The sequence below is a fragment of the Gigantopelta aegis genome, chromosome 11 (genome assembly GCF_016097555.1).
Source record: "Gigantopelta aegis isolate Gae_Host chromosome 11, Gae_host_genome, whole genome shotgun sequence".
Lineage (NCBI taxonomy): Eukaryota > Metazoa > Mollusca > Gastropoda > Neomphalida > Peltospiridae > Gigantopelta > Gigantopelta aegis.
The window spans coordinates 5,983,351-6,055,439 of NC_054709.1; the positions used below are offsets into that span (position 1 = coordinate 5,983,351).

A 72,089-nucleotide genomic window follows, 5' to 3' on the forward strand; every position below is an offset into this window, starting at 1 on the left:
GGAATGTCTTGGGTGGGCGTGTGATCAGGATGCCGCTTTAAATGCCGTTTCAAATGTGATTTTGATGTATAAGCTGAGACACAGTCTCGATGACAAAAAACTGTGGCATTTTCATCCTTTGCTAGTAACTGCTCAAGGGATTCATGGCGACCATCCTTGTATACTTTACTGGCTTCAATTATTGAACGCATTCGTTGTTGTCCTGATCTAATCAGTGGCTTGTCGGATTTGCTGTCTTTACACGGCTCAAAGATGCATCGCTCCATCATTATTATTATTGTGACTATTTGTAGTGGTTCTTTCTTGTATTTTGATCAAGACAGACCAAATCTTTGTAGTAAAAACACTGTCCATGTTTTGGTAAGACAATTAGAAAGACTTGTATTTACCTTGGGGTTGGATGTGGAACTTCATAGCCTGGTTTGGTCTGTTCTTTGGGGTTTTCTAAACAGAGTTGACTAAGTGAATTCAAAGGTAATGTGACTTGTGTTACATGTTGGTGCTTGACAGAATAGTTAACATTATACAGTATTAATTCTGTATGTGTAACAGTGTTACTGTATGCCAGTGTTTGCTAAGATGTATTACATTGTTATGTATTAAAGTATTCAGGCAGGCAGGATAGCACAGACCATGGCCTTTGTTGAACCAGTTATGGATCACTGGTCGGTGCAAGTGGTTTACACCTACCCATCGAGCCTTACGGAGCACTCACTCAGGGTTTGGAGTCTGTATCTGGATTAAAAATCCCATGCCTCGACTGGGATCCGAATCCAGTACCTACCAGCCTGTAGACCGATGGCCTAACCACGACACCACCGAGGCCGGTAACCAGTGCACCACGACTGGTACATCAATGGCCGTGGTATGTGCTATCCTGTCTATGGGGTGGTGCATATAACAGATCCCTTGCTGCTCAACCGTAAATAAATTGTTGAGTGTGTTGTTAAATAATTTCCTTCCTTCCTAATTGCTAATAACAATAGGTTAGGCACTCGTACTAAATCGGGGCGGGACGTAGCCCAGTAGCAAAGGCCGTGGTATGTGCTATCCTGTCTGTGGGATGGCGCATATAAAACATCCCTTGCTGCTAATCAGAAAGAGTAGCCCATGAAGTGGCGACAGCGGGTTTCCTCTCTCAATATGTGTGTAGTCCGACGCCATATATAACCGTAATTAAATGTGTTGAGTTCGTCGATAAATATATCCTTTCCTTTCCTTCCCTTTCGTACTAAACCCGTGACCGGTGCGGCGCCGAATAGCAAATGTTGGCTAATTGCGGTTTATACAAAATATATAAAATTTATTATTTCAAACATTGTAGCATAATCAACATAGTCAGTGATGGACTATCATCATCATTGTCGTCTTATTCCGATTCCAATATCATGATTGCTGCAGCAGCCGCTTCCTCAACAGAAGCAGCCATGTTGGTGAAGTAACTTCCTGTTCCAAACTCATTCCTTTCGCTGTCCAGGACAGAACAGTTGGAACATGTCCAGGAGAGGTGAAAGGAGTGCACCCATTGTGTCAAAACCAATTTTGATGTATAACACATTGTCTAGCAAAATCTATTTCACATAAGTTATTCATTTTATAACTTCATTATTTGAAGTCGGCAAAAGAATGCTGCTTTGTGAAGGTTTTAGTTTTCTTGTCAAACCTGATTACTAAAATATGGGAATAATCAATTTGAGGCTTAAAAATATGTAAAACCTTTTTTTTTTATATACATTGTAGGACAAGTTCCCACCCCACTCCACCCAAAAAATATATCACCATCACCACTCCCCCCCCCCCCCCACCCCCCCCCACCCACCCCGACAAAAACACACACACACACACACACACACACACACACACACACACAAAAAACCCAGGTAAAAAAAATAAAAAAAAGAATTAAACAACAACAACAACAAAACAACAAAAAACAACAAAGAGGAACCAAGAAACAAAGAAAGGGGTGGGGTGGAGGGTGAAAAAACGACAAGAAAACGTTCACGATAGCCTTTTTATTTTTACATGTATTCGTAGTACTAAAAAAAAAAAATAAAAAAATAAAAAATAAAAAAATAAAAAAATCAACACCTGATCCCTGACCTATATACTTGAGCATGATTATTTATCTTTGACACTGAACCCAAATACAGTTTCAACAGTATGCGTTCTTTGTGGATTGTGTTGGCTTTTGTCACTGAATATCTCGTTACGTTTTCAGGTAAAAGTTATTGTTTTACCTTAGAGAATAATTGTAACATTAATATAAATTATCTAACAATATGGTGCACGCATAATACTGACTGGTTTCGTGTTCACTCATAAATATTGGTATTTCATGTATTATTGTCATATGTTTCGAGTATTGCGCAGGTATACAAAAGATATCGATTGTGCGTGTCCGTGGGTGTGTTATGAATGTTACCCCCCCCCCCCCCCCCACCCCCTCTCCCTCTCTCTGTCTCTCTGTCTCTCTCTCTCTCTCTCTCTCTCTCTCTCTCTCTCGGTGGGCCCAATGGGCTATTTCTCGTTTCCGTCAGTGCACCACGACTGGTATATTAAGGGCCGTGGCATGTGCTATCCTGTCTGTGTTTGACATCCAAAAGGCGATGATTAATAATCAATGTGCCATGGATGGAGAAGAAGTGTCACGGTATATATACCCCCCCCCCCCCCCACTCACACACACACACTCGAATATATACATACACACGTGCATAAATGCATACATACATACATACACACATACACACATTATATGTGTGTGTATATGTATGTATGTATGTATGTATGCACGTATGCACGTATGTATGTATGTATGTATGTATGTATGTATGTATGTATGTATGCATGTATGTATGTATGTATTAGAGTTTTTTTTGTTGCTTGGTATATAACTGGAGGTTTTTTCAGTTGAAGCCTCGTGTCCGAATCTATTCGTGCATCACAATGCATCGTGTTACTTGTTTGTCAATAGAGGGATGTCATGGCAACGGGCTCAAGTATGTACTTTATTTAATTGTTACTCAATTATAAAAATATTATTGCAACTACTACTACTACTACCACTACCACTACTACCACTACCACCACCACCACCACTACGTCTACTACTACTCCTGCTACTGCTGCTAATACTAATTATTATTATTGTTATTATTATTATTATTATTATCATCATCATCATCATAATTATTGTTCTTATTATTGCTGTTAATATTATACTTACTATTATTGTTGTGAAAACAGTGTTTTGTATTTTCGTTGCCATAGCAACACTGTCATTCCTTAGGCGCTCACCTGGCGACTGTGACGACATACTAATTATTATTATTATCATCATCATCATCATCATCATCATCATCATTATTGTTCTTATTGTTGCTGTTAATATTATACTTATCAATTATTGACCGTCATTGAGGGTAATATCATGTTTTATGGACCGAAGAAATTCATATTGACCGAGGCCGAAATGCGGTCAATAATTGTTTTATTACATAATGTCATCCATAAGACTCGTATATTCCTGCTTTGTTTATCAGAATCAAAATACGCCAACACATAATTTCCCGCAATGCCTTAAAACGAAGGGATTTACTGACGTAACGTAATCCTATGACGTTGTATGACACGCAGTGGAATGCGGAAATAAACAGTTGAAACATTACTAAGACAAAAATCAAATTCGAGACATTATAACCAGCAAGAGTGTCAAAAATAATATTAAAAGCAAAATAAAACACAAAATGTGATAGCCTAAATCTTAACATACATTTATACTGAACAGTTACCGTTTACCTCCAAATGCATTTTTTTAATATAAGAATACAGATATATTCTCATTATGTAATAATAATTACTATTATTACATACCCATTAAATCTTACTATATAAATACAGCTCTGAATACAACTTTCCGTATTCAACTCAACTGCCGGAACTATACCGTATTCAACGATACTATTTTTAGCACATGGTTACCGGGAATGCCCTTCGCGATATCTAAACAAAGTTTGTGCTTGGTTTGTTTAAAATGTTATTTTGTACGACCTGTAAACAGCGTTGTTTGCTTGTTATAGGAATTTGACAGGCGGCAAGGTTAGTAGACTAGTTTTTATTTTAATGTGGCGCAGCATTGTAATAATATAGCTAATTTTGAATTTAAATGACGTCAGTATTCCATTGACGTCACTTTGCATCTCCTTAGGTCTCACTACACAGATGTCATCTGCCATTGAAACACATGTTAAACTGCCCAACTTCAAGCGAAGATTGCCCATAGAACTGGTTCTCGTTGGCACTAACAACATACACCATTGCGAACATAGGCCTACATTATATAAGTGTAGCAGTATCAGATTTTTTCACATTTCTCAAACACAGAAAGGAAAACAGCTACGGGTCGGTCCAGACAATTTATTCGATGTCACACAAAATGAAGACAAGGAAAAACACCCTACAAGAACAATAAAACAACAATAAATATCACATCATAGAATACATATAGAATTCATGTATATGTCACCAAGTAAAATAATTTACGTATACATATAACATTTATATCACAATTTAAGCAAATGTATATCTTTTAATCATATTCATCTCATCATAAAAATAATGTAAATTGAATTATCCTGCTTTAAATCCTAAGTATTTAATGCCAAACTATAAAAACATTTGATAACATAAAACAAATACATATAATAAGTACACTTGATGAACATGACAAATACAACTGGTCATATACCACAATTATACATGAAAAACTGATATTTGATAAACATAATACATAAAAACTCATACCAGGTAGATGACACCTGGGTGTAAGATAAACTGGATTCTCCAGCACACAGAAAGAGAACAGGACAATCTACAATTCAAATACAAGACATATAAAAGAAACTATTAACAATCACATATCGTTAAACATGATGAACTAAAACACATACACATACAAATACACATACACAATTAACATGACATTCAGATTGTAGTTTTTCTTTAAGCCAGCTATCTTGAACAAATATTAATTCAATGTAATTTAATCTATATACCCAATATAAATACTCATTACTTTATACATTCATAAAGTAATTAAACAATAACTAGCCACAGTACTTTCTAAGGGTGTTAACTAACAATGCATGTATACAAAACATACATATATTAAATAAAGCAAAATACAGACTAACCTTTCAGATAATATCCACTTTTAAATAATACTTTCAGTTCCACCTTTAAAAATGAAATCTGGCCTGACAATATAATCTTAGCAGGAGAAATAAACCTGAACACTAGAGACAAGTTGTTTTATTCCCTGATGGGCTTGGGAGAGGAGTTTGAGAACAATAGTTAACATGCAAGGCAAGTAACGTGCGTTAGTACAGTGTAAGCAGAAAGAAACGATTACCACAATTACAAGTTACCAGCCTATCGTTTGACATAACCTGGCTAAGGATAAAATAAAACATTAGTTACACAATAAGCTGACAGCAGGCAAGCTGTAAATAAAAACATACATTAATTACAAAAGCTGATAGCAGGCAATATCTGCAAATAAAACATTAAATACAAATCCTAACTAAAACAAATACCACATACTTCCACATAAGCATTTATTTTCACTCCAAAATTGAGAACATTTCCGTCTCAATTTTTTGCTATATGACCGCATCTGGCTGTAGTACCGGTCCGAACAGGTGGTTCATTAACCGATTCATTTCGGCTGTCACTTGCACTATATACCCATGTCCCAAAAGGTTGATGCACAATATTACAAAATAACATGGGCAAAATACAGCCAGAAGACTTACCATTAAACATACATATTGTTTTAATTCTTCACCATTTCCTAGAAGTGAATATGTGAACCATAACATGTGTCACAATTAGGAACTATAGTGGACTTTCATCAATCAACTCTCACCCGGAAGTGATCTGTGTAGTGAGACCGTATAATAACCATAAACAGGGTACATGACGTTTCCTTCCTGTTTTTTTTTTAACATTACTAATACACCTGGATGTGTTTGAACAAAATCTTGTGATTAAAAAATTGCACCTTTTACGAAATATGGATTTCTACTGAAATTACGGTAAGATATGCTATATTTATTGTGTACGAAGCCAAAACAAGGGTGCGAAAAGTGACTGTCGTCGACTTTAGCAACAATGCCGTCACATGCACCGTCTCCTCACGTAGAAAACTTGAATGAACTGTGTGACGGAACATGCTCTTAATTTTGTTTTCGCCTGTGGCGATATTAATTGTGTTAGAGGGCCGTGTGCAGTTTCATTGCACTTAGCCCAGGTGGGCAACTTGTTACGTAATACTTCTGCGCGACGGTCCTCGAGCTGTACTTTCTAATACACACCCAGCCAGGTGCGGAGGCCATGTGGCGAGTAGATACGTAATACCTCCGCGAGTGCGGTTTTTACAACCGTGATTTGGCGACGATGGCGACAGACAGTCTGACGATCAGAGAAAAATATACCGACTCTGGGAGAGGTGGAATATCAGATGATAGGTGAGGTACCGCGTTGTACCCCCAGGCGATATTCGCTGTCTCTGAGAGTTTTGAATAAATAGCTAGGGTTTAAAGATACGAGGAGAACCAAAAAGAAAGGCTCCCCGGGAACGTTAGTCCGTTTGGACTTTGGTAAATATATTATTTCTGCTCTGTTGTATAACCTTGATGTGATTGATGTGACTTTAAATATTTTAATACTGTATTATACCAATATTCTTTAGACAGTGTCTTCGGTCATCTGACGAAGTAAATCGTAGACTTATTGTTCTACCATTATACGAGTATTTGGTAATGTAAAGCTTAGCCAGTCATCCTAGAGGACCTAGGTAAACTGTAGGTTATTTTCTTTATTGTGATAGGTACCAGTATTAATTCTGTGTTACAAGGTTACTGAATGAGTAGTTAGGGTTAATTAAAAATTAACCAGTTAGGAATAGTGTTGTAATTCCTTTATTAATTAAGTTCCCCTGGAAGCGTTTCTCCATTATCGCACGTGTATGTGTTAGCGTTTCTCAATGATCACACGTGTGGGTGTTGTGTCACGGTGAAGTGATTAGCATATTGTGTAAACTAGACACCTAGAGATTAACTAATCAAGTGATCAGTTCTGGGTTGTTATTATTATTGTTATTAATTAACTACTGCGGCAGTACATTTGTCAGCGTAGGTTAATACAGATTCCAAAGAGTATTGTGTTTTTGTTGTGTTTTCTAGTGAACTAAACGTGCTATATTACATATACTTTATATAAGATCGTATCTCTGATCATACCTAGACGAGCCACACTCGGGTAAATACTGCTCGATACAGAGAGATCTAATAGATATACAGTTAGGAGAGATATTTGGATAATCGTGTTTTATTCGGTTACGGGTATTATAGAATCCCCTTGACAGGAGTAGAAAATTGAGGCGCTCGTCCCGGATCTGAAACGGGACATGCACATTTAAAAAAGTATTGTTTGTAAATGGGGGCTTTATAAATTATTTTTTACAAATTACTAGAAGTAGCAACGTTGTTCACTAGAAAATTAATTAATATTAAGTGCGTCATATCTAAACATGGATAAGAATTTGCTAGATAGGCCTACGCTCAGTGTAGTGGAGATTAAGCGAGCACGTAAGGCCGAATTAGTTGAAATCGCGGGTGAGCGAGAAATTGATTTAACATCAGCTAAAACCTTAGGTGATATAAAGACAATTATTATCCAGGATGTTTTTGGTGATAGTCCTGTTATGGAAGACAGTGAGATTGTTCCAGAGATAGAGATAAATGAGTTAAGTGTGGAACAACAGTTAGCTTTTAAAAAACTTGAGTACGAAAGACAAGAACGTGCATTAGATAGAGAGAGAGAGATAGAGAAGATAGAGAGAGAGGGATAGAGAGAGAAAGAGAAGAGAGGGATAGAGAAGAGAGAGATAGAGATAGAGAAGATAGAGAGAGGGATAGAGAGAGAGATAGAGAAAGAGAAAGAGAAAATACAGATAGAGAGAGAGAGAGAGAGAGAGAGAGAGAAGAGAGAGATAGGGATAAAGAATTCCAGTTAGCAAAATTAAAAGTGGAACATGAGTTAAAGTTGAATACTGAAGAAGTTAGACGTGAGGCAGGAAATGGTTTTAACATGTCGGAGGCTTATAGATCAGTGCCTGTATTTGATGACCAGGAGGTAGATATGTTCTTCCAACTTTTTCAACGGGCCGCTAAGCAGCTAAATTGTGCCGCAGTCTAAGTGGACATTGTTAGCCGTGTCTAGGTTTAAGGGGAAGGCTAGTGTAGCTTATAATTCAATGAGTGATGAGCGAGCAAGTCAGTACGACCTAGTTAAGGCGGCAGTGTTGAGGGCGTATGAATTACGACCTGAGGATTATCGTTTACGGTATAGCGAGTTGAAAAAAACGCAGGGTCAGTGTTATAGTGAGTTTGTGGCTAAGAAGGCAGGGATGTTTGATAAATGGGTTGTTTCTCATCAGGTAGAGTCATATACCGAGGTACGAGAGTTGTTGATCTTACAGGACATTAAAAATGGGTTACCAGTTAGCTTACATATTCATTTAGAGGATCGTGATGTCAAAAAGATAGAGGAGGCAGGCATAGTGGCAGATGATTACGTGTTAATACACAAAGCTCAGGCAGTACAGGGTAGCTCTTTACAACAGGGAGATAAGAAGAAATTTCAGCCAGGTTTTCCCGGGAAAGTAACTATCGGGGAGAGTCATCTAGTTGGTCAGCTAGTCAGGCAAGGAATGCACCTGGTGGGCAAAGTAAGGATAAGCCTGCATTATCAGCCAATGCACGAACTTTTCGTCCACATTGCAGTTACTGTAAAAAGATTAACCTTCTTGTCGGAGGACTGTTTTAAAAGGAAACGCGATAATGCGCAAGTGGTCGGTTTAGTGAGGTCAGCTCCGTTAGCGAGAGAGTTAATGGTTAGTCCCATGGCAGAGAAAGTAAACCCGTATGTGTCCACTGATATGGTTTGTGATGTGAAACAAAAATTGAGTCCTAAGGCAATATCAATCTATCGAGACACCGGCTGTAGTCAGTCGCTGATCACGCAATAGTGTTTAGCTGGTATAGAAAATTCCGATACAGGACGTAGTTTGGCTTTAACCTCAGTTACTGGAGAAATTATGGTTGTCCGGCTACATAACGTTTTCTTGTGTTCGAAGTTTGTGACGGGACCAGTCATTATGGGTGTTGTGAAGGACTTGCCTGTTGAAAACATAGGAGTTTTGTTGGGAAATGATTTGACTAGTCAGTGTTGTCAGCCGAAATGTGACCAATTGTTAATTAAAGACAGCACTTTACCAATAGAAGAGTGTGAGGTTGATGAGATTAAATATCCTGCGTGTGTAAAGACTAGGGCTATGGCCAGTAGGTTAGCACGAGACCCAGAGGATATTTGTGATTTGTCTGATACGTGTGTGAGCCATGAAATTGGAGTGGATGAGGTTATCAGTTAAATGGTAGATAAGTCAACTGAGGAATTAAATGTGGTGGAACCTGTTGATCTCCCGCAGAGGGGAATTGAGCCAGTTGTGTTTGATAGAGGGGATTTACCTTGTAATAGACAAGAGTTAATTCTAGAGCAGGGGGCTGATCCAAAATTGTTGGCAGCTCGCACTGCCTTGTTAACTGTGGACAAGGGAGTATTAATGAATAAGAGAGTTAGAGATAGAAAGGATAGGAAGCAACTGAGCCATGCTCAGAGCAAAATAAAATCAGTGTTTGATAGGAAGGCTAGGAGTCGGGAATTTAAACCAGGGGATAAGGTGCTGCTGTACCTTCCCATTAAACGGGATTCTGTGCAGAACAGGTATTTCGGGCCCTATGTTGTGCGCAAACGGGTTAATGAGACAGGGTATGTGAGAAACACTCCTGATAGGGTTAGGAAAAGTAGGTATTGTCACATCAATTTGCTAAAAGGTTATTTTGACAGACTGCCGATAGTTCCAGTGATACCGGTCCAAATTGAGAGTCACTCAATTTCCTGTGATGACGTCAAGACAGCAGAGATCAAATTAACCAACAGCCAGATGCTAGCAGACTTGAACCCCCAGCGAGCAAAGTTGACTACGTTGAAACAAGACAATGTTTCCATTTGTCAGGACCTTCCAACGGTTACCAACACCTTAAGCCAAGATGTGCGCTTGGAACCGAACGCTACACCGATTCGACAGCATGCCTATCAGAGAAAACCTGGAAAACGTGCGACACTGAAAAAGAAAGAAACGAAGTTCCAGTGGTCAGGTGAAGGCGAGAAGTCATTCAACCAATTCAAGCAGATGCGCTACTCGTCTCCCGTGATGGCAGCACCAGACTACCGAATGCCGTTCAGGCTAGCTGTGGGTGCCAGTGACGTGGGTGCTGGAGCTGTGCTGTTCCAAGAAGACGAAGACGGACTGGACCATCCTAATGAAAGCCTCCAACCAGAGAGTTTTGAGATGGAGTCTTCTCCTGCAAGAATACCCAATTACCATTGAACATATCAAGGGCACATCCAATGTAATCGCTGATGCCCTGTCCCGAAGTTGAACGTTATGATAATGTGTTGACATTCTTGATTTCTGTTTTGTTTTTATATATTTTATTTGTATACCAGGGACTCAGAGACTCAGTGTGATTACTGGTAGTCACCTTATTATTACATGTGTTATAAATGCCCGTATGCGTCGGTTAACGCACCTTTTTGTTTTAATGTAGTATATTTCCCTATTAGGAATAGGGAAATCCTAGGAGTAGAGGAAATATCCTTTTTGAGGTGGGTGTGTGTGACGGAACATGCTCTTAATTTTGTTTTCGCCTGTGGCGATATTAATTGTGTTAGAGGGCCGTGTGCAGTTTCATTGCACTTAGCCCAGGTGGGCAACTTTCTAATACACACCCAGCCAGGTGCGGAGGCCATGTGGCGAGTAGTTACGTAATACCTCCGCGAGTGCGGTTTTTACAACCGTGATTTGGCGACGATGGCGACAGACAGTCTGACGATCAGAGAAAAATATACCGACTCTGGGAGAGGTGGAATGACAGATGATAGGTGAGGTACCGCGTTGTACCCCCAGGCGATATTCGCTGTCTCTGAGAGTTTTGAATAAATAGCTAGGGTTTAGAGAAATCGAGGAGAACCAAAAAGGAAGGCTTCCCGGGAACGTTAGTCCGTTTGGACTTTGGTAAATATATTATTTCTGCTCTGTTGTATAACTTTGATGTGATTGATGTGACTTTAAATATTTTAATACTGTATTATACCAATATTCTTTAGACAGTGTCTTCGGTCATCTGACGAAGTAAATCGTAGACTTATTGTTCTACCATTATACGAGTATTTGGTGATATAAAGCTTAGCCAGTCATCCTAGAGGACCTAGGTAAACTGTAGGTTATTGTCTTTATTGTGATAGGTACCAGTATTAATTCTGTGTTACAAGGTTACTGAATGAGTAGTTAGGGTTAATTAAAAATTAACCAGTTAGGAATAGTGTTGTAATTCCTTTATTAATTAACTTCCCCTGGAAGCGTTTCTCCATTATCCAACGTGTGTGTGTTAGCGTTTCTCAATTATCACACGTGTGGGTGTTGTTTCACGGTGAAGTGATTAGCATATTGTGTAAACTAGACACCTAGAGATTAACTAATTAAGTGATTAGTTCTGGGTTGTTATTATTATTGTTATTAATTAACTACTGCGGCAGTACATTTGTCAGCGTAGGTTAATACAGATTCCAAAGAGTATTGTGTTTTTGTTGTGTTTACTAGTGAACTAAACGTGCTATATTACATATACTTTATATAAGATCGTATCTCTGATCATACCTAGACGAGCCACACTCGGGTAAATACTGCTCGATACAGAGAGATCTAATAGATATACAGTTAGGAGAGATATTTGGATAATCGTTTTTTATTCGGTTACGGGTATTATAGAATCCCCGTGACAAACTGTCAACCGGATTATTCAGTGGAGCAATGATTTATGGAGGCAAATTTAATATAAAGTTAAACTTTTCAGCAACGAATAATTCCATGAACATCAATGAAAGAAAACACACCGTTGACGACTCAGACAATTCTTGACATTTCTCTTCGTTGATAAAACTGGCACGCTGAAGGTTTTCTGACGTATTACGAACAAATTAAATATTATATTGTTCGTGAATTTTAGCTATTATATTGTCTTTAAAAGGCATTTCAAACAATATCATTAAAATTATAGATAACTTTTGACTCGTTCTTTCTTATTTCTGTTTATTGTTTAAATAGAACTATATTCCTATGTGTAATAATTGGTGGTTCTTCGGGCCGCGTAGTAACACAGCTGACCTAGTTGTGTAAATTATTGTTTTGTATTTTTGTTGCCATAGCAACACTGTCATTCCTTAGGCGCTCACCTGGCGACTGTGACGACATCAGAAGAGAACGCGTTCCTGGTTGGCTACCTCAAACAACAGCAAGGTACACGTAGCAATAAACTTGTTAAAGATTTTTAAATATATAGCATGTTTCCTCTCCATAAGTAAAAAAGTAAAGTTTGTTTTATTTAACGACGCCACTAGAGCACATTGATTTTTTATCTTATCATCGGCTATTGGACGTCAAACATATGGTCATTCTGACACTGTTTTTCAGAGGAAACCCGCTGTCGCCACATAGGCTACTCTTTTACGACAGGCAGCAAGGGATCTTTTATTTGCGCTTCCGACAGGCAGGATAGCACAAACCATGGCCTTTGTTGAACCAGTTATGGATCACTGGGGGGGGGGGGGGGGGGGGGGGGAGCAGTCCTGGAGAAAATCCTCAAATTCGGGCAAAAACAATAGAGATATTCGGGAAAAATTAGCTGGCCTGAAAAGATTTTCAGCATGTATTTTCATTATTCTTCCCAAAATATTAGTTGTAATCCACGTAAACATGCCTGGCGATTCATTTGCAACCCCATATAGCTATTTGGCAGTAATGCTATTACGAATAAACGTTGTAATCCAGATTCGGGCACTTTCGTTTCATTCGAGCAAAAACCAGCCTGCGTCCCCCCCCCCCCCCCCCCCACCCCCCATCCCAACAAAAATGGGACCCCGCACGCCTATGTTCCTCTCTAACCTCTAAGGCTCAACATCAAAATAAACAAATGTTTGACATTCAGTTGCCGATGATTAATAAATTAAGCTGCTCTAGTAGTGTTGTTAAACAAAACAAACATTAACTATATGTTACAAGATCTCCTTTCGTTCGCTCAAGCCGAGTTGATTATTAAATAATTAAAATTTTCTTTATGAGAATACGAAAACTCGATCATCTAGACTGACTCTATAAGTTATAACTACTTTTATATATGTATAATAATATTAAAGACCAGTGGTGGATCTAGAAAATAATATGAGGGGGTGGCTGGATTGAGATGGAGTGAACCGGTGGCTGAGCCATGGTGAAGGTTCCTGGGGCAAAGCCCCCTGAAATTTCAGCATTCTGGACATTTTAGAGCGTTATTTCACTGATTTCCAAGGATCTAATTCTTAATTAATAATTCCATAAAGTTGATACAAATTTGTTTGCCGTTTTGCTGATTCATACCAAAATATATAGAAAACGATTTAATTTTGTCCTTACCGATGCCAGCCATATTCTGTTCAATTGTACACCTGATTGACAACAAGGCGGAATGAATGAATGTTTAACGACACCCCAGCACGAAAAATACATCGGCTATTGGGTGTCAAACTATGATAATGCAAACAAATAAAGTGATGACCAACATCAATATAAAAATTCAAGAGTTAAATAAAAACAGTGTAAAGAACGGTGCAAAAATACAAATATCACAGACAGATACTGACTTTTACTCAAAATTTCAATTTGTGCTGTATTGGCCATTCTCAAAGAGAATGTTACACCCCTGCACCACGATGAGGTTACAACATATTATGTTCGCTAACGGAATGGCTTTATATGCATCTTGCTGAACAAAACTTTAAAGTAAAGGTATATGTTTAGAATGAACAGAAAAAAAAATTGCCTAGGAAGGGAGGGGGTGGCTAGCCACCCTATTCACACCCCTGGATCCGCCACTGAAGACCTATTCGTTGATAACCATACATGGTTTACTTTGTATCTTACATATGTAATTGTATTGTACCTACACTTGTGAGACGTTTGTACAATCAACTGAATTAAAGTGTCTTCTTCTTTTTTTTAGAGTTTGTCTGTTTACTGTTTCAAAAATGTATTGAATCAAATAAGACTTTTAAAGTGTTGTTTTAACAAATAATATCAATATAATATCTGTTTTTCACTCAAACATTTATTGAAGCAAATCAATTTTTAAAGTGTTATTTTGGCAAATAATATCAATGTTGTGCGGGTATTATTCCAAAATTTATTGAAACAATTGAGATGTTTAAAATTTTGATTTGTCAGATAATATAAATGTCATACCTGCTTTTTTGAAAATGTAGTAAAGAAAATATAGATCGAAAAAATATCAAGGTCATATTTTTTTTCGAAAATAATCAATTGAAGCAAATGAGATATTTGCTTTTAAACTGTTGTTTTGTGAAATAATATAAATGTGCGTAATTAATTTTTTTTCTTTTGAAAATGTAATCGGAGCAAATGAGATTTTTAAAGTGTTCATTTGACAAATAATATCATTGTCGTACTTGTTTTGTTTTTATCAAAATATATTGAAGAAAATTAAATTTGTTAAAGTCATGTTTTGACAAATGATACCAATGTTGTACCTTGTTTTTTCTCTCAAAATTTTATTAAAGCAAATGAGATTTTTTAAGTGTTGTTTTGACAAATAATATCATTGTCATACATGTTTTTCTGAACGTTTCTTGAAGTAAATGATATTAACGTTGTAGGCCCACATGTTTTTGGGGGTTTTTTAATTTTAAATTTTTCTAAAAAATTTTTTTAATTTTATTTAATTTTATATTTTTTGTTGAAGCAAATTCATGATTTTTTGTTTGTTTTTGTTGTGACAGCTGAAATAAACGACCTAACAAAATATTTCCTGGGAATACATACGATGAAATATATGTGGATTTAACCAATCAGCTGTTTTGTATTAAAACTACTTAGGCGCAGAACACATTGAATCTGGATTTGGTGAGTCTGAGTCTGGCAAGTTTGGCGCTGTCAAAATATAGCGCATGTTCTATGTCGTCTGCTGCCAGACCTGTAGTTGGTCTCAGACCACAATTAATTACACTATGTTTTTTTCATGTAGCCCCAGTGGCTGTAGCACTTGTATTACTTTCACCAGGCCATTAACATTTCACAAGAAACGTTACCTGCATGGGGTCAGTGAGCACTCAAAAGGACGGCCCCTGTTGTCCAGCTCTTTTTAACGTTATAGCAATGTAAATAAACACACGTGAGCTAAAGGACCGAATCACACCCATTTCTGTGCATTTTAAATATGTTGCATGACTTCAAGGTGCTGTGGGGAACAGTATGTAGTATCCAGTGTAAACCAAGTGCACATATTCACTAACTGCATCCTCTTCCCTGTCAAACCCAGTGGAACAATCCAGCGTACAAGAAAACTATATTTTCTCGCATTCATTTCCGTATTTTGGCCAACGAAATGGGTGGACAACTCTAGTCTGAGGCCAGTTAGCGCCATCATAGACGCGGTATGTTTTGATTTCAATGTGTTTCTTTTTGGACCGCTGGGAGGAACGTAGCCCAGTGGTTAAGCACTCGCTTGATGCTCAGTCGGTTTTGGTCCGATCCCCGTCGGTGGCCCCATTGGGGTATTTCTCACTCCAGCCAGTGCACCACGACTGGTATATCAAACGCCGTCTATGGGATGGTGCATATAATTGATCCCTTGCTTCTAATGGAGAAGTGTAGCGGGTTTTCTTAGACTATATGTAAAAATTACCAGATGTTTGACATCCAATAGCCGACGATTAATAAATCAATGTGTTCTAGAGGTGTCGTTAAACAAAACAAACTTTTACTTTTTCTACCAGTACCGTAGTCACCAGACCCAGCCACAGTAGCAGTGTGTTTTAAGCCGTTTAAATTTGTTCTGTAAAACGTCTAGCAGTGAGCGTTACCAAAAGAGGAACGTGCATGATATATATACTCCAAGTCACACAACCCGTGCAACTATGCCCTTATGAGGTCAACAACCTTACAGTTACATGTACATAATTGTAGAATATTAAATGAGCTTCCATTTCGTATTATCATTATGTCCCGAGTGAAGTAATGTTCATTTGCCACGAGCTTTAGCGAGTGACAATGGAAATTATTTTACGAGGGACATAAACATGATACGAAATGGTAACGAGTTTAATATTCTATTTACTACCCATAATCAATCTTAATTTATATCACTCATCTCGTTTGGTTGACGTTCCTGTCAGGTTGTAGTGCTCCAATCGATGACGTCACGAAGTGTCACACCTCACTTGGCGTGTTAGTGGGACGTATAACTTTGATATTATGTACTAAGATATTTTTAACCAAATGGGTAATAATAATAATTATTATTATTATTTTATTTACAGCAATATTCTTTGGATATGATTTGTGGCTTGGGGCCAGCGATTCATTATTGGATAAAACATGGCGCTGGGTAGCTGACGACAATTCGCTAGTGACGTATTCGGACTGGTCGCCAGGGCAACCTGATGGTTCGTATCAGGGTCTGGAGCGTTGCCTCGAATACGAGGCTCAGTACGATCTACACTGGAATGACGACGAATGCGAGGACCACGACTTCTTTATTTGCGAAAGACCGTGAGTAAATCCCGGGGCGTCATTCACATTGCAGGGGCAACGCGACAGGGGGTGGGGAGGGGGGCGAGGACCACGACTTTTTTTTATTTGCGAAAGACCGTGAGTAAAACTCGGGGCGTCATTAACAGCACAGGGGCAAAGGAACAGGTGGTGTGGGGGGGGGGGGGGGGGGGGGGGGGGGGGGGGGGGGGGGGGGGGGGGGGGGGGGGGGGGGGGGGGGGCGAGGACCATGACTTCTTTATTTGCGAAAGACATAGTACTTACATACATAGTGCTGGTTGCCCCCCAATATGGCCCCCCCCCCCCATAAAATCCTGGCTACGCACTATGTATGTATGTATGTACACCATGTATGTAGGCCTATGTGTGTATGTATGATTTTATAAACCTTAATACAGCTTAAAAAAAAAAATCATTGACTCCGCCCCCCCCCCCCCCCCCCCCCCCCACCCTACGCCACTGTAGGAGCAACGGAACAGGGGATGGGGTGGGAGGCGAGGCCACGGTACCCCAGTTTTCCCTGTTATTGTGCTCAGAATGCCGTATTTAAAAACCTAAAATTCAAACTCGTCTAAAGGGAGCATGACCCGAACCCCCTCTGACAGGTCCAACTCCCTTTGACAGATCCGGGTCATCAGACGGAGTGTGTCCTCCCCTCCTCCGCCGCTGTCAAATTGCACTTTCAAATACACTCCACGGGCCATGAATTGCATCGTCATTACAAGGTGCTTGCGTCGCAGGATCGACCCACCTCAGTGGATCCATTCAGCTGTTTTGTTTCCCCGTTTCAACCAGTGTACCACAACTGGTCAAAAGCCGTGGTATGTGCTTTCCTGTCTGTGGGAAAATGCATATAAAAGATCCCTTGCTGCTAATAGAAAAATGCAGCGGGTTTCTTCCGATGACTACAGGTCAAAATTACCATATGTTTGACATCCAATAGCCAGTGATTAATTAATGTGCTTTTGTGGTGTCGTTAAACAAAACAAACTTTAACATTTTGCACTGGGAAATCGCAGTGTTGCACCATGGTTCCCATACAACATGTAACACGTCGCAGATCGCTACACGGATAAGACGTAAATCATGTTACCGTACATTTCCACTTTGTCGATCCTGCGCAGACCATCTACTATCATATTAAAAAAGAGGAAAAAAAAACACAACAGAAAAACCGTCCCCCAACCCACAAACCCACCCCCACCCCCCCACAACCCCCCAAACAAACTTGTCTTTGTTTGCGACCCTGCGATATGCTATAGGTTTTACCGGAACCATGACCAATGTGAGGATATGAAATCATTTGACCCGTGGATGTGGGGCGCTGTGCTTCGTGTATAGGAGGACTGCCACTCCCCAGGACTACGTAATACCCACTTAGCCTAATATTTACATCGGATCTGTTTTGATAATTTAATAATACGATTTCCTATGCGTTTAAACTTATTGTTGTAGATGTGTGTGCGCGCGTGCACGTGCATATATATATATATATATATATATATATATATATATATATATATGCATGCGCGCGCGCGCGTGTGTGTGTGTGTGTGTGCATACATATATGATTGTGTATTTACATGCCAATTAACTGATTCCATTATGTTTAGGCAAACGGACTGCGTATACGTTTTCATTTTTGTTGACAGATTCAATCCACCGACACCACCACTGCTACCCCATGTTGGCTGACAGAAGTTCAAATCGTCAGGGTGGTAACTAAACGGGAAGCCCGGTGGTATGAATGACTTCATTGTAATAAAAGCTGGAAACAGAAATATAAATGTCTATGTTTCTTCTCTAGTAATGCACCTTTCATTTCCAAGACTTTTTGTCACGGTCCCCATGTCTAGTGGGATTGAAAACATTAGAGCGATTTAATCATAACTGGGATATTTTGTTTTAGGTCATTTAACGATTCAAGGCACCACTGTTACAGAAGCCCTAAGATTGACCTAAACCATGATTTCAGTCTAAACCCTTCCAGTATTACAGGGGCCTAATTCACAAAGGTCTCTTAGGCTCTGCCAGACAACAAAGCATCCTCTTTGCAAGTCTTTTAGCATTACATTGTGAGATCGCAAAGTTGCGAGAATTGAGTGAATTAGGCTCCAGGCTATGCACTTAAGTTGATCTTAGGGCTAAGATTGCTTTGTGGAACGGGGCTCTGCTCCTTAAATGTAGGTCATTTTATAGCATCCCGCTGGCAGTAGAACAACATTGCATTACTAACTAGCTCAAGTCAAAAGCTGCCCCTCCCTACCCCCCCCCCCCCGTTAAAAAAACACTCGAAAGAAACCCATAACAAAACCAAATAAATAACAACAGTAAAAATAACCCAAACGACACCCCCTAAAATAAACAAAACAACCACCACAAATCCCACCCCCCAAAAAAACAACAACAACAACAAAACCCCAAAACCCCCAACCCAACAAACTACCCCAAACCAAACAAAAACAGTACAAAGCAAAACTAGATGATGCATTTTCTATATGTTTTTATTAAAATATTCCAGATATTATGGCCTTAACATAGCCATCGGAAGAGCAGGGGTTGGAGCGGGGGACATATAATTCATTGGCACCTATGTTGAAAATCAAATTAATATGTAAGCGCCTGCCTTCTCCCCCTTTGCTGCCATTTTCCAACGCCTGAGCTAAATCTGAGACAGTTTTAAATGTATGTAGAGTTCATGCACGATATGGAGACCTACATTGGAATCAAATATTTCTTCAGTAAAAATAAATATTGATAATTTACACAGAGACGAAGCAAAATATACGACGGTGTGATGCCTTTACAGTTTGAATTCTAATCATTTGAAGATGGGCGAAGATTTTGCTTTGTGAAAGATAATTACTTTAGGTCTCACTACACAGATGTCATCTGCCATTGAAACCCATGTTAAACTGCCCAACTTCAAGCGAAGATTGCCCATAGAACAGGTTCTCGTTGGCACAAACAACATACACCATTGCGAATATACATTATATAAGCATTTATTTTCACTCCAAAATTGAGAACATTTCCGTCTCAGTTTTTTTGCTATATGACTGCATCTGGCTGTAGTACCGGTCCGAACAGGTGGTTCATTAACCGATTCACTCCGGCTGTCACTTGCGCTATATACCCATGTCCCAAAAGGTCGATGCACAATATTACAAAATAACATGGGCAAAATACAGCCAGAAGGCTTACCCATTAAACATACATATTGTTTTAATTCTTCACCATTTCCTAGAAGTGAATATGTGAACCATAACATGTGTCACAATTAGGAACTATAGTGGACCCATGATGAATGAACTCTCACCCGGAAGTCATCTGTGTAGTGAGACCTTAAAGAAATCTTTCTACTTCCTACTCATAATTGTAAGAACAATTCTGATTGGCTGTTGCTCAGAAATCTCTAGTTGGTTGTTTTGTAAAAGTATTTCGTTTCTAACTGGTCTGACTCGAAATTGTCACGTATTTGGAATTCTAAGAAGGATTCTGATTGGTCGCTATTGGGAATTCATAGAAGGATTCTGATTGGTTGTTAGTGGTGATTTTTCGAAGGCTTCCTCGTCACACTGCGCACGAACAGGGCCAGACAAATCATGAGCAGAATGAAGATCACAGCTGACAACGAGGCTACGATCGCTACCATCGGCGTTGAATGTACACACACCTTTTCATTTGTCTTTTCCACTGAAATCATAAAATATGGAATACGAATACAATATTAAAAGATAACGACTCCCAAAAAACGAAACAAAACAACAACAATCATCTGAGAGTACTGCTAAAGAAATACACGTCCCCTACTGGGTCGAACACATTTTTGTATCTCCTAAGTTCAAGGGCCATACAAAAATAGAGATCGGCTATTAGGTGTCATACAAGATAATCAAAAATGTGTAAATAGCCATGACAGTTTAAAGTTTGTTTTGTTTAACGACACCGCTAGCGCACACACACACACAGAAAGAGAGAGAGACGGATATATATATATATATATATATATATAACCGATCAACAATCGGAAGAGAGAAACACATACAGACTCGGACAGACAGATAGATAGAAATACAGACAACCAGGACCCATGCTTATAAAACGTTTAGGTAGTACTAAACCAAACAACTTCCGGCTGGGTCAAAATTCGATAGACTTTTGATAGAGAAGTGAACACCAGAAGTCCTGTGATTGGTTATAAATGTGAGTGTGTTGTTTGTAAAAAATAATAGTTTCATCTGGGTAAAAAAAAAATGCAATTTTATTTCATCTAGTACCAATGTGTCAAGTAACCTTGTGCTTAAAACATGTATGGGGTACCTGTAAACAAAAGTACTCGAATTTTGTGCGGAACTAAGATAGTCATAGACGCTACCCGTTATCTCAGAAACGAGCAGCTTGACCCCCAATTTTATCTGATTCACTTTAAGTGTGAGGGGTGGTAGTATTTATATCTGTGGCGTTTATGTCGATTGATACGCTACAGGTAGTTTTAGCCACATATGTTACTATTTTCGTCTATGGGATTTGATTTGGTAGTATACACCCTTTAGGGCCGAATTTACAGGCTTTTAACTACGTACATTTACTAGGCTTAAACACCTGCGTTTAAGTAAAGCAGGCTTCGTAAATTCAGCCCTATGAGTCCAGACTCAATCTCTATACAACGCCACAGGCATACAGTTTGTATTGCGTTGTCATGACATTAGTGTCTCGGACTCTATTAGAGTCTTGGTTCTAGACTTTTGTAAGTTTTATCAAGCACCAGGCCAGAACAATCACCTTTAGTTGGGATGCTAGAAAATGCGTTATTGACGTTCAGAAGAACGCTCATATCGTTCGTCTGAGACTGGTCCCCGGTGGCTCTCTTCCTCCGAGCGGAGCACTGAACCTGAAATAGAACACAACATCATCGTCGTCGTCATCATCATTCATATCAATTTTTATCATCATCACCATCATTCATAACCATTGTCAACATCATCATTCATAACCATTGTTATGATCATCATCATCATCACCATCATCATCATCACCATCATTCATAAGCATTGTTATCATCATGAGCATCACCATCATCATCATTCAACCATTGTTATGATCATCATCACCATCATCATCATTATCATCACCATCATTCATAAGCATTGTTATTATGATCATCATCATCACCATCATTCATAACCATTGTTATCATCATCATCATCATCATCATCATTCATAACCATTGTTATGATCATCATCATCATCACCATCATTCATAAGCATTGTTATGATCATCATCATCACCATCATTCATAACCATTGTTATCATCATCATCATCATCATCATCATTCATAACCATTGTTATGATCATCATCATCATCACCATCATTCATAACCATTGTTATAATCATCATCTTCATCATATCCATGCATAACCATTGTTATCATCATCACCATCATTCATAACCATTGTTATCATCACCATCATCATCATCACCATCATTCATAAGCATTGTTATGATCATCATCATCATCATTCATAACCATTGTTATCATCATTATCATCATCATTCATAACCATTGTTATGATGATGATCATCATCATCACCATCATTCATAAGCATTGTTATGATCATCATCATCATCACCATCATGCATAACCATTGTTATCATCGTCATCATCATCATTCATAACCATTATTATCATCGCCATCATCATGCATAACCATTGTTATCATCGTCCTCATCATCATTCATAACCATTGTTATCATCATCACCATCATTCATAACCATTGTTATCATCGTCATCATCATCATTCATAACCATTATTATCATCGTCATCATCATCATTCATAACCATTATTATCATCATCACTCATATCCATTGTTATTATCATCATCATCATTACCATGCATAACCATTGATATAATCATCACCATCATTCATACAATTGTTATCATCATAATCATCGTCATCATCATGCATAACCATTGTTTTCATCGTCACCATCATGCATAACCATTGTTATCATCGTCATCATCATCATTCATAACCATTGTTATCATCATCACCATCATTCATAACCATTGTTATCATCGTCGGCATCATACATAACCATTGTTATCATCGTCATCATCATGCATAACCATTGTTATCATCATCATCATCATCATTCATAACCATTGTTATCATCATCATAACCATTGTTACCACCATTGTTATCATCATCACCACCATCATAACCATTGTTATCATCATCACCACCATTCATAACCATTGTTATCATCATCACCACCATTCATAACCATTGTTATCATCATCACCACCATTCATAACCATTGTTATCATCATCACCACCATTCATAACTATTGCTATAATCATCATCATCATCATCATCATTCATAACCATTGTTATCATCATCACCACCATTCATAACCATTGTTATCATCATCACCACCATTCATAACCATTGTTATCATCATCCACCAGTAAAAATAATCTTTATCCTATAATATTTATTTAGGAAAATGTTTAATTTCAAAACATGTATTAAACATATGAATTAGTGTATTAAAATGCCATATTTTGTGCACGTAACTGCTGAATGGTCTCTGTTGTTATCTAACCAGAAATAACTAGAGAATACTACGTGAGTGGCCGTTAGATAACATTTATATTACAACGAGTTGTTTCAAAAACGTATCTAACGAGCGAAAGCGAGCTGCATACGTCTTTAAGCAACGAGCTGTATGATATATGCTATGTAATGGACACGAATGAAGTTTCTATTTCTTACATATCCTGCAAAACCAGGTTTTAAACAAATTTAAACGTCTTTTGCAACTGAAACCTAGTTAAAACCCTACGCTTGTAGCTCATGTATACGTTAAGACAAATCAATTTCAGGTTAACCTATTTCGATTGTATTGTTTTCATTGGTATATACATGGTATAGCAGAAGCGACCTAGGGGCAACCAGTCGTATGTTGTTAAATTGTTATCACACATATATGTGTTACCAGTATGGGACATGATAAATAACGAATGATATTCTCAAAAACTGGTGTGTAATAAAATGGCTATACTCACGGCGCAGTCAGCGTTTGAGGTGAGACAGATCTGGCTTTTGAATCGGATTCTGATCTCGGTGCTCGTTTTGTACACCATCACTCGGAACGTGACGCTCACCGCGTGGACGTTGTTATTGGGGTGAGTCGGACCTGGGGCCACGATCAGTTTGGTACCTGGATCAACGCACCTGAAAAATACAGCGGTCACTGTCAGCACGGGCAACGGGGAAGGGGGGGGGGGGGGGAGAGAGAGAGAGAGAGAGACAGAAATATATATATATATATATACACACACACACACACACACACACACACACACACACATGTATATATATTATTTTCTCATTTTCCCTCACCTCTGGGTAACCAGTGCGGTTGAAATGTCGTTGGGCGATTCTTTATTGTTGTCAACTGCCATCCACAGTAGGACAATGCCTGCGTATGCTAAAAAATAAATTATGAAAATATTTCGCTTTATTGTTTGACACCTCAGCACATGAACAAATATAGATTACAACAAGAGTGGCCGTCAGATACTATTGTTCTTACGAGTTGTTTTGAAACGTATCTAACGAGCGAAAGCGAGTAGGATATTATGTTTTTAAACAACGCGTTGTCAAGTTGGCCACTATATGGCCAATTATATATCAGTTTGATTTTCATCTTAAGTGTGTGTGTGTGTGTGGGGGGGGGGGGGGGGGTGTAGGGGATACAATGCATTATCTGTATAGTATTAGTGCTTCCTTGTCCCCACCTCAGCCGACGTCTATGCTTTGAGGTCGGCAGTAATTTGAGCTGAAAATGTTTAGCATGTCCCGATGTTCGCTAAAGCACCGTAAACTTGGATAAGCATATAGTAGCGTGTATTTGACCCACCATAAGGAATTAGAGAAAAGGAGAGAAAAAGAGAGAACGAGAGAGAGAGAGAGAGAGAGAGAGAGAGAGAGAGAGAGAGAGAGAGAGAGAGAGAGAGAATGAATGCTCGTTCGTGTTTGTGTTTACCCGCAAATGCGTGCAATTCGTGCGTGAATGCTCATCCGTGCGTGTGTGTGATTGTCGAGGGGGTGGACAGGAAGGGTACACCCAGTTTATTCGCGTTTGGTTTTTCCAACGACTTACACGCCGAGCTGACGGACAGTTTGAAGGTGATCTGATCGCCCACGTTGAACTGCATGCTGGGGGTGACCGGGTCTCCGTTTTGATTGGTCATTAGCAGATCGACGATGTCCAGCTTTCCGTTCCCATCCACCTGTGTCAGTCCGCTCCTGGAAATACAAGTTCAAGTTTCTATTGTTTAACGACACCACTAGAACACATTGGTTTATTAATCATCGGCTATTGGATGTCAAACAGATAATGAGAATGACGTTAGATTTAAATGGTCGTGTGCCTTGAAAAAATAATAAATAATATTTCTAGGAATCTAATTATTTCGATGTATTTATTTTTCAGTGTGATAATTAATATGTAGTTAAAAAAAAGTATTTGGACAGAACGCTTTATCTGTATAGTTTCACCGAGTGTTGTGAACTGACTTATACTCGCGTATTCACGTTCGTTGGTGAGAAACCAGTAGATATTTGTACAGTTTTACCGAGTGTTGTGAACTGACTTATACTCACGTATCCACGTTTGTTGGTGAGAAACCAGTAGATATCTGTGCAGTGTTGCGAGTGTTGTGAACTGACTTATACTCACGTATCCATGTTCGTTGGTGAGAACCGGCCTCGGTGGCGTCGTGGTAGGCCATCGGTCTACAGGCTGGTAGGTACTGGGTTCGGATCCCAGTCGAGGCATGGGATTTTTAATCCAGATACCGACTCCAAACCCTGAGTGAGTGCTCCGCAAGGCTCAGTGGGTAGGCGTAAACCACTTGCACCGACCAGTGATCCATAACTGGTTCAACAAAGGCCATGGTTTGTGCTATCCTGCCTGTGGGAAGCGCAAATAAAAGATCCCTTGCTGCTAATCGGAATGAATAGCCCATGTAGTGGCGACAGCGGGTTTCCTCTCAAAATCTGTGTGGTCCTTAACCATATGCCTGACGCCATACAACCCTAAATAAAATGTGTTGAGTGCGTCGTTAAATAAAACATTTCTTTCTTTCTTTCTTTCGTTGGTGAGAAACCAGTAGATATCTGTACAGTGTCGCGAGTGTTGTGAACTGACTTATACTCGCGTATCCACGTTTGTTGGTGAGAAACCATTAGATATCTGTACAGTGTCGCGAGTGTTGTGAACTGACTTATACTCACGTATCCACGTTCGTTGCTGAGAAACCAGTAGATATCTGTACAGTGTCGCGAATGTTGTGAACTGACTTATACTCACATGTCCACGTTTTTTTTTGTTTTTTTTTATTTGCATTTTCCCCGCCATTTTCACAATATACAAGTATTATAGTGCCACACATACATTTAAACATTGCACAAAAAGTAGAATATAAGCCAATACACACTTGAGAGTTTTTCATATTCTAAGCTTATAGAAAAGGTTACTATATAGAAGTTTGTTTTTGGGGTTTTTTCAGTCTTTTATGATACAGTTTTTCCTTGTTTATGAAAATAGTCAACACACCAACATATTCTCTGTTTTTACCTAGTCTAGAACTATTTTGTCACCCATCAGGTTTGAGCCTGCTGAAAAGTATGATTCCATAATTTCCATTTCTTAATAAATTTCTCGTATTTATTCTTATTACAATATGCAGCTTTTTCTAAATTATAATAAACATTTATTTTGACTTTGAGGATTTCAAAACTTGGGGTTTTCTTATCAAATTTTGAACTATATATATATATTGTTTTGCCAATGTAATGATGATATTTATAACAGTGTTTTCTTCAGGGTACCCTAAGAGAAAATGTGTTGGGGCCATGGTAATGTTAGTACCTGTTACTTCCCTTATCCATTTGAACAGCGATTTAATTAAGCATTGTACATATGAACATTCAAAAAATAAATGAGAATATGTTTCTATATACTTATTACAAAAGCTGCAATTTGGACTGGTTATCAATTTAATTTTAAATAGGAAATTATTTGTCGGAAGAATTCTTTGAATTATTCGATATTGAAACCATATTAATTTAGTATCTTTTGTCATATTAAACACTGTAGTGTTAAGAGTCTTCCACCAAGCATAGTCTCTTTCAATATTGAGTTCCTTATCCCATCTTGAAATATATCTTGGAGCACATAAAGTTGAACATAAATATGTATTATATATATGTTTGGATCCTTTTTTGTTATAAAATATTGTATGTGTAGACTTTGGCCAAAATAAGAATTCTGAAGTAAGTGGTTTTTTGAAAGATTGGGCCATCTGTTTAGTGTTACAGCTTTTAACCGTTCGAAAATCGTAAAAGGAGGACGAAAACCATAAAAATCACAAAATGTACCATAGTTAAAAAAAATGTCCGTCCATATTAAACATATCATGTATATTAGTAATGCCTAATGAATTCCAGCTTTTGTAATAAATGCTTTTATTGTTAATTAAAATTAATGAGTTATACCATAATGGTTCAGAGGGTATGTCGTCTTCGGATAATTCAACTTTAGGTTTATAGTTTGCCAGGATATTAAAGGAGAGGACAATTAAGGCCTTTGGCCAGGTATGCATATTCAACGATATATAATGCACATTATTGCTTAATATCAACACGTATAATCGTGTAGTTAATTAATAAAACGGTTAAATGTGACGGCTATTATATATAACGGGCGCAGCCATTTTGTACCATCTCAGTGAGTACGCCCTCTGGCGAGCTGGTGGTTACGTAATACTTAACGCGTAACGTCAGGAATGAGCCTTAGAACTAGAGAAACACAATCTACCTGGTTTTTGCGGGATGATAAATAGTCATACATTGCAATGTTCTGTAATAATACACATCCCAGTAAGCCAGCAATAAGTATATCCAGCACTATATATATTATTTTTCAATACAAAATAAAATACCATTGTCAAAGTGGCTACATAACAAGTCGAAACAATTAACAATGTTTTGCCCATGCATTAACCTACGTACTGAAATGATACACGGAGTGTTTTCTTTGTTAATTGGTCTATGCTGTTAGTTGCTTCTACCTGTGATTCCTGTTTGGCAGGTGTGTATTTGATTGGTAATCAGACGAGCCAAGTAATTGACGCTGTCTAGACACAAAAATATATACCGGTATTGTGGAATATTACCTGTCGCCCCTAAAATTGTAATGGACATGGTTTATTACTGTAAATAGTTCTGTAAAACTACTGATTAAGTAGACTTTTCCATCTAAAACCACAGAACTGACCAATTACGTAGTCCCAAAGAAAAGAAAATTATCACTTGGGTATCGTAGGTTGTCGTTTTTACTCCAACGTAGCATATCAATAGGCCTAATAGTGTATATTTTTCCTTTGGATTATTCAACAGAGAAAAATACTATAACCCCATTTTGTTCCGTTAATGCAACTTGAAATATATTTAGTTAAATAGTTTATTATATTATTACGTCATTTATGCTGTTTTATAAGTCAGGTTGATCAAAGAGAAGCGCCTTGTCGAAAATTACTGCTTTTGTTTACATTGTACATACAGGAGATGGTCAGGAGCTGACGTCACTTCGCCCCAAGCTATCCCACCGGACGTCACAAAAACGAAACAAAATGGCTGCCCCCAGTTAGCAGGAATAATCATGTTTTTTTATTAACTCTAAAATTACGCGTTTTTCATTTGATAAAGTGTCAGTATGTGTTGATGGTCCGGGTATGCATCTTTCCAACACATAAGGCTCTTGTTTGAGTTGACCCTACCTTTAAACACTTCTTTCCAAAATATATTAGACATTTTTTTGCCACAGAGTCTATGGTAATCATCCCCAACATTGGTAATTAAAATATGTTTGTTAGGAAGTTGACATTGGAGAAGATTAACCCACGGCGTCCCTGAGCAATTGATTACCCTCCTTATCCAGGTTAATTTAAGAGCGTTAATAACAAATTCCAAATTAATCATCTTTAAGCCTCCATTTTCAGTTTCTTGTATTAATGTTTTCTGGCTATGCGATCAACAGAATTTTTCCAAATATAAGAGTAGAATATTTGATTAATTTTTTTTAATGTTTCACAGTTAGGTTTGGGAATACTAATAATTAAATGGACCAATTTGGAAAGCGCTAAAGTTAGATATCTGTCCAGTGTTGCGAGTGTTGTATACTGACTTATAATCACGTATCCACGTTTGTTGGTGAGAAACCAGTAGATATCTGCACAGTGTCGCGAGTGTTGTGAACTGACTTATACTCGCGTATCCACGTTTGTTGGTGAGAAACCAGTAGATATCTGTACAGTGTCGCGAGTGTTGTGAACTGACTTATACTCACGTATCTACGTTTGTTGGTGAGAAACCAGTAGATATCTGCACAGTGTCGCGAGTCTTGTGAACTGACTTATACTCACGTATCCACGTTTGTTGTGAGAAACCAGTAGATATTTTACAGTGTCGCGAGTTTTGTGAACTGACTTATACTCACGTATCCACGTTTGTTTATGAGAAGACAATACAAATATGTACAGTGTCGCGAGTGTTGTGAACTGACTTATACTCACGTATCCACGTTCGTTGGTGAGAAACCAGTAGATATCTGCACAGTGTCGCGAGTGTTGTGAACTGACTTATACTCACGTATTCACGTTCGTTGGTGAGAAACCAGTAGATATCTGCACTGTGTCGCGAGTGTTGCACTCCACGTTAATAGTTTCGTCATGGATGGTCGACATGATTTTGCTGTACTCGATTCTAAAAGTCCGCTTCACTTTGTAGTCGCCATTTCCCTGAAAGAAACGAAAGGGACATTTGTTTAATGCTAGGGTTCGGACTACCAACTGTCACGACGGCGTTGGCCAACTTGCCAATCTCACGACTTCTACGACTGTCCAGTTGCTAGTTTGAGCACTGGCACAACTCGATTCTCGTTGTAAAATGCTAGGGTCAGACTACCAACTGTCACGACCGAGTTAGCCAAACGTGACGATCTCACGACTTCTACGACTGTCCAGTTGCTACTCTGAGCGCTCGTACAACTCGATTCTCGTTGTATACAACTCATATGACTGATTAGTTGTTAATGTGAGCGCACCCATCGTAATTTGGGAGTGGTGTGTGCGTGTGCGTTTGTGTGTGTGTGCGTGTGCGTTTGTGTGTGTGTGTGTGTGTGTGTGCGCGCGTTTGTGTGCGTGTGTGTGTCTATGTGTGTATGTGTGTGTGTGCGTTTGTGTGTATGTGTGTGTGTGTGCGTTTGTGTGTGTGTATGTGTGTGTGTGTGTTTGTGTGTGTGTATGCGTTGTGTGTGTGTGTGTTTGTGTGTGTGTGTGTGTGCGTTTGTGTGTGTGTGTGTGTGTGTTTGTGTGTATGTGTGCGCGTGTGTGTGTGATTACAATGCAACGGTCGAGTCGGCCATCTCCGTCGTGACAGTTAATAGTTTATACTCACGTATTCACGTTCGTTGGTGAGAAACCAGAATTACCAAATGTTTGACATCAAGTAGCCGATGACTAATAAATCAATATGCTATAGTGGTGCTGTTAAAAAGGTCAAGAAAATGTCTCACCAAAATTAGATTGGAAATGGTCTAGTAGGTCTGTAGAAATTAGAGATTAAATGCATTTCTCTGCATAAGGGGGTGAGACGTAGCCCAGTGGTAAAGCGCTCGCTTGATGCGCGGTCGGTTTGGGATCGATCCCGTCAGTGGGCCCATTGGGCTATTTCTAGCTCCAGTCAATGCACCACGACTGGTACATCAATGGCCGTGGTATGTGCTATCCTGTCTATGGGATGGTGCATATAAAATATCTCTAGCTGCTAATCGAAAGGACTAGCCCATGAAGTGGCGATAGCGGGTTTCCTCCCTCAATATCTGTGTGGTACTTAACCATATGTCCGACGCCATATAACCGTAAATAAAATGTGTTGAGTGTGTCGTTAAATAAACCGTTTCCTTCCTTCCTTCCTTCTGCATAACTATATTAACTTCACCATACCGTCCGAGGGGGGTAATCAATGGACCCGACACCAATGGCATTAACAAATCAGATAAACCATCTGTTGTCCTTTAAACGTTTTCACGTTTGAAGACTGTTCATCATAGCATTTCTAGACGAAGAGAACATTTTAAAAAATCGGCTTAATGTTCCCTTTTTGTCCCTGCCATTCAGACAACTTGGGGGTGGTGGGTCATATTCTGTTTCACTACCGAGGGCGATTGGTCCTATGACTATACGAATCCAGGGACGTAGCTAGGATTTATTGTGTGTGTGGCGGACGGTGTGTGTGTGTGTGTGTGTGTGTGTGTGTGGTGGGTGTCAGATGAATTCTGCGCATATCTAGCTTTATTATATAACATAAAGTGAATTATCTTAAAATATCAGTGAAAAAAAAGTGTTATCAGTCACCCAGTGACATATTTTAGAATAAAATGTTCACTATTTCACTCTAAAATGTGTTATCGTCACTGTAGAAAGTGTTATTTTCACTGTAAGAAAGCCGGAACTATTTTGCTGCTGGCATTTTACAAATAAAGGTAAATTGCCAAAAAGTTATATAACAAATAGAAAACTTCATGTTTTTTTTTTTTCAAATATGTTTTATATCTAATCTCGTGAAATTTGCAATCATATCACACTCGTCGCGCAAGCGCAACTCGTGAGATATGATTGCAAACTTCACACGATGAGATATAAATCATATTTGACAAAAAAACATGCAATATCCTCTATTTATCGGGATTTAGCTCAGTGGGTTGAGTGCCCGCTTGAGGTGACTGCGTCACAGGATCGAACCACCTCGGTGGATCCATTCAGCTGATTGTTTTTTTTCTCCTTCCAACTAGTGCACCACAGCAGGTCAAAGGCCGTGGTATGTGCTTTCCTGTATATGGAAAAGTTGCAAAATATTATAAAAGATTCCTTGCTGCTAATAGAAAAAATGTATTTGGTTTCCTCTGATGACTACGAGTCTGAATTACCAAATGTCTGACATCCAATAGCCGATGATTAATTAATCAGTGTGCTCTAGTGGTGTCAAACAAAACAAACTTTGTGTGTGTGTGAGAGAGAGAGAGAGAGAGAGAGAGAGAGAGAGAGAGAGAGAGAGAGAGAGAGAGAGAGAGAGAGAGAGAGAGAGACGGAGAGAGAGACGGAGAGAGAGAGAGAGAGAGAGAGAGAGAGAGAGAGAGAGAGAGAGAGAGAGAGAGAGAGAGAGGAAATGAAAGGAAATGTTTATTTAACGACGCACTCAACACATTTTATTTACAGTTATATGGCGTCGGACATATGGTTAAGGACCACACAGATATTGAGGGAGGAAACCCGCTGTCGCCACTTCATGGGCTACTCTTTTCGATAAGCAGCAAGGGATCTTTTATATGCACCATCCCACAGACAGGTTAACACATACCACGGTCTTTGATATACCAGGCGTGGTGCACTGGCTGGAGCGAGAAATAGCCCAATGGGCCCACCGACGGAGATCGATCCCAGACCGACCGCGCATCAGGCGAACGTGAGAGAGAGAGAGAGAGAGAGAGAGAGAGAGAGAGAGAGAGAGAGAGAGAGAGAGAGAGAGAGAGAGCGAGCGAGTGTGTGTGTGCGTGCGAGCGCGCACGCGCATGCTGTCTTATAGTGTTGCCCGCCCGTCTGCTTATCTACGGCTTTTTTCGCTTATCCATCTCTCCATTCATCCACCCATTATCCAACAACCCATTCGTCTATCACGATAACTCCTTACCAAGTCTTCAATAACAGCATCACCGCAGTTAGAGCCGTTGTTCAGGAGTGCCTCCATCTTGAAGTCGTTTCCGGACTTTACGAATTTGCATTCCGAGGTACTGTAATGATCCTTTATGAATATTTCGCCATCAAAGGTCCCGGCGGGCGTTGCAACCATGGTCATGAACTCTTTTGTGCATGCTACTCTGTCTGTGAGGACAAGAAAATAAAGACAGGTGTTTATTCAGTGTTTATGTTAGGATTGGTCAAACTTGAAATTGTTTCTTAAATGTTGAGTTAGCAGAGTTGTTTATATGACCATTCTGCACATATATTCTGAATCCGATGAAATTTTTAACGTATCAGTACGTTTGATGTCGGTTAATGACAAAAAATCAAAATGCCTGTCACAAATAATAATTACGTAATGTCGGGTTCATTTTTAATATATTAACATTACGAAAAGTGTTATTCATGGAGTGTTGTTTAGATCCAGGATTTTGTAATGGGGGTGTGGGTGGGTTTACAAAATTCTAAACAAGGTAATTTGAGTTTGTCGAAGGCAACTAAGCCGAGCTCGCAAATGGAATGAATGTTTAACGACACTGGCACAAAAGTGAAAATCTGCAATAACTTCTGTTAGAAATTAGCGAAAACAATTAGGCAAAGTTACGTCCCCTAACCGCTCTCTAGTTCCGGCGCGTTCCTCTAACAACAAGAATGACCGATGAATACAGTTCTTTGTGAATATTCAGCTGTCACACAAAGGTAGGAAGAGGTTTTTTTTAGCGCAGTTTAGTATATTGCATATTGTGTATGGTGAGTTTAAAAAGAAAGAAAAAGGGCACTTCAAACGGGCGGGGTGTGGGTGGGTGGGTGGTGGATTGAGGGGTCAAGAGACTACTGTTCATTCATTTCATTTTAAATTATTTTCGTGCTTATTATATCCAATTAAGGTTCAAGCACGCTGTCCTGGACACACACACCTCAGCTATCTGAGCTGTCTGTCCAAGACAGTGGGCTAGTCGTTAATTGCTAGTGGTTAGTGAGAGAGAGAAGAGGGTATGGTGACCTTACACCTACCCACTAAGTCGTTAAAACTCGATATGGGTGGGAGCCGGTACAGGGCTGCGAACCCTGTACCTACCAGCCTTATATCCGACGGCTTAACCACGACGCCACCGATGCCGGTCCGACTACTGTAGAACAATGAAAGGAACATTTGTTTAACGACACCTCATCACATTTTACACTACGTCTGGCTGTTGTTGGTGTTGTTTGTTGTTGTTGTCATTGTCTGTAACACATGGTTGCTTCAAGACTTGTAAAGACACGAGGACAACGACGACCAGGCGGAATGTTTAAAAGTTAATATTCTTAGTAAGGAACCCTAAGTTTTAACGGACTATGCACCTTTAAAATAATGAGAAGGATTTTTTACTGGGGCATGTGCCTTTAACACAATGAGAAAGTCGTTGGTTTACTGGGCCATGTGCCTTTAACACAATGAGAAGGACATACGTTTTACTGGATCACGTGCCTTTAAAATAAATGAGAAATAGTCATATGTTTTACATGGCTATGTGACTTTAAGATAATAAGAACATTTGTTTTACAGGGTCATGCGCCTTTAATGTAATGAGAAGGACATATGTTTTACAGGGCCACGTCACGTGATGTGCCTTTAACACAATGAAAAGGACATATGTTTCTCTGGGTCATGCGTCTTTTAACATAATGAGAAGTAGTCATATGTTTTACATGGCTATGTGACTTTAAGATAATAAGAACAATATATGTTTTACAGGGCCATGCGCCTTTAACATAACAAGAAGGACATACGTTTTATTGGGTCATGTGCCTTTAAATTAATGAGAAGTAGTCATATGATTTACATGGCTATGTGACTTTAAGATATTAAGAACAACATTTGTTTTACAGGGCCATGCGCCTTTAAGATAACGAGAAAGTCGTTGGTTGTACAAGACCATGAGTCATTAGAATACTGATAACGACATTGGTTTTACAAGGTCAAGTGCATTTCAGATAATAAGAGCGTCGTTGGTTTTACAGGACCATGTCCCATTAAGATAATGAGAAAGAGAATTATTTTACAGGAATATGTACATTTAAGATACATGGATAAACAATGTTTTACAGGGCCATGTGCCTTTAAAATAATAAGAACGTCGTTGGTTTTATAGGGCCATGCGCCTTTAAGACAATGCGAACGATAAGTTTGTACGTACATCTTGGGATAGTGCACTGGTCTTTGTCGTCCTTGATGTAGCCAATGTAACAGAAACAGTTGGCTCCAGTCCCCGTGTCGTAGCATTGCGCATTGGGGCCGCAGTCGTGTGGAGGGCTCGTGGCGCATGTGCCGTTAGACGTGTCGGCTGAAATCAGAAACAGAGAATGTTAATTTAGCCATACGTCTTTGGCTGTTAAAGGGACTTGTTCCAGTAAAAAGTTAAATGTTGTTTTTATAACGACACCACTAAAGGTAATTGTGGCCCGTAGTCTTTAGAAGAAACCGGCTACATTTTCCCATTAGCATCAAGGCCTTTTTTATATGCACTTTCACACAGACAGTACAGCACATACCCCAGCCTTTGATATACCAAACAAACAACGTTTATAAATCAGCTGTTGTCAAAACTTGCTATAGTCTAGTTGATTAGGTAAACATTGTTCAAAATGTGAAAAAAAGCATATAAAATTTCCTCTACGACTGTCAAAATTACAAATGTTTGATATCCAATAGTCGATGATTAATAAATCAATGTGTTCTTGTGGTGTCGTTAAACAAAACAAACACACAAAACTATCCACACAGTTCTCTGTTCACAGCCTTGAACAGATAGTGTCGTAGGTTATTTCAATAGACCATACAAGCTATGCATATTAAAGGTATGATGTAGCTGCAACAACAGGTTCCAACATACTGAATAGTTCACGAGAAAGTTGAAAAGGGTCAATTGGCTTTACTGTAAAATAAATGACCATGGATCAAGTAATCTTGGTTCAACTCGGCCATACACGTGAGTCCAGTGTCAGACGTCATCTAAAAGAACAACATGACCCTCTTTCATAAGACATCAAATTCAAAGAAGAGAGTTCACATCAGTTTAAAACAACGAAACGCGACCAAATGATTCGGCAATCTAGAAATAGTGACATGAAACACATTTTCAAACGTACAAACAAGGTATTACCGATTTAACTTTTAGACGTGGAAGAACAAAGACAATGCAAAACGCCGGATTTCATTGGCTACAACTTCTGATTATGACATGCCGGAATTAGACGCCAAACGTATAGGATGATTCCCTCATAGTCAATACAACAACAGCCTAAAGAGTTCAGTGAGGCAGAAAAGAAATCGGGGAACTACATGACTACTTCTATTATAATAAACTGGCAGTTTCCTCCAACAAGCGGATGAATATAAGATTGAGCTGTATCAGTACTAGTCGCAATACATTGCAATGCTTTCCACAGAAGGGAAGATGTACAGCACACAAGATTCCACAATCTGATTAAAATTAGCTCTACTGGGTCTACCAGTAGATCTAACAGCATTGCGTAGACTCCCATGTCCAGGTGACATTTCATCTATAAATAACAATTTAAATATTGACCAAATTTATACACTTCGCCTTTTATAGCGTTATTCGGGAGCATACAAATTCTAAAAATATCGGGTGAGACTATTTATGCAATAGGCGAACTTGTTGGTCTATTTCAACACTGAAAAAACAGGGGGAAAAGTGCAGTAATAAACTCTGGATTGTATAGTAGTATAAACAGATTTTATGGCTATACCATCACGGTTTTGTTTTCGTCTTGAAACTAATTTTATATAAAATTGTATATTGCAATTAGTATCCGGCATACTTCGTAATTCACGCGAATCATTTCGTATACCTTCGGCATAATCCCGAATGTTTTCAAATTCTTTTCAAATCTCTGACATGATTTTGCAAGTAAGGTTTTGATTGGTCGAATGAAAGTTCAAATGGACATGAGCTCTAACGGGCTGCTGTTAGATCCACATGTAATAGTGGAGCTAATTTTAATTAAATTGAAGATTCCAGTGTTGTGTTCATATGACTGCACTATGTGAAGCAGACTGTTATATGTTCTCCATTGTGCTCAGAATAGGACTGATCACATCGGCTGACACTCATGTTGTGGTCCCTACAATTGCCAATGCTCATACTTTAGCTCTTGATGAACCACGGATTGTCTATGGTATGAAGAGAACCTATAGCATAACACTATTGCAGCCAGCCTAGAAGAACAAAAGGCAAAGGAACTTCAATTGTTTTTTCGTTAAATCAGTGTCTGAGACATCATTGTCGTTCACTATTCAACTTAGACACTTAGTCAGCTTTTCCAGAAATGTGTTTGTTTGTCTCAAATGTCTGCGTGCGTCACATATGAGAGCGTATGTTAGCTTCAAAGGTTCGACATACTTCTTTTTGCAGGAGAAACAAAAACCCCCAGATGAACCAAGTAAAGAAGGAACTATATGCCTTACACAAAAGGGTGCCCTTACCAAACATACTAAGAGGGCTGCATACCAAGCCGGAGATATTTGGAACCAATCACTGACAGCTACACAACAACTACCTAACTCGTGTGCTTGGGAGCAGACCAAAAACTCTAGTGATCTATTGTTTCCTTTCTAGACAGCATTTCCAGAGGCAGCCAAATCATGTATACCTTTCAAATGTTTTACAGCATTGCTTCCATGCACTGAACTATGTACTTGTGCAGGAATCTGTTACCCTACCGTACCCTGATCAAAATCCTGGGGGGTGGGGGGTGGCACTACTTTTTATAAACAAATGAAATACTATACAAATTAAACCCTGAGATGTGTATGCTATTTTCTGGAGTAAAAGAAAAAGTGAGATTCTCGGGGGGGGGGGGGGGGGGGGGGGGGGGGGGCCTGTACAGACTGACTATAAATGTGATAATGTAAATAGGAATTTGGCTTTTCACAATGTTTTCAATCTAATGGTTCCGATATTTGATTTTAAAGTAAAACAAATAAATATACATTATTGTTATCATGTGTATTGAATTCCTTAGATATCAACACATGGGATTAGTCCCTTACATCAAGCATTTGTGTGTTCTGAGAGCCAAAATATTAGCAATTTGGTTTTTTTCAATGGCGGCTACTTTGAAAAACAAGATGTCTGCCGCAATTGTGATCAGATCATGTTTTGACATAAGCTACTAGACTACTAACATAACAGACAGACATACAAGGAAAGATAGAGTGAGGGACGGAGAGAGAGAGAGAGAGAGAGAGAGAGAGAGAGAGAGAGAGAGAGAGAGAGAGAGAGAGAGAGAGAGAGAGAGAGTACGTGAGGTTCAACAACGTTTGTCGTGGAGGTCTGTCGAAGCCAGGATATTGAAACACGATATACGTACCGATTTTATAGGTGCAGTCGTAACCCCCGTACGGAGGGTTGAGAGATCCACAGTCGCAGGCTCCGTTCACGCACGTGGCTGAGTTCTTACAGTCCTGTCCATTGCGGAAACAGTTATACGAGGTGGATACCAGGCCAGTTTCTGTAATAAGTAAATGGTATCAGTTGTAACTGCTTTATCTTATAAACCGCTATAGTTGATTGTTGAAGGTGCAAATCATTTTATTAACACCGTACATAGCTAGCACTTGACTTAAATAATAATAAAAAAAATAAATAAAAAAAAATTAAAACAACAACAACAACCAAAAAACAAAAGACCCCCACAAAAACGATACAAAGACGTGGAATTAAAACAAAATATAGATATAGATGTACATTGCACATATCGGTAAAAAAACAAACCCACAAACAAACAAAAAAACACAAACCCACAAACAAAAACCCGAAAAGAAAAAGGACCACAAAAACAAAGAATGAAGAAAGCTGAATAAAATAAAATGCGTTTAGGGCATACAGAGAATATATGACAACTGCTGAATTTTAATACGTTTAATATTCCAAGAGAGTTTGTTTTTTCCTCCCTCCCTTCCTCGTCCACACCCACCCCCATCCCGATTTTAAGTATTGCCGATAAGCTGGGTGCCCCATTTGTTTGCCCCTTCCCCTACCTATACGCAATTAACCGAACTCTCGGCGTCATCTATTTGACATTTTGTTATTTGTAGCCGATTTAATTTTATTATTAAAACATTTTTGGAGGGGTGGGGATGGGGGTGAGGGTGTGGGTTGGGGAGTGTTCCTGTAAGAGTGTTAAATGTGTAGACACACGGACTTCTGTCATTATTGCTGATGTTATATTGTAACTGTTTACCGTGATTTGTGAAAGCGCTGCATTGTGGGTACATGCACACGTGGAGAAGATTGTGTGACAACTCACCGTCATTTTTTGGTATGTAGATTTTCGACTCGGATGTCTGTACGATTATGTTTTGGCCCGTGGAGCTCAGAGTAACTATAATAGACTCAATATCCTCTGTCAGCTAGTTAACGAGACAAATATAATATGTTAGTTACAAGTTAAAAGTTTGTATTGTTTTAATGCTAGACTCGGACAACCAACTGGTAAAGTGTTCTGGGATCGATCGCCGTCGGTGGACCCATTGGGCTATTTCTCATTCCAGCCAGTGCTCCACAACTGGTGTAACAAAGGCCATGGTATGTACTATCCTGTCTGTTGGATGGTGTATATACTAATGAAAAAAGAAATGTTGCGGGTTTCGTCTCTATGACTGTCAAAATGACCATATATTTGAAATCCAATAGCCGATGATTAATAAATCAATGTGCTCTAGTGTCACAAAGACGTTGGCCAACTCGCCAATATCTCTACGACTGTCCAGTTGCTAGGCTGAGCGCTCTTACAGTCCGAGTATCGTTGTGTAAGGCTATGGTCAGACTACCAACTGCCATGACAAAGTTGGCCAACTCGCCAATATCTCTACGACTGTCCAGTTGCTAGGCTGAGCGCTTTTACAGCCCGATTATCGTTGTGTAAGGCTATGGTCAGACTACCAACTGCCATGACAAAGTTGGCCAACTCGCCAATATCTCTACGACTGTCCAGTTGCTAGGCTGAGCGCTTTTACAGCCCGATTATCGTTGTGTAAGGCTATGGTCAGACTACCAACTGCCATGACAAAGTTGGCCAACTCGCCAATATCTCTACGACTGTCCAGTTGCTAGGCTGAGCGCTTTTACAGCCCGATTATCGTTGTGTAAGGCTATGGTCAGACTACCAACTGCCATGACAAAGTTGGCCAACTCGCCAATATCTCTACGACTGTCCAGTTGCTAGGCAGAGCGCTCTTACAGCCCGATTATCGTTGTGTAAGGCTATGGTCAGACTACCAACTGCCATGACAAAGTTGGCTAACTCGCCAATATCTCTACGACTGTCCAGTTTCTAGGCTGAGCGCTTTTACAGCCCGATTATCGTTGTGTACAATGGTCAGATGGCCATGACAGTTGGTCAACTCGCCAATATCTCTACGACTGTCCAGTTGCTAGGCTGAGCGCTTTTACAGCCCGATTATCGTTGTGTAAGGCTATGGTCAGACTACCAACTGCCATGACAAAGTTGGCCAACTCGCCAATATCTCTACGACTGTCCAGTTTCTAGGCTGAGCGCTTTTACAGCCCGATTATCGTTGTGTACGGCTATGGTCAGACTACCAATTGCCATGACAAAGTTGGTCAACTCGCCAATATCTCTACGACTGTCCAGTTGCTAGGCTGAGCGCTTTTACAGCCCGATTATCGTTGTGTAAGGCTATGGTCAGACTACCAACTGCCATGACAAAGTTGGCCAACTCGCCAATATCTCTACGACTGTCCAGTTGCTAAGCTGAGCGCTTTTACAGCCCGATTATCGTTGTGTAAGGCTATGGTCAGACTACCAACTGCCATGACAAAGTTGGCCAACCCGCCGATCTCTCTACGACTGTCCAGTTGCTAGGCTGAGCGCTCTTACAAGCCCGATTATCGTCGTATACAACTACGACTAGTTAATCGGAGCGCACATGTCGTAAGTTAGGAGAGTAGGAAATTACAAACCAACTGTCGAGTTGGCCAATTCCGTCGTGACAGTTGGTAGTCTTACACTGCGTATAACGCATATACGTCCCACTAAAACGCCAAGTGGGACGTAATACTTCGACGTCACACGATGACGTCATCGACACTACAACCTTACAGGAACGTCAACCAAACGATTTGAGCGATATAAATTAAGATCGATTATGGGTAATAAATAGGATATTAAACTCGCTACCATTTCGAATCATGTTTATGTCCCTCGTAAAAATAATTTTCATTGACACTCGCTAAAGCTCGTGACAAAAAGTGAAAATCATTTCACTCGGGACATAAACATGATACGAAATAAAAGCTCGTTTAATATCCTATAACTATCATCAATCTTGTTTTAACACCCCCCCCCCCCAGAAAACCCCCCAAACAAAACAAACCAACCAACACCCCCCCCCCCCCCCCCCCACACACACACACAAAACAAACACCCCCCACACAAACACAAACACAAATACAATGAAACAAATAAAACAACAACAGACAAACAAACAAAAGTACCTTCAACGTGAATTCATAAATTTTAAGAATTGAGCGTGATATTTTTCACCTTCATGCGATGATAAATACCAAAACCGTTTACATAATTATGCGCGAAGCCGTTCATACATAAGTGTGTAAAACGTTTTTGGTGTTTATCATCGCATGAACGTAAAAAAAATATCACGTTCAATTCTTATAATTGCAAATGCATTGATATTTCCATTATACAAAACTATGTTAAAAAAACCCAATCGAACTCTATTCTACAATTATTTACAGCTGTTTCAATACATAAATAAGGGAATTCCCTTAGAAAGTTACACACGTTAAATCTCCGATTCATTATAATGATTTACGTAAGGTTTTATAAAATTTATTTTTTCTGAATAAAATGTGGATAAAAAATTATAAAATTTAAGATAACTGAACATCAACGTAAACAGTTGGTTTTAAAAAAAATATCAAACGATAATTAATTAAGGATTGAACGATCTATATACTTAAATGGAAGATTTGTTGTAAAGCGGTTAGAGTATGAATTTTGAACTAATTAACATAAGGAGAGCGTCAAATTATTTAGAAGATTTATCACTTACTATATTAAAATTGCAGTTGTCAAAAGTTGAATTAGTGAAAATTGAATGTGAAGACTGACTTGAAAGGGATAAAGTGGTTTCAGTGATACTGTGTGTGTGAATTTTAGAGGAAGTTTGTGACCGTGTGATATTATTCTCGGAAAGGACAGGTCGCGTATTTGTGCCCGAAGGCGTAGTCCCTATGTGTTTTCGCGCGTGTAAGTTGTCGATTTAGTGGTTTTGTCAAATGTGACAGAGCTGCGATCATGTCTCTCTTTTGATTTGTTGAGCATTCTCTGCTATAACTTCTAATAGAAGCTTCGCTTCTGTGGCCTGTCATGTGTCTCAATTCAAAATCGGAGTCGTTTAAATCCTGAAATGCGGTGGCTTAAACCGAGACCGTATGGGGGTTCCTGACCGTTCGTCACTATTCTTGAATGTTCTGGATCGACTCCCGACTGTTTTGAACATGTTCAAAACTGTCGGGAGTAAAATGTAAAGTATCCACCAAAACTTTCGTGTCTGTCATCCGACATTGTGATTGTCGTCTGTCAGTTTGTCACTGTCACTCACAGTGCAGACGATATTGGGATAAAACTAGAAACGATGGAATCATGGAAGAATGAACGTTTTTTTTTTTGAGATCACGTGATAGCATTTTAACCAATCCACACGCCTATTACAAAACAGTAATTATAAGATGGAATTATTCATTCATTTCAACTTATTTTCGTGCTTATATCCAATTAAGGTTCAAACATGCTGTCGTGGCCGCGCGCGCGCGCGCGCACACACACACACACACACACACACACACACACACACACACACACACACACTCATATAATCTCAGCTATCTAGGCTGTCTGTCCAGGACAGTGGGTTAGTTGTTAGTGGCTAGTGGTTATTGAGAGAGAAAGAGGGTGGGAGTCGGTACCGGGCTGCGAACTCTGTACCTACGTATACCAGCCTTATGTCTGATGGCTCAAACACGACACCACGGAGGCCGGTTTTAACGTGAAACAACGAGGTCTCTATATTTATATTGTTCCAGCCAGTGCACCACGACTGGTACATCAAAGACCGCGGTATGTGCTATCCTGTCTATGGGATGGTGCATATAAAATATCCCTTGCTGCTAATCGAAAAGAGTAGCCCATGAAGTGGCGACAGCGGGTTTCCTCTCTCAATATCTGTGTGGTCCTTAACCATATAACTGTAAATAAAATGTGTTGAGTGCGTCGTTATTTATACTTTACCTGATCATCCACTATGGTGATGGTAATGGTCTTCGTTGCCTCTCCGTCAGCAAACGACAAGGAGCCAGTCATGGTGCTGGTGCTCGTGTAGTCCATACCGTAGGTGGCCGCGCCGGAGAAGGCGTAACCGACGCTTGTGGTACCGGTGGCCGGGGACCGGTTCACTGTGAGGGTTACGGTTTGGACAGACTCGTCGGGAAGGATCTTAAATGTGGAGTCGGAGGCGAAGCCAATGGTGTACGAGGTAGCTAAAAATAGAAACGTTATTGGTACTGAGTGATTCTTTAACTCTCCAACTCTACACCTAACAAAAAACAAACAACAACAACAACAAAAAATCCAAAAGCCCACCAACAACCACAAAAAAAGAGAAAAAGAACAAAAACAAAGCCAAAACCCCCAACCAACCAGCCAACAAACTAAACCAAACCAAACCTAAACTAAACCAAGCAAGCGAGCATACCAACCAACCAACCAGCCAACAAACTAAACCAAACCAAACCTAAACTAAACCAAGCAAACGAGCATACCAACCAACCAACCAACCAACCAACCAGCTAACCAAACCAAACCAAACCAAACCAAGCCAAACCAAACAAACCAACCAACCAATCAATGAAGCAAGCAAGCAACCAACCAACACACAAACAAACATACAAAACCAACCCACCAAATAAACAAACAAAACTAAACAAAACAAATAAAACAAACTGAAGAAAATAAACAAGATTTTCCTCACCATCATCATTCTGGATGGTAACTGTCATGGTTGAAATTGGAGTTATCGTCCCCCCGTCATTCGCCGAGAGAATCAGGGTAAACGTTTCATCAGGCTCCACATTCTACGTGCGATCAACAACGAAAAGAAAGTTTGATATATTTAACGAAACAACTAGAGCACATTGACGTAACAACATCATCTATTAGCTGTCAATGTTGTGGTAATTCAGACGTATAGACTAAGACACCCGTCACATTAAATTTTGTTCATTGTAATTTGTTATTAAGGGGGAATTTCATATGCACTTTCTCACAGACTTGGCAGCACGCACCACACGTCCTTTGATATACCAGTCGCGGAACACTGGTTGGAAATGTAAATCTCCCCCCCCCCCAAAAAAAAAAAAACCCCAAACAAAACAACAACAACACCCCAACAACAACAACAACCCCCCCCCAACCCAACAACATATGAATTATGCTTCACCGAGGGCATTCGGTCATTCGAACCCAGTACCTCTGGCGAGTGATCATGCCGACTAATCTAGATCCCGCCTCAAAGGCCGTGGTATATGCTATCCTGCCTGTAAGAGGGAGCATATAAAAGATCCCTTACTACTGTTGGAAGACCTGTAGCGGGTTTCCTCTCTAAAACTATGAGTAAAACAAATACCAAATCTTTGACATCCAATAGCAGATGATTAATAAATCAATGTGCTCTAGTGGTGCCGTTAAACAAAACAAACTTAATTTTTAAAAGCATTTTCCAATAGGCAGGACAGTACATACCACGGCCTTTTGTGGTTCCGCCATGACAGAACAGAACTTACCTCATCATTGATGATGGTGATGTTCAGATTGGTGCTCGACTGCTGGCTGTCAAACGTTGCGACTGTTGGAACACTGAAGTCGTTGGAAGAAGCTGGGACCGTTCCACTTCCTGGAATGAATGAATGAATGTTTAACGACACCCCAGCACAAAAAATACATCGCCTATTGGGTGTCAAACTATGGTAAAGGCAATTCCACTTCCTGGAGTCATAGAAAAAAGAAAAAAGAGTTAAAGCTAAAGTTTGTTTTGTTTAACAAAACCACTAGAGCACATTTGGTTATTAATCATCGGCTATTGGAAGGAAGGAAATGTTTTATTTACGACGCACTCAAAACATTTTATTTCTGGTTATATGGCGTCGGACATATGGATAAGGACCACACAGATATTGAGAGAGGGAACCCGCTGTCGCCACTTCATGGGTTACTCTTTTCGGTTAGCAGCAAGGGATCTTTTATATGCACCATCCCACATACAGGATAGTACATACCATGGTCTTTGTTATACCAGTTGTTTAGCACTGATTGGAACGAGGAAATGTTTTATTTACGACACACTCAACCCATTTTATTTACGGTTATATGGCGTCAGACATATGGTTAAGGACCACACAGATATTGAGAGAGGAAACCCGCTGTCGCCACTTCATGAGTTACTCTTTTCGATTAGCAGCAAGTGATCTTTTATATGCATCATCCCACACACAGGATAACACATACTACGACCTTTGATATACCAGTCGTGGTGCACTGGCTAGAACGAGAAATAGCCCAGAAATGGACCCACCGACGGGGATCGATCCCAGACCGACCGCGCATCAAGCAAGCGCTGTACCACTGAGCTACGTCACACCTCTGATTGGAACGAGAAATAACACAGTGAGCCAACCGACGGCCGTAGTATGCGATATCCGGTTTGTGGGTTGGTTCATATAAAATACCCTTTGCTACTAATGGAACAATGTGGCGGGTTTCCTCTCTAAGACTAAATGTCAAAATTACCAAATGACGATAATTAATAGTTTCAATGTGATTTAGTGGTGTCGTTAAACAAAACAAACTTTCTTTCTTTGACCCTGTGGAAAATGCACTGAGAAAGAAGTAAAAATGTGCTTGAGCAGAGATGCGTCTAGACTGGTAAGCGAAGTTTATAGTTGGGTTGAGTTATAATCCCATGGAAAATATATTAAGAATAATAGAATCTATCACCGTTGTGAGGTAGGCCTATAGATAAGGCTATTCCAGCCAGAGGGTCAAAATGTTTTTTGTGAGGGCCGAGGTTCCGAGGGTTGAAATTGGCTTATCAGATAATCTATACCTCACAACGGTGATCGATTCTTTTTCTTGCCCATTTAATTACAGTAACAAAACATTAATTTTATAAGCTACGTACGGTTTGTTTATTGTTGAACGATTCGTAAACATTTCACCTACAGACAATGAAACTCATTTAATCATACGCTGAAAAATATAGTCTATCTTATGCAACGACATAAAAAGAAAATGCAACAAATTAACAATAAATATAAAGTTGAAAATATTAATTTGTTTAAATATTTTTAAAACAATGATACACGTCAAATGGCAAACAGAATTTTGAAAACCAATCGTCGTAAAACATGAGTTATGACGTCACGCGTATGTAGAATTGTCTAGCCCTTGGGTCAGACCTATATCTAGCCCTAGGGTCAGACAAATTTTTCTAGCACCGTGCAAAAGCTGGATAACCCTGTCCAGTGGGTAAGAAAAACGAATATGTGCTTGATCAGGGATGGGTTTTGAACCCCGTATCCCACACCCTGCATACGCGACTGGAATATGGAAATGTACTTTGCTGCGTAAACACACTCACGTTCATTACGACCTGATTTCCGCCTTATTACGTCGTAACAAATCTTATGAAATAGAAGGATCCACAAATGTTTACAAGCAGACTGTAGACAGCTAGATATCGCCGTCAGGGATCGATGTGCTGCACAAAAACAACGAACTTGCCGGCAGCATAGCCTGGCATAACGTTACGAAGTGTTCACCTGAACTAAACGCGCCCAGTTGGGTCGACCGTCCACTAAGTATTCTACAATGATGTGAGATGGTGCATATAAAAGACCTCTTACTACTAATGAATTTGGTTTTAGCGCGTTTCCTCTCTAAGACTTAGTTACTGTTTTTACCCCAGCAGGCACTCATAACGGGGAAAATAGAAATAATAATTTCTCGCTGAGAAATTATCATGCATTGATTTAACGTACACTACTATTGGACGATTTGACACCAACAAACTAATCACCTTGTCGGTACTAAATATGACGTCATCACGAGTTTGGCAAATCAAACACAATGACGTCACGTAATTTAAGGCGTTTGCGTTTACTTCTTTCTGGTTTCAGTGATAAATTTGTAAGAAAATGGTAGTTTAATGCAATTTATTATAGATTTTTTTTTTTACAGAATATATAGAACTTTGGGTTTTTAAAATTGTCTCGAGCTTCAGTCTCTAAGATAGGTGTGTGAGCAATTGCCAAATGTGTAACATCCAATAATAAATCTAAGATAAAGTTTGTTTTGTTTAACGACACCACTAGAGCACATTAATTAATTAATCATCGCCTTTTGGATGTCAAACATTTGGTAATTATTCTGACACGATGTCATCAGAGGAAATCCGCTACATTTTCCTAATGCAGCAAGGGATCTTTTATAATTCAATTAAATTAAATTCAATTCAATTTTATTGTACAAAACACTCACAAGGAGCATGTACAAAAACAATAACAATTAAATATATGTACTTTACATAGTAAAAGGTGTATGGTTAACAACTAACAGGTCTTACTGAAACAGTCTAGATAATCGAGTTTTCAGATTTTCATAAACCTATTTGCTTGTTAAAGGGGCAATATCTATTGGTGGGTCCAATATTGTTTTTAGTTGTTCATTTTCCTCTAAAAGGTTAAACTTTAATTTCATATATTTTTAGCAATATCAGTTAGCAGTTTTTGCCTATTTGTAATATATGCTGTACATTTGAGCAAAAAGTGGAACTTGTCATCAATTTTATTGGGGCAGAAAGGACAGAATCTTTGCTCAGGCGGGTTTGTTTTTTGTGGTAACGCCCCCTTTCAATTTCCAGTGGATGACAACTTTCATGTGGTCTTTGGGTTTTTTATGTTGATGTAGGTTGAGTAACTGACCTCATGCTTATCAGTTACCATATGTTCTTAATTTGTTACTTCTTCCTGTTGTTGGGTTAATGGGTAAAGAAGGTATGTGTAACATATCACTGAACGAGCGTTTCAGCTTTGCAGAGATGATATCTATTCTGAATAAAGATGTGTTAAGCACATTATCGAATGGGATATCAAGACTTGAGCAAATATGGTTTATACATTTTGTTATTGAACTGCACACATTTGAGGACATTAGCTTAATATCCTTAATCAAGGCTTTGTGAATAAGACTGTCATTTGTAGCTAACCAGGGTGTGTTGTAATACTTTAACATTAATAATATTACATCATATGATAATGGAAATAAACCCAGTTCACTAAGGGATCCTATATTACTGCATCTTCTAGGCACCTCTACAACAGATTTAGCAATTTTCTTTACAGCATTATTATATTTTTGGTTTTGCCAGTTATAAAAAAGAGAACTTTAGCTTGTGTTAATTATCTCTAATGCCCAGATTTCAGAGGCATATGTACATATTGGTTTGCATATGCCATTGAACATTTTAAGAAGAGTGGCAGTAGGCATTTGTTCTGCTGAAGTTAGTTTACAGCGTATTTTAAACCAGGCACGAAGTGATTTTGCCTGTAGATCTTTTATAACCGTTGTGAAAGTTCCTGTGTAAGAGAAGGTAATGTCAAGATAGCAGTAACATAACAGTTTGTAGTGGAGTGGAGTTATAGATAACATTGTGCAGTGCTACCAGAAACCATGGCGTTTGTCTTATTTGGATTTAATGAGAGATCCCAAGTGCTGCAACAGGTCCCAAGCTTATTAAGACTGTGTTGTAAACTAGCTTGAGTTGTAGAAAATAACAGAAGGTCATCCGCAAAGAGTAAATGTGGGATTTTTGTTTCCTCTAATTCAGGTGGATTAATTGCTTCTGACTCGAGATAGTCACCTAGATCATTAACGTAAATATTAAATAGCAATGGGCTCATAACACACCCCTCTTTGACTCCTATATTCGAAAGTATCTTAGAGGACAATCCACCAGTACTTTTTATAATGTATTGAATGTTACGGTACATGGCTTGAATTATCTTCAATGTGCGACCAGTAACACATATCATAATTAATTTGTAGAGTAAAGCATTTCGCCAGATTGAATCAGAAGCTTTGTTAAAATCCACAAACAGGAAAGCACATACCACGGCATTTGACCAGTTATTGTGCACTGGTTGGAACGAGACAAAACCCAATCAGTTGAAAGGATCTACCGAGTTGGTTCGACCCTGCGACGCAAGCACTTCATTAAATAAAACAAACTTTTAGCTTTATGTCCATTCAAGGTTCAAGCATGTCGACCCTGGGCCTAGAATTTGTCTTGGACAGTGATTTGTCCCAGGGCGGAAGAACGATTAAATGAGAGGCGCAGTTTAGAGGTAATTTGATAATGAGGATGAGACATTATTTTATTTTATTTTACTATTATTATTATTATTATTATTTTCATTTTCATTTTCATTGTTTATTCAGTTTATTTTATTTATTTATTTAATTTTGTGTGCGTGCGTGTGCGTGTGTGTATGGGTATGAAGGGGACAATTTCTTGTAGATATTATAGACCAGTTTGTAATTTATAGTAGACTGACCCACGGCTGCGATGTTGACGGACGCCGGTTGTGCGGTACTTCCTGTTCTGTCAATTTGTACAGTTAACGACCCACTGGATTCCAAAAGCGTAGCCGAATTTTGGGCAAAAGAGTATGTTTCTGAAATATGAAGAATAAAACAAATAAATAAATAAATTAATTAATTAATTAATTAATTAATAACCAGACAAGTAAGTAAGTAAATCAGTAATTAAGTAAACAATTATGTAAATTAATAAGTAAACAAATTAATTAATTAATAAGTAAGTAAAGTGATTAATAAATAAGTACAATAAATATATTTTTAAAATAAATAAATAAAATAACAAGTATGAAGTAAATCAGTAATTAAGTAAGTTTACAAGTAATTACATTAATAAACAAGTAAATTAATAAATAAAAAAAGTAAATAAATAAATAAATAAATAATGAAAATGAAAATAATAATAATAACAATACAAATAAAATAAATAACTGATTAATAAATAAATACAATAAATACATTAAATACAACAAATAAATAAATAAATAATTAATTAATTAATATGTACGTAAATCAGTAATTAAGTAAGTAAACAAGTAAGCAAATTAATAAGTAAGTAAATTAATAAATAAATAAATAAATAAGTATATTGATTAATAAAACAAATGCAATAAATAAAGTAAATATTTAAATAAATAAACACTACACAATGCGTTTTGATCGCTTTCGGAGACGTAGACCTAATACCCTGAGCGGAGATCATTCTTATAAATATTTAAAGTCTAAACTCAAGATTTAGCAAAGTTTCCATTTGCTGTCGAATTAAGCGACGCTGACGCTATGTTGCGCCACGCCTACGCTATCGTCGTCACCGGTAAAAGGGACACAATTTAGTACTTACGAGCATCAACCACATGACCGCTCAAGAGGATTAGCGTAAACACGAACACAGCACGTGCAGCATCCATCTTCAATAGAGTGAAAACTGAAATGAAAGAGAAAGTGAAAGTTTGTTTAGTTTAACGACACCACTAGATCACTTTGATTTATTTAATCATTTACTATTGGATGTCAAACATTTAGGTAATTTTGAAATATAGTATTAGAGAGGAAACCCGCTAATTTTTCATTAGTAGCAAGGGATCTTATATATGCACAATCCCACAGACAGAATAGCACATACCACGGCCTATAATATACCATGCAGTCGTTGATATACCATGCATATGTGTGTGTGTGTGTGTGTGTGTGTGTGTGTGTGTGTGTGTGTGTGTGTGTGTTTCTGTGTTTCTGTGTATTTGTGTGTGTGTGTCTGTATGTTTGTGTGCATTTGTGTTTTTGTGTGTTTGTGTGTGTGTGCGCGCGCGTGCGTGTGTTTTTGCGTGAATGTTTTGGTCAATAAGTTCAGTTTGGTTTGACGTTAACGGAAAGTTGTTTTGTCTGCATGTATCCATTTAAAAATATAACTGCATAATTTAATTTAATAGTACAACATTAGTTTTATTGGAAAATCTTTAATGAATTTTAAGTTTGTTAACCGACTCGCGAACAGAACGATGGTTCGCGTGAAATATTGTGCGCTGTTAATTATTATTATTATTATTAATTTGTTTAATTTGTTTAATTTTTTTTTTATTAGAACCAACGTCGATCGTCAGTCCCGTGAACCTTTAATAGGTATCTTAATGTAATAGGACATAATAAACATAATAGTAAGTTGGGTGTGACATATAATAAAAACCTTTTCACATTTGTGTCCGAACAGATTTTATGTCTGTAAGCGTTCCATACGAACAATAAACTGTAAAGTGAATGTGAGTTTTTTCTGAATAAGATTTACATTAAAGGAAAAAGGAAAACGCCATTAATATATTTATGATATCACAGAAATGTAAGTATTATAGATCCTTGGCGGACATTTTTTGTATCTTTCGGATCTTGTATAATAAAGTAATAACTCCTAACTTGAAAGAGAATGCTGAGAATACGATAAATTTACGGCCACACCCAGACTTTAAGTATTCAGTTGCTGTAAGGGGTGTACATTTGGCGATATGTCAGACGTTTTGTACGTTTCAGCAACAATATTATATTTGTGTCGCCAAAACATTAAGAAGTATAGTTAATTAGCATAATTGGGTGAAAAACAATTACTATTTTGTGTGATAGAAGGGTTGAAAATTCAAAGTTGTTCAAATATCACACCAGACATGTCATGTTATAATTATGTTATATATATACTGAAAAACCGGAGGAAATATAGAGATATTCGAATTCAAGAAAATACAAGGATTTAACATCGAATGAACTGAAAAGTTTTAATATAGTATTTCTACCAAAAAGGTCCTTTTTGTTAAGACCGAAACTGTGCTTTTAAAGCTACTATAATCAAGTAAATAAATAACACTTGAAATAATAAAAAATATTAAGATCTTTGAACCATGTCAAAAGTGCCATTTTTAAAAACAAATTTCTAATTTCTCCGATTTTTAAAAACATTTGACAATGTTACTTTAAGAACTTTCTGAGACAACATTATTAGGCAAGATGAATTTATTTATTTATTATTATTATTATTATTATTATTATTATTATTTTTTTTTTATTATTATTATTATTATTATTATTTTATTATTTATTTATTTTATTTATATATATTTTTTTTTTTGGGGGGGGGGGGGGGTCCTCAATACTACACTTTTGGCTCAATATCTCCACTTAAACCAAAACTTCAGTGAACATATCTAAACTATTAAACTATTATTAATTGTTATTATTTACATGGACATGCCATAATGCAAATTAAAAAAATTATCTAATAATTTTATAAATGTGGACAATAATGATACTGAAAATGTCACACGCCTGACATGACAATATATTTTGGGATCTATGAAATCATGAAACAGGGCCCATATTTTCGAAGCAATCTTAGGTCTCACTACACAGATGTCATCTGTCATTGAAACCTGTGTTAAATTGCCCAACTTCAAACGAAGATTGCCAATAGAACGGGTTCTCATTGGCACTAACAACATACACCACCGCGAACATACATTATATAAACATTTATTTTCACTTCAAAATTGAGAACATTTCCGTCTCAGTTTTTTGCTATTAAACCGCATCTGGCTGTAGTACCGGTCCGAACAGGTGGTTCATTAACCGATTCACTCCGGCTGTCACTTGCGCTATATACCAATGTCCCAAAAGGTCGATGCACAATATTACAAAATAACATGGGCAAAATACAGCCAGAAGGCGTACCATTAAACATACATATTGTTTTAATTCTTCACTATTTCCTAGAATTGAATATGTGAACCATAACGTGTCACAATTAGGAACTATAGTGGACCGTCATCAATGAACTCTCACCCAGAAGTGATCTCTGTAGTGAGACGTTCGCCTACGAAATCGTAAAACCATCGTAAGCTATGACGTCACTCTGGCGTGTGCTATAGTGACGTCACAACCTACGATATGTTTATGATTACATAGCACTAAGATGGCTTTGAAACACATAAACCAATTCAGCATGAATATTTTTTTTTTTTTTTTTCAAAAAAGCAAAGGTTATGTATTTCCAAATTGTAAATAAAATACTTTGATTATATTTCAGTCTGTTGTGTCACAACATTACAATTTTTGTATCTTTTTGCGTGAAAATAAACTCAAGTTTATGTGTGACCTGAAGATCTACATCACTGGCTGCTGTGACTGTGACTGTAAACATTCTTTGCAGGAAGCTACTTGCTTTTTTGTTTCAAAATGTTTCATTTAAAACGCTGATTAGTTCCGAATGGGAGCGAATAATGGAGGATTGCAAAAATAAGAGGTAACGAGGAAACATCCGTCATGCGCAAAACACATTCCCTAGTGACTTGATAACACATCGAAGTATTAAGTAGGGGTTATCAGGTCACCAGAAATATGGTTGCATGATAATACTTAGTTCATACGGTATCAATGCTAATTGCCATATAAAATGTCCAGTATTTAAAGGCATACTGTCACAGATTTAAGGACCTTATTTCTCTAAAAATAGATAATAAATAAAAAATTACATTAATTGTTGGAAACCAAATCTAGCTATCGCATCACCTTAACTGAACCATGATGGAGTGAAATCCATGTTATCGCTCTCGGCAATTTTCAATTATGGACCATTGCCATAATTCAATTATTTTTACAAAATGTCATTAATAAATGGAGTAAGGTGGTTATAAAGATGGTTGAATAAAGTACATTTCGGGACAAATCAAATTATATTTATTCAGGTAATACTTTGTTAGATCATTAAATAGGTCAGTGGACTGTGACAATATGCCTTTAAAACAGATATGAGGTACAACGTTCCCACGCTTGTTCCTCTCAAAAGGTTTTTATTACAATACAAAGAACTACGGCGACGTACCGTTAACGTTTTGGTTATTATAAAGTATAAGTGTCTACATATGCTTGCATTGTTATTAATTGCTGTACTTTAAAATACAGTCTACCTTGAATGACGCGACAGTTGTGGATTTCTTTTGGTATTGAAAATGTCCCGTTACTTATAGTGACAAATGATACATCAATTAAATCCAATGTCTGATTTCAGTTTGAGAGTTTTCTTTTATTTAAGCACATTTACGAAATTTCGAAACCTTTGTGTCTTAGTGTATATTAGGTATAATTCAAGGACATTTATATTGTCATTTTATTTCACCCAGATTGAATGCTTGGTAAACTGTACTTTCAGGTACAAACCAAAGTCTACTTGCGTCAGGTGGAGACTATGATGAACAGAGGACTGGACGAAGAAGTTTGTTTGTTTTACTTAACGACACCACTAGAGCACATTGATTTATTAATCATTTGCTATGGTGTACGTGCTATCCTGTCTGTGGGATGGTGCATATAAAAGATCACTTGGGTTTTCTCTCTAAGAGGGGCGGCGTTTAGCTCAGGCGGTTGAGTGCTCGCTTAAGGTGCTTGGGTCGCAGGATCGAACCACCTCGGTGGAGCCATTCAGCTGATTATTTTTTCTCGTTCCAACCAGTGCACCACAACTGAACAAAAGCCGTGGTATGTGCTTTCCTCTCTGTGGGAAAGTGCATATAAAAAAATCCATTGCTGCATTAGGAAAAATGTAGCGGGTCTCCTCTGACGACTACGAGTCAGAATTACCAAATGTTTGACGTGCAATAGCCGGCGATTAATTAATCAATGTGCTCCAGTGGAGTCTCTCTCTAAGACTATATATAAAAATTATCACATGTTTGACATCCAATAGTCGATGATTAATATATAAATGTGGTCTAGTGGTGTCGGTAAACGAAACAAACGTTAATTTTTTAATATAATGAATAATGATAATGCTAGGCACAGACTAACAACTGCCAGCAGGAAGTTGGCCAACATTCTGTAGTCACGACTTCTACGACTATACAGTTGTTAGTCTGAGCGCTCTCACAACTCGATTCTCGTCGTATAACCCATTAGTTGTTACTCTGAGCGCACCCGTCGTAAGTCGGGAAAACTACAACGCAACCGTCGAGCATTAAACTCTTCGTGTATTAAAGAGACTGTTCTGGGTTTACTGTCTACTGTAACACGTTTTCGACTAAACAGATTCTTCTAAACCATAAATATTAAATATATTTTCTCATTTATATATACAAAGGCTGGATTTAGCTCAGTCGGTTGAGTGCTCGCTTGAGATGCTTGCGTCGGAGGATCGAAACACCTCGGTGGATCCATTCAGCTGATTGGATTTTTTTCTCGTTCCAACCAGTGCGACACATCTGGATAAAGGCCGTGGTATGTGCTTTTCTGTATGTGGGAAAGTGCTGCATTAGGAAAAAATGTTGCGGGTTTCCTCTGATGACTACGAGTTAGAATTACCAAATGTTTGACATCCAATAGCGATGATTAATTAACCACTGTGCTCCAGTGGTGTCGTTAAACAAAACAAACGTTTTCATTTATATATACAGGGCTATTCTAAACGTCCTAATGGTTGTAACAGCCCAAACTCGATTTTCCCCTCCCAGTGAGTTCGCACAACGAAATAAATATGCAATAGAAAATAAAATTAAGTCAAAGGTTGTTTTGTTTAACGAAACCACTAGAGCACACTGCTTTAGTAATCACTGACTATTGGATGTCAAACATTTGGTAATTTTGACATATAGTCTTAGAGAGGAAACCCGCTACATTTTTCCATTAGTTGTAAGGGCTATTTTATATGCATCATCCCATAGACAAGAGAGCACATATCACGGCCTTTGATATACCAGTCGTGGTGTTCTGGCAGGGACGTAAAAACTTGATACGACTGGCTGGCTGCCCTTCTGCAGTCGTAACCACTAACAAAAGAAAAAACGTTTTCCACGGTGACAAAACGAGATATTGTCAAGCGTTTCTTAGTTGAATTCAGACCCGTGATAACGCTGTATATGCATTCAGAGGAACGCAAGAGTTTTATTATAAAACAAATATATATATATATATTATTCACTTTTTTTACGGCAATGAATTAGGACACAAAACTGGGACATGGTGCAGCGCCCTTTTATATATTGCTAGCTAGAACACTGTATTCATTCAAGTGGTTTTATAGTAAACGTAAACACGATAGATACCATTATGTGAATGTGTGGCTTCATCCCCTGGGTAACATTCATTTGATAATCCAGACGTTATGATCCCCTGTTTCTCAAGGCAAATAATAGTTCTACTATGAGAGTAGTAGACAATGGGAGATCAGTTCTACTGATTGACGAGTACTGCTTCTAACTATAGGCACTGTTACTGGAGTTGATGCTAAACACATCTAAGTTTAGTAAATAATTATGAGTAATCATGAAAGTAATCGCTGATTACGATTACATTAGCAAGGTAATCGATTACGATTGCGATTGCATGACATTCTCAAACAATGTAATCGATTACGATTGCGATTGCATGACATTCTCAAACAATGTAATCGATTACGATTGCGATTGCATGACATTCTCAAACAATGTAATCGATTACGATTGCGATTGCATGACATTCTCAAACAATGTAATCGATTACGATTGCGATTACATGAAAACCCCATCCTCACCCTGTCGTAACTAATTAAGCAAACACCCTGTTGAAAGTAGTCTATCACGATAAACCTTGGTTTATTTTCCTTTAAAATAGCTTAAAATATTAATACGTCTGATAAAAATTCCCGAAAGCTGATTTTAATAGATGTTCTACGAAACGCGGCGCTTGTAATGATACCAAAATAAACATACCCAGACCAAGATACTTGTAATTTTCACCGATACAATTGGATCCTTATAATATGGTACAAAGCAAGCATAACTGCAAATCGAGTCATTAATAATAGTCTTTTTTTAGAATGTCAACAATTAAATGCAATGAGCAACTTGTGCACATGTATATGTATGTAGATATCAATTTAATTATTTATTTACTTCTTTTCTTTCGTTCTTTATTTCTTCATTTATAGATTTAAAAAAAAAAAATCGATTTTAATTTGTGGATGGCATTAAATGGTATTCGTTCTACAAACAATAATAAAAAAATGTAATAGTGATCAGACAGTTTGCAAGTACTAATTATGACTTATTTCAATAATATAACAAAATATATATGTTATGCATTAATACAATAATTATACCTATGGTTATGGGTACCTTTTCGTCAATAATCCAAATTTAAGAAAATAAATCTGGTTTTGAAATTGATTCCCTCCCTGCACTATACATACGTTTATAAATGTTTGAAATAATTTAATAAATAATAAAAAATTGTCCAGTCTTTCAATGAATGAAATCGATATGGTTGTAAAATAAAAGTGCATAACTTCATGGTGGTAACATCATTTCATTATTTGTGTAGATTTGTGGAAATATAATCATGATTGTAATCATGATTGCTAGACAATGTATTCGCAATCGTAATCGATTACTTTCAATTATCTTGTAATCGTAATCGTAATCGATTACTTTTGTCAAGTAATCGCCCATCTCTGGTGTATATATATGTGTATGTATGTGTCTGTGTATGTAACACTTTTTAACTTCCTTGTAAATAAAGTTTATTTAACCATTAATTAGTATTTTTTATCTAATCATTTGTATCAACGTTTTTAACTTTAATTTTTTTAATTTTTAATTTAATTTTTAATTTTTTACTAACACTCTCCCCACCCCTCTCGTTGTGAGCACAGTTTCTGGCCCTAGTCAGAAATCGTGCTCGCAACGAGCGTGCTTGAACATTAAATTGATATAAGCACGTTAATTCCCGACATCTGACCTGACAGTCATTTGTGGGCATACATACATACATACATACATACATACATACATACATACATGTATGTATGTATGTTTTTTTACTAACACTCTCCCCACCCCTCTCGTTGTGAGCACAGTTTCTGGCCCTAGTCAGAAATCGTGCTCGCAACGAGCGTGCTTGAACATTAAATTGATATAAGCACGTTAATTCCCGACATCTGACCTGACAGTCATTTGTGGGCATACATACATACATACATACATACATACATACATACATACATACATACATACATACACACATACATACATACATACATGTGTATGTGTGTATGTGTGTGTGTCTACGTGTGTATGTATGTATGTGTATGTGTGCATGTATGTGTGTATATGATTGTATGTATGTGTATGTATATGTGTATGTATGTGTATGTATATGTGTATGTGTGTGTATGTGTGTATATGTATGTGTATGTATATGTGTGCATGTGTGTCTGTGTGTATGCATGTGTTTGTGTGTGTGTGTGTGTGTGTGCCTGCCTGTGTGTGTACGTGTGTATGTCTGAGTGTATGTGTGTGTGTTTGTATGTCTGTGTGTGCGTGTGTGTGTGTATGTGTTCAGTTGACCGCCTCTCATCCCCAGTCTCGTATGCTTATTCATGCATTGCTCATTACCTATACCCTTCTCCATCCCCATAAGCGTACGAGACAAGGGGCAAGGGCGGGGGGGGGGGCAATTGCCCCCTAGTGCTGTAGCGAAACCTCAAATTCGCACAAAAAATTATAAAAAAATTCGGACAAAAAGTGCTAATCTGAGACCTTTTTAACATTTATTTCCATCGAAAAAGTGCGTAGAGATTCGTTTGCAACCCTATATAGCTATTTGGCAGTAAAGCTAACATGAATAAATATTGTTATCCAGATTCGGGTATGTTCGTTTAATTCGGACAAAAACCAACCTGTCCCCCCACCCACCGCCTACAAATATGGGAGTCCGTACTCCTTTATCCCTCCCGCCCCAACTCCTGGTATTCTTAAATATAGAACTCACCTTTAGACGAAATTCTTAAAACCATCAGATTACAGGTGCTCAAGTTAGCTTCTTCCTTCAAAGGTGAACGTGGAGAAATAAAACATCACCGCGCAGCGTCTGTGGGTTTCTTCTTAAATACAAAATGTTTGTGCTGTTCAGGGTCAACTGCATGTAAATAAAAACTAATGACAATTTCAAGTCGGCCTTTTCCTTTTGTACGCTGGAGACCTAACAGCAAAGGTTTGGGTGGGGTTCCCAGTACCTCTACGAACAATTATGATCTCAGTATGAATACTGGGTAGGTAGAGGGCGTATAATGATTCGGTCTATAGAGAATTCACCGGTCTTCGAGCGTGTGCTGGTGAAAGAGGTATACGAAGCGTAACAAGTAAATAATGCGGTCTTGCTCTGTATGATACGACTGAATGATGTTTTTTTCACACCTGGGAGGACATTTTCACAAAAATTGGGATCTATTTTTATCTAACAAGCAGTACAGTGTAACAATATAAGGAATTTACAAGGACATGAATTAAAAAAATAATAATCATAAAACAAATAAAGAAAGGAAAAGAAAGGAAAGGAATGTTTGTTTAACAACACCTCAGCACATTTTAAAACTACGGATATTTGGTGTCTAACATAATATGGTTACTTCAACATTTGGTCGAGAAAGAGAAGAAAACCGCTGTCGCCACATCAGCTGCTAACAATAAAGCAGAAATTAATATGTTATGCTCTTTGTCATACACATTTTTTCAGTAGACCTATATACCACGACCTTTAATGTGGTGTACCAGTCGTGCGGCTCAGGTTGGGTTGGGGGAAATTTTCAGAGTCCACCAAAGGCGATCGAACCTGCGACCTATCGCACCATAGGCGAACATTCTATCACTGAGATACAGGCCGCTGAATCCCACCCCTAGAAACACAAAGAAATAACAGAAAAAAAGAAAAAATAACAGAAAGTTGAAGTTTGTTTTGTTTAACGACACCACAAGAGCACGTTGATTTATTCATCAAATTAATTATTAGTCAAACATTTCGTAATTCTGACACGTAGTCTTCAGAGGAAATATGCTACATTTTTGCCATTAGAAGCAAAATATCTGGGATGTCACAAAACATCGTAAGCCTAGTTTTGCACGTAAACGTAAATCTATGACTAAACCACAATTCTTACCACTATTGTAGTACAACAAATATAGTTATAAATACAGATATTTCATTTTCTTTTGTACTTTCTAATGCTCCATTTTCCTTAATGATGTAATTTTCTTCGTGAAATCGATGCCAAACACTTGTAAAAATGTACGCCCGGTATAATTGCTAGTCGCAGACGTAAACTTACGATGTTTTGTGAAATTGCCCCCCAGTTATTGGCCCTATATATATATACTTTCCCACATACAGAGCAACTGCTTTAGGTGGAAGCAGTTGAGGCTCAAACTCCCGTCTTGTAGTGTCTCAATTTGGCAGGATTTGAACCATTGTCGTCAGCTTGGCAGTTAGCAAAGAGGATTGAAGGAAGGACTGTTTTACACCAGCACAAAACAAAAATACATCGTCTTTTGGGTATTCGTTGTGTTCTTAAATTCGTTGACGTCCATAGGCGTACGGGCTCCCATTTTTGTAAGCTGATTTAAAAAAACATTTCCGAATTAAACAAAAATGCCCGAATCTGGATAACAACATAATTTTATTCATATTAGCATTACTACCAAACTGCTATAAAGGGTTCCAAGCGGATCACTACACGTTTTTACTTGCATTACAAACAGTATTTATAAGATATATAATAAAATTGTCTTTAAAACTATCTAAAAATCCCACGTTTCGTTTAAAAACTTTAAACTTCCTCAGGGGAATAAAACACAAATGAAATGAGTTAAAATCAGACTGGTTATAAGTGAACAAAATATAAAACAACACAAGCTAAATAAACAAAGGGAACTAATCAGGTAAATTGGTCATGATTGGGACTGATTAAAACAACAAAGGGAGAGTCAAGAGCTACCCACAGCCACTGGGATGATTTTCATTTAGTCCATGTGGCCAAACTGAGTTCAGCCTGTGAATCCAAAGGGACTCTGCTATGTTGAGTTTCTTTTTATCCTAATTGGATACTTTTTCAAGCAGGTGACAAACATAATAATGTTCAGGTTGATTAAGTGTGGAGCTACATGAGGGGCTTTAAACGTTTTATTGTAAACAGTATTTATGAGTAGAATGATTGAAATACATCATGAAAAGTTTTTCAGTCCAGCTCATTTTGCCCCAATTTAAATCGTGTTTCACTGAATGCAAACATTATTGTCTATTTGAACACAACGGAAAAAGTGATTTCACAGAATATAGAAATGAATTTGCTGTTAAGCATGAACATACAAATTCTACAGTTAAGTTAAAACAGTGTTAAGTGTGTAAAAAAGGACGATGCTACCTATTACTTTAGAAGCATGCAGCTTCAGCTACAGTCCGTTTGCTTCAAACGAGAACCGATGAATTGCAAGGTAACTCTATAATGAATAAAGTTAAAGTTAAAGGGACAGACCCTAGTTTTTAAACACTACAACACATTGTTCACTGTTAAAGACGTTTATGATCACTGAAATAAAACATAACTTATATTTTATTGTTTAGATTATCCATATTCGTAGAACAGAAGTGTATCTGGTCATCCTGTTGTTTCTAATAACACAAAATGCAATTTTAATATTTAAAAAAACGCACGTGCGTCAAACAAGTAGCGGTTATTGATTCGAGTTTTAGTATAATTTTAAGGATATTTCCCGGATTTAACGGAAAAATATCCGCCCGGTCCCCCCCTCCCCTAACCCTTACATTTAATCCCAACCCTAACCCCAACCCCAACCCTAACCCTAACCCTAACCCTAACCCTAACCCTAACCCTAACCCTAACCCCTAACCCTAACCCTAACCCTAACCCCTAACCACTAACACTAACACTAACACTAACCCTAACCCCTAACCCTAACTAACTAAAAATAACGGAGGGGACCGGGCGGATATTATACCAAACTTAGTGTCCATTTTTACTAGTTGAAACTATGGTCTGCGCCTTTAAAATGTCATCATATTATTCAGTTTTTAAAACCATACAAACTTAAATATCATTTAAAAAAAAAAAAAATTTACGTAAATAAAAAAGTTTCTTGACAAATTACCATCATATTACATAGATTAAATCTCATTTTTAATACAGCCTTGAAACCTTTTTATTTACATTGAATTTATTCGTTATAAACCGGCCTCGGTGGCGTCGTGGTTAGGCCATCGGTCTACAGGCTGGTAGGTATTGGGTTCGGATCCCAGTCAAGGCATGGGATTTTTAATCCAGATACCGACTCCAAACCCTGAGTGAGTGCTCCGCAAGGCTCAATGGGTAGGTGTAAACCACTTGCACCGACCAGTGATCCATAACTGGTTCAACAAAGGCCATGGTTTGTGTTATCCTGCCTGTGGGAAGCGTAAATAAAATATCCCTTGCTGCCTGTCGTAAAAGAGTAACCTATGTAGCGACAGCAGATTTCCTCTAAAAAACAGTGTCAAAATGACCATATGTTTGACGTCCAATAGCCGATGATAAGATAAAAAAATCAATGTGCTCTAGTGGCGTCGTTAAATAAAACAAACTTTACTTTATAACTGTAAATAATGTTGACTGTAAGGATGTACGTAGCAGCTTTCGCTACGTATTGTACCCGTGTCTTCTTTTGGATGTGACCGGCCTCGGTGGCGTGGTGGTTAGGCCATCGGTTTACAGGCTGGTAGATACTGGGTTCGGATCCCAGTCAAGCCATGGGATTCTTAATCCAGATACCGACTCCAAACCCTGAGTGAGTGCTCCGCAAGGCTCAATGGGTAGGTGTAAATCACTTGCACAGACCAATGATCCATAACTGGTTCAACAAAGGCCATGGTTTGTGCTATCCTGCCTGTGGGAAGCGTAAATAAAATATCCCTTGCTGCCTGTCGTAAAAGAGTAACCTATGTAGCGACAGCGGATTTCCTCTAAAAAACAGTGTCAAAATGACCATATGTTTGACGTCCAATAGCCGATGATAAGATAAAAAAATCAATGTGCTCTAGTGGCGTCGTTAAATAAAACAAACTTTACTTTATTCGTTAGAAAGTTAGGTGTCAATTCATCGGATCCCTGTTGACGCAAACGGACATTACCACGTGCTTCGATGAGTTTTAAGAGGTGTATTTTTATCTGTAAATAAAGTCGATTGTAAGGATGTACGTAGCTGCTTTCGCTACGCATAGTACCCGTGTCTTCTTTTGGATGTAACTTTGCGGTATCCACCCTGTAGCTGGGTGTGTTTTTGTGAATAGTGTTCTGGGCGAGACCTTCTTTTTTGTTGTTGGTTGTAGCACTGTTGGTTTGGATATGTCGTTCTACACCAGTGCACTTCAAAAGTCTGTCATACTGGGAGCGGAATGGGATTATTTCACACACCGGAAATCGCGTCGAAACTGCATTTTAAATGGGCGAGGTGCGGTCGCCGGCGGTCGGTCTGGGATCGATCCCCGTCGGTAAAGCCCATTGAGCCATTTCTCGTTCCAGTCAGTGCACCACGACTGGTATATCAAAACCCCCGCCGTATATGCTATCATGTCTGTGGTATGGTGAATATAAAAGATCCCCTAGCGTGTTTCCTCACTTAGACTATCTGTCAGAATTACCAAATGTTTGATATCAAACAGCCGATGATTAATTAAAAGTGCATAACTTCATGGTGGTAACATCATTTCATTATTTGTGTAGATTTGTGGAAATATAATCATGATTGTAATCATGATTGCTAGACAATGTATTCGCAATCGTAATCGATTACTTTCAATTATCTTGTAATCGTAATCGTAATCGATTACTTTTGTCAAGTAATCGCCCATCTCTGGTGTATATATATGTGTATGTATGTGTCTGTGTATGTAACACTTTTTAACTTCCTTGTAAATAAAGTTTATTTAACCATTAATTAGTATTTTTTATCTAATCATTTGTATCAACGTTTTTAACTTTAATTTTTTTAATTTTTAATTTAATTTTTAATTTTTTACTAACACTCTCCCCACCCCTCTCGTTGTGAGCACAGTTTCTGGCCCTAGTCAGAAATCGTGCTCGCAACGAGCGTGCTTGAACATTAAATTGATATAAGCACGTTAATTCCCGACATCTGACCTGACAGTCATTTGTGGGCATACATACATACATACATACATACATACATACATACATACATACATACATACATACATACATACATACACACATACATACATACATACATGTGTATGTGTGTATGTGTGTGTGTCTACGTGTGTATGTATGTATGTGTATGTGTGCATGTATGTGTGTATATGATTGTATGTATGTGTATGTATATGTGTATGTATGTGTATGTATATGTGTGTGTATGTGTGTATATGTATGTGTATGTATATGTGTGCATGTGTGTCTGTGTGTATGCATGTGTTTGTGTGTGTGTGTGTGTGTGTGCCTGCCTGTGTGTGTACGTGTGTATGTCTGAGTGTATGTGTGTGTGTTTGTATGTCTGTGTGTGCGTGTGTGTGTGTATGTGTTCAGTTGACCGCCTCTCATCCCCAGTCTCGTATGCTTATTCATGCATTGCTCATTACCTATACCCTTCTCCATCCCCATAAGCGTACGAGACAAGGGGCAAGGGCGGGGGGGGGGGGGCAATTGCCCCCTAGTGCTGTAGCGAAACCTCAAATTCGCACAAAAAATTATAAAAAAATTCGGACAAAAAGTGCTAATCTGAGACCTTTTTAACATTTATTTCCATCGAAAAAGTGCGTAGAGATTCGTTTGCAACCCTATATAGCTATTTGGCAGTAAAGCTAACATGAATAAATATTGTTATCCAGATTCGGGTATGTTCGTTTAATTCGGACAAAAACCAACCTGTCCCCCCCCCACCCACCGCCTACAAATATGGGAGTCCGTACTCCTTTATCCCTCCCGCCCCAACTCCTGGTATTCTTAAATATAGAACTCACCTTTAGACGAAATTCTTAAAACCATCAGATTACAGGTGCTCAAGTTAGCTTCTTCCTTCAAAGGTGAACGTGGAGAAATAAAACATCACCGCGCAGCGTCTGTGGGTTTCTTCTTAAATACAAAATGTTTGTGCTGTTCAGGGTCAACTGCATGTAAATAAAAACTAATGACAATTTCAAGTCGGCCTTTTCCTTTTGTACGCTGGAGACCTAACAGCAAAGGTTTGGGTGGGGTTCCCAGTACCTCTACGAACAATTATGATCTCAGTATGAATACTGGGTAGGTAGAGGGCGTATAATGATTCGGTCTATAGAGAATTCACCGGTCTTCGAGCGTGTGCTGGTGAAAGAGGTATACGAAGCGTAACAAGTAAATAATGCGGTCTTGCTCTGTATGATACGACTGAATGATGTTTTTTTTCACACCTGGGAGGACATTTTCACAAAAATTGGGATCTATTTTTATCTAACAAGCAGTACAGTGTAACAATATAAGGAATTTACAAGGACATGAATTAAAAAAAATAATAATCATAAAACAAATAAAGAAAGGAAAAGAAAGGAAAGGAATGTTTGTTTAACAACACCTCAGCACATTTTAAAACTACGGATATTTGGTGTCTAACATAATATGGTTACTTCAACATTTGGTCGAGAAAGAGAAGAAAACCGCTGTCGCCACATCAGCTGCTAACAATAAAGCAGAAATTAATATGTTATGCTCTTTGTCATACACATTTTTTCAGTAGACCTATATACCACGACCTTTAATGTGGTGTACCAGTCGTGCGGCTCAGGTTGGGTTGGGGGAAATTTTCAGAGTCCACCAAAGGCGATCGAACCTGCGACCTATCGCACCATAGGCGAACATTCTATCACTGAGATACAGGCCGCTGAATCCCACCCCTAGAAACACAAAGAAATAACAGAAAAAAAGAAAAAATAACAGAAAGTTGAAGTTTGTTTTGTTTAACGACACCACAAGAGCACGTTGATTTATTCATCAAATTAATTATTAGTCAAACATTTCGTAATTCTGACACGTAGTCTTCAGAGGAAATATGCTACATTTTTGCCATTAGAAGCAAAATATCTGGGATGTCACAAAACATCGTAAGCCTAGTTTTGCACGTAAACGTAAATCTATGACTAACCACAATTCTTACCACTATTGTAGTACAACAAATATAGTTATAAATACAGATATTTCATTTTCTTTTGTACTTTCCAATGCTCCATTTTCCTTAATGATGTAATTTTCTTCGTGAAATCGATGCCAAACACTTGTAAAATGTACGCCCGGTATAATTGCTAGTCGCAGACGTAAACTTACGATGTTTTGTGAAATTGCCCCCCAGTTATTGGCCCTATATATATATACTTTCCCACATACAGAGCAACTGCTTTAGGTGGAAGCAGTTGAGGCTCAAACTCCCGTCTTGTAGTGTCTCAATTTGGCAGGATTTGAACCATTGTCGTCAGCTTGGCAGTTAGCAAAGAGGATTGAAGGAAGGACTGTTTTACACCAGCACAAAACAAAAATACATCGTCTTTTGGGTATTCGTTGTGTTCTTAAATTCGTTGACGTCCATAGGCGTACGGGCTCCCATTTTTGTAAGCTGATTTAAAAAAACATTTCCGAATTAAACAAAAATGCCCGAATCTGGATAACAACATAATTTTATTCATATTAGCATTACTACCAAACTGCTATAAAGGGTTCCAAGCGGATCACTACACGTTTTTACTTGCATTACAAACAGTATTTATAAGATATATAATAAAATTGTCTTTAAAACTATCTAAAAATCCCACGTTTCGTTTAAAAACTTTAAACTTCCTCAGGGGAATAAAACACAAATGAAATGAGTTAAAATCAGACTGGTTATAAGTGAACAAAATATAAAACAACACAAGCTAAATAAACAAAGGGAACTAATCAGGTAAATTGGTCATGATTGGGACTGATTAAAACAACAAAGGGAGAGTCAAGAGCTACCCACAGCCACTGGGATGATTTTCATTTAGTCCATGTGGCCAAACTGAGTTCAGCCTGTGAATCCAAAGGGACTCTGCTATGTTGAGTTTCTTTTTATCCTAATTGGATACTTTTTCAAGCAGGTGACAAACATAATAATGTTCAGGTTGATTAAAGTGTGGAGCTACATGAGGGGCTTTAAACGTTTTATTGTAAACAGTATTTATGAGTAGAATGATTGAAATACATCATGAAAAGTTTTTCAGTCCAGCTCATTTTGCCCCAATTTAAATCGTGTTTCACTGAATGCAAACATTATTGTCTATTTGAACACAACGGAAAAAGTGATTTCACAGAATATAGAAATGAATTTGCTGTTAAGCATGAACATACAAATTCTACAGTTAAGTTAAAACAGTGTTAAGTGTGTAAAAAAGGACGATGCTACCTATTACTTTAGAAGCATGCAGCTTCAGCTACAGTCCGTTTGCTTCAAACGAGAACCGATGAATTGCAAGGTAACTCTATAATGAATAAAGTTAAAGTTAAAGGGACAGACCCTAGTTTTTAAACACTACAACACATTGTTCACTGTTAAAGACGTTTATGATCACTGAAATAAAACATAACTTATATTTTATTGTTTAGATTATCCATATTCGTAGAACAGAAGTGTATCTGGTCATCCTGTTGTTTCTAATAACACAAAATGCAATTTTAATATTTAAAAAAACGCACGTGCGTCAAACAAGTAGCGGTTATTGATTCGAGTTTTAGTATAATTTTAAGGATATTTCCCGGATTTAACGGAAAAATATCCGCCCGGTCCCCCCCTCCCCTAACCCTTACATTTAATCCCAACCCTAACCCCAACCCCAACCCCAACCCTAACCCTAACCCTAACCCTAACCCTAACCCTAACCCTAACCCTAACCCTAACCCTAACCCTAACCCTAACCCTAACCCTAACCCTAACCCTAACCCTAACCCCTAACCACTAACACTAACACTAACACTAACCCCTAACCCCTAACCCTAACTAAAAATAACGGAGGGGACCGGGCGGATATTATACCAAACTTAGTGTCCATTTTTACTAGTTGAAACTATGGTCTGCGCCTTTAAAATGTCATCATATTATTCAGTTTTTAAAACCATACAAACTTAAATATCATTTAAAAAAAAAAAATTTTTACGTAAATAAAAAAGTTTCTTGACAAATTACCATCATATTACATAGATTAAATCTCATTTTTAATACAGCCTTGAAACCTTTTTATTTACATTGAATTTATTCGTTATAAACCGGCCTCGGTGGCGTCGTGGTTAGGCCATCGGTCTACAGGCTGGTAGGTATTGGGTTCGGATCCCAGTCAAGGCATGGGATTTTTAATCCAGATACCGACTCCAAACCCTGAGTGAGTGCTCCGCAAGGCTCAATGGGTAGGTGTAAACCACTTGCACCGACCAGTGATCCATAACTGGTTCAACAAAGGCCATGGTTTGTGTTATCCTGCCTGTGGGAAGCGTAAATAAAATATCCCTTGCTGCCTGTCGTAAAAGAGTAACCTATGTAGCGACAGCAGATTTCCTCTAAAAAACAGTGTCAAAATGACCATATGTTTGACGTCCAATAGCCGATGATAAGATAAAAAAATCAATGTGCTCTAGTGGCGTCGTTAAATAAAACAAACTTTACTTTATAACTGTAAATAATGTTGACTGTAAGGATGTACGTAGCAGCTTTCGCTACGTATTGTACCCGTGTCTTCTTTTGGATGTGACCGGCCTCGGTGGCGTGGTGGTTAGGCCATCGGTTTACAGGCTGGTAGATACTGGGTTCGGATCCCAGTCAGTCAAGCCATGGGATTCTTAATCCAGATACCGACTCCAAACCCTGAGTGAGTGCTCCGCAAGGCTCAATGGGTAGGTGTAAATCACTTGCACAGACCAATGATCCATAACTGGTTCAACAAAGGCCATGGTTTGTGCTATCCTGCCTGTGGGAAGCGTAAATAAAATATCCCTTGCTGCCTGTCGTAAAAGAGTAACCTATGTAGCGACAGCGGATTTCCTCTAAAAAACAGTGTCAGAATGACCATATGTTTGACGTCCAATAGCCGATGATAAGATAAAAAAATCAATGTGCTCTAGTGGCGTCGTTAAATAAAACAAACTTTACTTTATTCGTTAGAAAGTTAGGTGTCAATTCATCGGATCCCTGTTGACGCAAACGGACATTACCACGTGCTTCGATGAGTTTTAAGAGGTGTATTTTTATCTGTAAATAAAGTCGATTGTAAGGATGTACGTAGCTGCTTTCGCTACGCATAGTACCCGTGTCTTCTTTTGGTGAGGGGGGGGGATGTAACTTTGCGGTATCCACCCTGTAGCTGGGTGTGTTTTTGTGAATAGTGTTCTGGGCGAGACCTTCTTTTTTGTTGTTGGTTGTAGCACTTTTGGTTTGGATATGTCGTTCTACACCAGTGCACTTCAAAAGTCTGTCATACTGTGAGCGGAATGTGATTATTTCACACACCGGAAATCGCGTCGAAACTGCATTTTAAATGGGCGAGGTGCGGTCGCCGGCGGTCGGTCTGGGATCGATCCCCGTCGGTAAAGCCCATTGAGCCATTTCTCGTTCCAGTCAGTGCACCACGACTGGTATATCAAAACCCCCGCCGTATATGCTATCATGTCTGTGGTATGGTGAATATAAAAGATCCCCTAGCGTGTTTCCTCTCTTAGACTATCTGTCAGAATTACCAAATGTTTGATATCAAACAGCCGATGATTAATAAAAGTCAGTGCTCTAGTGGTGGCGTTAAACAAAACAAACTTTTTAACTTTCTGTTGGATATACCTCGGCGGTATTCACTCTATCAAGGTGTGTTATTATAAATCATGGTAGACAGGGTAGTACATACCACGGCCTTTAGTATACCAGGCATATTGCTGCACTGGCTGGAACGAGAAATAGCCCAATGGGTCCACCGACGGGGATCGATCCCAGACAGCGGTCTGCGGCCCCGACTACGGTACGGTAGTCAGTACCCTGTTACGACGCCAACATCTGCTGCCGAACTTCCGGGACACTCCAGCCTCGCCGACGTAATAACTTAACGGCCTTAACGAGGCCACTCACGTGGACGTATAGATCGGATATAAAAAACTTTTAGACCTTCGTTCAAAAGTTCATGTCGAAATTACTTCTCTTTTTAAAAAAAATATTACTAAATAGTCCGATCCTCTCTTCTTTCTCTTATTTATTTTTGGACTGTCCTTCCAAAATGCTCCAAATTATATAAATATTCGACCGAGCAGTCAATTCTTTTTATTTTTGGCTTATAACTTTTTTCTTTCTAATTTTAATCCTACTAATTTCTTTTACTAACTGCTATTTTCAAAATTCTGTCCATTTTCACCCCCCCCCATCCCAAATCAGGCGTGTTATCTATCTAATTTCATTTTGACTGCCCAATCTAATCTAGCGACCAAATTTAATGAGTAGAATTTTCTTTATTAATTATATTAATTAGAGATGCGCATCAAAATTTTAAAGGCCCACTATTTAATTTTTGGATGTAAATTTCAAAATTGTCCCCTTAATTTTGTTCTGTACCGGAGCAAGTCACTGGCTATCCAGAGACAGGCCCCGGGACGGACATGCTCGAAACTCTAGTGGTATATGAGCATGTTAAAATTATTCGCACTCGCTAATATTCGTTCCTCGTATTCAGCCTTGATACATGTCGTCAAGAAATCGTGCCACAAAATGCTTAAATTTCATTGAATGCGATGAGATCTGATTGCAACGAATCGCAACGCTCCTTATAGATTCCCTTGTTATTGTAAACAAAGATGGCAGCGTCAGCGTCCGGCGGTTAATTTTTGATATTGCTTTCAAGATTGTCACATGTTACCGATGCTGTGATTGGTCAACGATGTCATCGTGTAAGGGACATAATCGGTGTTACACATTTTCTTCCAATAGAGGGCGCTAGTAGTGGATATCAGTAATCTTGACTACATGTATCAAGGCTGAATACGAGGAACGAATATTAGCCTTGATTTATGAAGATGCCCCACTACTAAAGCAAGATAAAAAACCCTAAATACATAAACAAACAAACAAACAAGCTTGGTGAATGGCACTCCAGCTAGGATATGGATTAATTGCCACTACCGGCCTCGGTGGTGTCGTGGTTAAGCCATCAGACATAAGGCTGGTAGGTACTGGATTCGCAGCCCAGTACCGGCCTCGGTGGCGTCGTGGTTGGCATCGGACATAAGGCTAGTAGGTACTGGATTCGCAGCCCGGTACCGGCCTCGGTGGCGTCGTGGTTGGCATCGGACATAAGCCAGGTACCGGCCTCGGTGGTACCGGCCTCGGTGGCGTCGTGGTTGGCATCGGACATAAGGCTAGTAGGTACTGGTTTCACAGCCCGGTACCGGCCTCGGTGGCGTCGTGGTTGGCATCGGACATAAGGCTGGTAGGTACTGGTTTCACAGCCGGTACCGGCCTCGGTGGTGTCGTGGTTAAGCCATCGGACATAAGGCTGGTAGGTACTGGTTTCACAGCCCGGTACCGGCCTCGGTGGTGTCGTGGTTAAGTCATCGGACATTAAGGCTGGTAGGTACAGGTTTCACAGCCCGGTACCGGCCTCGGTGGTGTCGTGGTTAAGTCATCGGACATAAGGCTGGTAGGTACAGGTTTCACAGCCCGGTACCGGCCTCGGTGGTGTCGTGGTTAAGTCATCGGACATTAAGGCTGGTAGGTACAGGGTTCACAGCCCGGTACCGGCCTCGGTGGTGTCGTGGTTAAGTCATCGGACATTAAGGCAGGTAGGTACAGGGTTCACAGCCCGGTACCGGCCTCGGTGGTGGTGTCGTGGTTAAGTCATCGGACATGAAGGCTGGTAGGTACAGGTTTCACAGCCCGGTACCGGCCTCGGTGGTGTCGTGGTTAAGCCATCGGACATGAAGGCTGGTAGGTACAGGGTTCACAGCCCGGTACCGGCCTCGGTGGTGTCGTGGTTAAGTCATCGGACATTAAGGCTGGTAGGTACAGGGTTCACAGCCCGGTACCGGCCTCGGTGGTGTCGTGGTTAAGTCATCGGACATAAGGCTACCGGTAGGTACTGGTTTCACAGCCCGGTACCGGCCTCGGTGGTGGTGTCGTGGTTAAGTCATCGGACATAAGGCTGGTAGGTACAGGGTTCACAGCCCGGTACCGGCCTCGGTGGTGTCGTGGTTAAGCCATCGGACATTAAGGCTGGTAGGTACAGGGTTCACAGCCCGGTACCGGCCTCGGTGGTGTCGTGGTTAAGTCATCGGACATAAGGCTGGTAGGTACAGGGTTCACAGCCC

At 38.7% G+C, this 72,089-nt stretch overlaps 2 protein-coding genes across 2 annotated transcripts; one reads left to right on the plus strand and one right to left on the minus strand.

Moving 5' to 3' along the window:
- Positions 1-1,895: 1,895 nt before the first annotated feature.
- On the plus strand, positions 1,896-18,567 carry LOC121385684 (perlucin-like). Its single transcript, XM_041516452.1, has 5 exons — positions 1,896-2,221; positions 2,914-3,002; positions 12,394-12,484; positions 16,555-16,786; positions 18,439-18,567. Exons 1-5 carry the CDS (start codon positions 2,164-2,166, stop codon positions 18,479-18,481), a joined length of 513 nt encoding a protein of 170 aa, XP_041372386.1. The 5' UTR covers positions 1,896-2,163; the 3' UTR covers positions 18,482-18,567.
- A 1,443-nt stretch (positions 18,568-20,010) lies between these two features.
- Positions 20,011-58,965, minus strand: LOC121385584 (EGF-like domain-containing protein 2). The gene is made up of 16 exons (XM_041516322.1): positions 58,709-58,965; positions 50,277-50,360; positions 49,393-49,512; positions 44,566-44,675; positions 43,755-43,857; positions 43,016-43,263; positions 38,990-39,092; positions 38,051-38,191; positions 34,852-34,998; positions 32,622-32,812; positions 29,523-29,671; positions 24,970-25,115; positions 24,207-24,294; positions 23,870-24,038; positions 21,572-21,680; positions 20,011-20,482 (listed from the first exon to the last, which is right to left on the minus strand). Exons 1-16 carry the CDS (start codon positions 58,731-58,733, stop codon positions 20,331-20,333), a joined length of 2,085 nt encoding a protein of 694 aa, XP_041372256.1. The 5' UTR covers positions 58,734-58,965; the 3' UTR covers positions 20,011-20,330.
- Between the last annotated feature and the right edge of the window lie 13,124 nt (positions 58,966-72,089).

Excerpts from the sequence above, each read along its gene's own strand:
- LOC121385684 (XM_041516452.1), top strand. The coding sequence starts at position 2,164 with ATGCGTTCTTTGTGGATTGTGTTGGCTTTTGTCACTGAATATCTCGTT. Across the intron at positions 2,222-2,913 it reads ATATCTCGTTACGTTTTCAG|TTGAAGCCTCGTGTCCGAAT; the intron begins GTAAAAGTTATT and ends AGGTTTTTTCAG. Across the intron at positions 12,485-16,554 it reads CTACCTCAAACAACAGCAAG|CAATATTCTTTGGATATGAT; the intron begins GTACACGTAGCA and ends TTTTATTTACAG.
- LOC121385584 (XM_041516322.1), bottom strand. The coding sequence starts at position 58,733 with ATGGTTTTAAGAATTTCGTCTAAAG. Across the intron at positions 49,513-50,276 it reads CGGTCATGTGGTTGATGCTC|AAACATACTCTTTTGCCCAA; the intron begins GTAAGTACTAAA and ends TTCATATTTCAG. Across the intron at positions 39,093-43,015 it reads TCACCATAGTGGATGATCAG|CTGACAGAGGATATTGAGTC; the intron begins GTAAAGTATAAA and ends CTCGTTAACTAG.